Source organism: Cibotium barometz, chromosome 48 (genome assembly GCF_041138505.1).
Source record: "Cibotium barometz isolate CiBa-2024 chromosome 48, ASM4113850v1, whole genome shotgun sequence".
In the NCBI taxonomy this organism is placed as follows: domain Eukaryota; kingdom Viridiplantae; phylum Streptophyta; class Polypodiopsida; order Cyatheales; family Cibotiaceae; genus Cibotium; species Cibotium barometz.
The window spans coordinates 15,990,211-16,056,697 of NC_141093.1; the positions used below are offsets into that span (position 1 = coordinate 15,990,211).

The window sequence follows — 66,487 nt, forward strand, 5'->3', positions numbered from 1 at the left end:
TATAATGCCATGTTTTCTTACTTTATTCCGAATGGTTTACAACGAGGAAGTTACTTTGAATGTGAATTGCTCTGATCATCCGCAGTAGTCTGATGGGCAAACAGAGTGTATGAATCAGATTATAGCGTATATGCTTCGTGCATATGTCTCTAGAAAATCATCATATTGGAAAAAATATCTTCCAATGATGGAATTTGCCTATAACAGTTCTAAATTTATGGCTATTATTTTTTAGTCCGTGCATACTTATGTATGGGTATCAACCCACGACACCTATTGAGGTCGGTCTTAAGGACATCGAGCTCGATGCATCGAAGGATTTCTTGTGAGATATGCAGGAAATGCTGACCGAAGCTCGGGATTCAATCACGAGTGCTCATGATAGGGCACGTTTTATGCTGATAGGGGACACTCATCTCGGTCTTTTGAACCAGGAGCGTTGGTTTACTTTAATGTTCCTAAAGATTTTCAGACTTTGTCAATGGGAAAATGCTCGAATTTATCTCCTAGATATTGTGGTCTATTTTGAGTTATGCATCGGATTGGCACGGTTGCGTAAGAACTAGAACTACCTCCAATTATTAGAGTTCATCCAGTCTTTCATATCAATAGATTGAAAGGGAAACTGGGAGGTGAGGATAACAGAGTTACTCCTCAAGAACTCGTTGAAGTTGAAGATTTATCCTATGTTCCACATGAACTTGATATGGTACATGAATTCAGGGAAAGGAAACTTTGTAGTTGACTTATCCTTGAGGTTAAAATTAGGTGGAAAGATAGGGAAATTGAGGATTCGACTTGGGAGTCGGTTGAGATTGTTCAGCGCAGTTCTCCTTCTTTTCATTGTTGCAAGAGTGCAATGTTTTGAGAGAGGGGAAGTATGTTATATGTACATTATGTGTGCTATGTTATATACACATTATGTGTGCATATACTAGGAGGCTAACCCACATTAGGCTTGTGAGCATGGGAGCATGGGAACAAGCTCTAGTGGAGCATGGGTTAGGACTAACCTTAAGGGTTAAGGTTAGGGTCAGGCATCCAAGGGTCACACGTGAGAAATGGAAAGTCAAGAGTCACTTGAGGGCACTCCTATATAACAGGGACATAATGGGGCACACTCAAGGGAGTTTGGGGGCTTGGAGGCTTGGAGGCTTATGCTATGGTCTCTTGTGTAGAGGTCCATATCTACTCATCTACCATTTCGCACTTTAGCTATATGCTATTGGATTGGAGTTATACCTCTTGATGGTATGGGACATCAAGGTAGAGATTTTTGGGGTCCCTTATATCCACATTTTCATATTTGGGAAAGAGAGAGGTATGGGACCACATATATATGCATTAGATATGATGGAAAAGGTATTTATTGAGACTGAAAATGATCATGAAAAGGTACTTTTCGAGGTTACATATGATTGAGGGACCCTTTTTTATTAAAAGATGTTAAAATTTAAAAATTAAAAAACCCCCCCCTAATTTTAGGGTCCCTTATACCCGCATTTTTCAAATTTGGGGAAGAGAGAAGTGTGGGACCACATAAAAAAGGCAAGTGGTCCAAGGAATCTCACACATAAAAGATTAAAAAATGAGAATGGACTCTAGAAATAATGGTAACTTTTTCAAAAAGTGAGTGGACCCTAGAGTAATAATAGGAGAGGATCTAGAAGTTACTACACTACAATTTGTTGGAAGATGTAAAGCATAAAAAAGCTGACATTACCTATGGCAATTGCTACAGCTGAATTCCAGTGTGAGAAGACAATGGCATAAGCTTGCTAATATCATAAGGGTGAAGGTTACGGTACCTGAAGCAAGTGTGGTTTAGCTGAGTAAGGTGCCATATGTATTGCCTGTGATAGATTTCTAGATCCATGGCAAAAAGATAAGCAAAGTTTATATTGATTTGGTGGAGCTAAGGCATGTGTGATTAATGAGGAATCTGCTCATGCCCTAGAGTTGGAGGTTACTAGAAGATCCATGTTTAGTATGAAGATGGCTAATAGTGCCATAGTGAAGTGCTTAGGGGTGATTAAGGATTTAGAATTGAATGTACTTGGTCAAAAATTGAGAATTGATTTGCATGTCATGCCAGCTGTGGGGTTGGGGCATACCCTATAATCTTGGGAAGGCCATGGTTGATATGATAGCAATGAAATCAAGACAAGATTGGTATAGTGGATGTGTAGATCTATTTGTTGATAAGCCAAAGGATAAGAGAATCAGGTATGATTTGAAATCGGGGAAGATAATGGAGCTTGGAGAGGATCTGTGGGTGGATACAAATGATAGCTCTACCTCATTTGAAAGTGGATACAAATGATAGCTCTACCTCATTTGAAAGTGGATACAAATGATAGCTCTACCTCATTTAAAAGTGGATACAAATGATACCTTTACCTCATTTAAAAGTGGATACAAATGATAGCTTTACCTCATTTAAAAGTGGATACAAATGATAGCTTTACCTCATTTAAAAGTGGATACAAATGATAGCTCTACCTCATTTGAAAGTTATGATGCCTACTCTTCAAAATTTGGAGAAGATAATGGAGCTTGGAGAGGATGTGGAAGTGGATACAAATGATAGCTCTACCTCATTTGAAAGTTATGATGCCTACTCTTCAGAATCTATAGAAGAGGCTGATGATGAGGGTTTCTACCAAAGTTTCTTTGGAGATGAAAATGGATGTGTGTGGGTTGCAGGTGGCTAAGGTCAAAGAGAAGGGAAGCGCTAGTAATCTACTAGAACAGGATGCCCAAGATGAGGAATTCAATGTTCCAAAAGAGGAGCTAATGGAGATGGTTGATAAGGATTTGACTATGGAAGAGAAGGAGAAGTTTGAGATGCTCTTTGATAAGTATCCAAGATTGTTTACAAAGGAGTATACCCAAACGAGAGGGACTTCCAGTGTGGTACATGAGATCAAATTGAAAGAGGGGATGAAGCCCAAGGCACAGAAACTTAGGAGACTTGGGACTATCCAAAGGCAAGTACTAGAGGTGGAAGTGACCAAACTTCTATAGGCTGGATTCATTTACAGAGTTGATGAATCAGATTGGGTGTCCCATGTGGTTATAGTGCCTAAAAAGGGAAACAAATGGAGGGTATGTGTAGATTATAAACCCTTAATTGCAGCCACAAGAAGACATCATTATCCCCTAACTTTTCAGGATGAGATCTTTGGATCAAGTTGCAAGGATTGAGAGGTACTATGTATGTGATGGGTTCAGTGGTTATTTCCAAATCAGGATAGCTCCAGAGGATCAAAAGAAGACAAGCTTCATTACACTATGGGGGGTGTTTTGTTACAAAGTGATTCCCTTTAAACTCTTGAATGTATATGCAAGCTTTCAAAGTTGGATGGACAAGATACTTGGTCCTTATTTGGGTACCTTTGTCAGAGTTTTTATGGATGACATATGTGTTTACAGTGACAGGTTGCTTCATGTTAAGAAATTGGATCTTGTATTTCAAAGACTTGATGAAGATGGGGCTCACTTCAATCCAGATGTGTAAACTAGCAAGAGCAAGGGTAGTGTTTCTTGGTCATGAGGCTAGTGAGAATGGGATAGCCCTTTGACCCTTCTGTGGTACAAATTCTGCTCTGCAGATGGACAGTCTTAAGATAACCAAAGAGCTCAATAGTTTTATTCAAAAGGTGAGGTATCTATCTACGTCATTCTATATGTTGGCTGAATATCTCTATCCCTTGCACAGAAGGTAATCCAACAAGATCCCTTTGTTTCGAGTGTTGAAGAAGAGGAGCTCTTTGACAACATCAAGGACCTTCTCTCCACCTTGCCCATAGTGAGGCCACTAGATTGGACACAAGCTTTCTATCTGAGGCTTAGTGTGGGTAAAAATGTAGTTGGAGCAGTTTTGATGCAAAAGGAACGAAGAAATCATATACAAGACCTATGTATTATATGGGGAATGAAAAATATTGGCATGAGGTGGAACTGTTAGTATGGGCACTTGTTTATGCAGTCAAGAGATTTAGGAGTTACCTCACATATAGGCCCTTTGTGGTTCTAACTTCTTGCAGTTTGTTGCCCCATCTGCTGAGATTTCTAGGAGAAAACCCCAAGATACAGAGGCGGTGGACCTTAGCCCTACAAGAGTTTGATATGAGCTTAATTAAGGAGGATAGTGTGAGGGAACATATGGCAGATTTGTCAACCTACAGAGAAGTGTAGATCAAACCCAAATTAGCTAAGGAGAGATAGGTAGTTCCTATTCATAGTCTCTACATGAAGAATTATTGCTGAAGGAACCATGTAGTTTAATGGAGCCTTCAAAAGGATTATGGGCAAAGGAGGGGCTAGATATGTATTTATGGATGCACAAGGAGAAGAGTTTTGGTGTGGTTGCCATGAGACGCAAGTCAAAATCAATAATAAGGTTGACAACAGTAGCTTATGCTGGGGGCTTGAGGAGTGTAAGAGGAGAAAAAACAAAAAGTTGATTATAAAGGGAGATTCCATGTTGGTCATTAGATAGATCCAAGGAGTTTAGAGGGTTAATAAGGATGAATTGAAACAATGGTTCTTCAAGGCTAGGAAGTTACTAAAAGCTTAAACAATGGTTCTTCAAGGCCAAGAAGTTACTGAAAAACTTTCAAGCTATCCAAATCTGGCATATATCCAAAGAGCAGAATCAGAGGGCTCATGAGCTCGGGTTGAGTAGGTATTGGCTCTAGGTGTGCATGGAATAGAGCTTCAAGAGTATTTATGTCAAGGGAGAGAGCCATTACATAAAGAGGAGCATGTTTTGCTATGAGTGGTTTTTCCAAGAGGGATTTGAGTGCATCAAGCAGATATGTAGTGACTAAAAGGGCCATGAAATATGTACTAATAGGAGATCAGCTATATCACAAAGGCTTAGATGGGATTTTAAGGAGAGTCTTATACCATGATGTGATACAACAATGTTTAACAGCATGTCTAAGGAAGGTTGTGGAGGTCACTATGGGACAGATATCTCCAGAAGGAAAATATTGGGATCTCAATTGATGTGGCCAATTATGAATAGGGATATCACTCCCCACTTGTGTAGAAGCTGTGTGCAGAATGTCAAGCCTTCCAAAAAAGGATGTTGGTACTAGAGCCCATTCAGCATGTTATGAGTTATGGGGCTTTTGAGAAATGGGGAGTAGATGTCATAGGACCTCTTCGAGGAACCAAGAATAATAAGCTATACATCATCACAACATTAGACTATTTGACTAGGTGGCCAAAGGCAAGGGAAACCAATAAAGAAGATGCAAAGAAGGTGAGCCAATTTATATTTGAGATAATTTGTTGTTGCTATAGGTTTGGGGTTCCCTTGGAGTTGATGACAGAGTTTAAAGCCAATTTGATCCAAGATCTGACCAGGTTGTTGCACATCAAACACAGGTTTACCACACCCTACCATCCTCAATGAAATGGGTTAGTAGAGAGCTTCAATGGGATTTTACAGAGCCTGCTATTTAAGCTTGTGGAGGAGCACCCTAGAGACTGGGATCTGTATCGAGACAGAGCATTATGGGCCTATAGGGTTTCAAAGAAACACGGAATAGTCTTTACATCCTTTCATTTGGTTTATGGGGAGAATTGTGTGCTACCCATCCATGTCATGTTACCTTCTCTGGACTATATGCTGTAACATAGTGTAGAACAAGAGGAAAAAGAAAGGAATAGATGGGCCGAGCTACATGCTCTTTTATTAGACAGAGATGAAGCAGTCAAATGGTATGAGGAGACAAGTAAAAAAGGATATAAAAGTTTAATGAAAGATTGGGAACAAGGGTTAACTGAGGGCATGTTGATTTTGAGGTATGATACAGCACTTTTCATACTAAATTCAGGGTTAAATGGGAAGGGTCGTATGTGATACATCAAGCATTCTCCAATGGAAGTTACCAACTCAAGGATCTGAATGGCAGGCTGCATCATCCCAATAGAGTCAATGGGTTGAGGCTAAGGCCTTATGATATCAGGATTACGTGAAATACACAAAATGGTGGAACACTTGAAAGTGTTCCACTTTGGGGTTGAGGCAATATGTGAGGAGCATTTTGGTGATGTATGCATGAGGGATGAGAGCCCTATCAAAAGTTCATGGTAGGTGTGAATATGAGAGAAAGCAGCTATAGGTAGTCCTTGAAACTTGATAGTATGGTTGATGATGTCCATGATGATGATACATGGTCATATGCATCTGACACCCACATGGAAACCTATTCACATGGCAAAAGAGGTCTATTGGGATATGATTCTAAGAGAAGATGGCTATGAATGATCATAGGATGCTTATGATGTGAAGTTGTTGGGGAATGTGTGAATGAATGTAAGATGGTGTTAGAAATGTCCCATGGTTAATCATATACATAATGGTGATGCACAACCATGTGCATCAATTATCAGTGCTTGCAGTACTAGTCCACTTGGCATTAGTGAGAGATACCACCAACAGTCGGGGAAAACCCAAAAAATGGTCTGAGTAAGAGGTGGCAGTTTTGTGAGTGGATTCCTAATTGGGGGGATGCATGGTTCTTAGCAGCAGGAAGAATCAGAGAAGGAAAAATGATGAGTTTTTTTTGGATAGGAAGAGTCTAGAAAAAAGGTGAATTAAAAAAGAAGTGTCAGTGTGTCAGAAGCTGTGGGAGAAGCTACAAAAGGACTTGGACATCTTGAGCATAGGGAATTCAAAGCCAGAGCAGAGGTGATTGTGCAAGTGAAGGCCTAGATGAATTGGAGGACTTGAGCACCTATATGATATACTCTATTAGAACTTGGCTCTTCCCCAAACTTTTTGGCGATTGAAATTGGTGTCAATTGTGGGATGGTAGTTTCTTACTGGGAGTTCACAGGGACCTTCATCTTCTTCACATGGTTCAAGTTATTCAGCATTAAAAGAGTAAAATTGTCATCGTTTTTTTCATCTTGCTATTGAGAGCTCAATTGAGAAGGGATTGTTACTAGATTTTTATATAACAGAGTGTCATTTGGATGCCTAAAGCAAGTTTGTATCTCTGTGTATCCTGAATGCTGGGCTTATGTGCATATTGATCATCATGAGGAGTAAGTGCTTGATTATTCAGGTTCAATTTCATCAAATATATGGATTTAATTTGGATTTAGAGATTGAACAGTGAGTGCTAATCATGTTATGTGTCTCTGGTTTGTATGAATCATTTGAAGGGGATCATCTATAAATAGAGTTTTTTTTATATGTTGCATGTTTGAGTCTGGCAGAGCCAAGTAGAAGATACCAGAAAGGTATGAATCTTGGATCAAAGTGGCCTACGGAGCACAAAGGTCAGGTTTCTCTAGGTTACTAGAGGGATATCAATTTGGGACAGATTTGCTGCTATGACGATAATGAAACAACATTGATTTGGACTTAAATTGTAGAATGAGATAAAATCAGAATATGTCCAGTTGTGAATAGTTAGTGTAGTTTTCCTGAGACTTACAGGGAGAGTGGAGTTGTAATTTTTGAGAGATCAAGGCTGATTGGTCGGTCCAATCAGCTTAAGAAGACAACAGTAGATGGTCAATTGGTCAGTGAGATGAAATTAGAATATGTCTAGTTGTGAATAGTTAGTGTAGTTTTCCTAAGACTTAAGGAGAGTGGAGCTGCAATTTTTGAGAGATCAATGAAGGTCAATTGGTTGGTCCAATCATCTTAAGAAGACAAGAGTAGATGGCCTGAATCTATGTTGATCAATAAGGGCTCAAGGGAGATCATTTAGACTATTAGGTGATTTGGAGTAGGTGATTTGGGAGCCCCAAGTTCTTGTATTTGTATATTTTACCTATGTGGTGTCTGGCAGTGTTATAGAGGCCATCACTCAGAGCCCTCACAACTTAGGTCACTAAACGGTGAAAGAGAGCAAGGGGTGTAGTAGTCAAGGTTGCAGAGCGCATAGATGGTTAGCAAGCATAGAGTGACAATAAGGGGAACGGGGTTGTTCACCCAAACTAAGAAGGGTTTCTGGGTGTTGCTAACCGTTAATCCTTGAATTGCACCCCAATGTAGGTGATGCTCATCATGTCCGTGTGTAGTAAGATTTGGTTCCAGAGGTAGCAGTTGAGGCCGAACCTCTGAGGTAGCTAGCTACATGGTCAAAAAGATTAGCTGGCTGAGGCTTGGTTAGGGTTCTCATTTCTTGGGACTAGGGATCCTTCCATTGACTTGAAATTTGATGATGTATCATTGGCTCCTAGTACAGGTCCTTCTACAATTCTAAACTAGGTTCCGACCGAAGGTCCTAAGCCTAGTGTAGGTTGGTACGCATCTAGCTCAATAGATGTGCTATGCTCTAAATAGGTGCCCAAATTGTAGGTGCATGTGAATATGCAATGTTGGAAGGTCCTACATATGCTTCGGACAAGTTTATTTTTTTTTTAAAATTTCTTGCTTTTTTTGGAAAAAAATGGACTATCCAAAGTTTTTCCTAAACACGTTTTTGGTGTTTCTTAACCCATCTGGCACAAAAATAGTGTACTTTTTTTAGATTAGTCAAGCACTACAGGTGCTGGCTCCCATAGTTAAGCTCCTTAACTATGTAAAAATGAAAATTTTTGGGGTGTTACCTCCATCATGTATTAAGAGGATATATTGTCAAGTGGACAATCTAGCCCGATGGCAAGGAGAGACAAGCACTCATCTTGCTTTACTTAAAACATTTTTTCTAAGTCCTGCAAAAAAAAGAAACTCCTCTCCATCTACCACTACGGAGTTAAGCGTACTTAGTGCTAACTCGGGCATATCTGGTGTTGCCCCTATCTCATCAGCCTCATTCGTGGGTGCAACCACAGCCACCATTGCTCCCTCCGATGATGACCCTTCTCCACTGGTCCATGAGGTGGTCCCTTCAGCTTTTTTTACCTCTTCGTGTTGTCAAAGAAGAACCAAGGCCAGAGCTTGCTCCTCCACTTGATCAAGGAGCTCGGGCCGCTTTGGATCTACCTCCTTGCCCTTAACTAAATCAGCCAGGGCAATGCATTGAGCTCTTCAAAATTCGTATTCAACGTCCGAAGGAAAAATCCATCGCTTTGGCCATCAACTAGCAGCCTCAAAATTCTACCCAAAAATCGACACAAAAAATGAACTTAAAAACACAAAGTTGCCTAAAATAGCCCGAAAAAGACCACGTAACATATTCAAGCTACTTTTTTAGTGTCTAAATGACAAAATTACAAAAAAGTTAAAGAGACGACAAAGTTGTAGTATACAACTCTCTCATATAGCATTTTTTCAAAAAAATGGGCTGCAAAAAACAAAAACTTTTCCAAAAAAAAGTCATCTTGAGACCCTGATGGAAAATAGGTTTTGAGAATTTCTCTTCCATCTGAGATGCTACTGACATGCACTTTTTTCAAAAAAGTTCATTCCCGAAGAGGGCATTCACGTGCTTTTAAGACGTCTTCAATCTTAGACACCAGTGATACGTATTTTTTTCAAAAAAATATCTCTAAGAGGTTGTTCATGTACGCTTAGCACCTAAGCAAATTAAGGCAAACAAACCCTCATTTGACCCACACAAGGGTGCACGAGGCCTCTTGACGCTGTAAACGGCCGCGGGCTATAAGAAAACCTAAAAAGTTTAAAAAAAAACCCAGGTATGTGCTTACTCATTAAGGAGAAATTAGCAACATCAAGATATGGCAACGATAGAGGGGTTACATGGGCCGACACCCAAACTGAACCCAATGGTTGAAATCTTCAATCCATGCCCCAAATGACCTCCCAATACCATTTGTCATGATGATAATAAATACGGGGTTTTACATCCCCTGTGACATCAATCCCTTTGGGATTTGGTCCTTTGCCTAGCACCACCACAAGTCCTAAATCTTTAGAAGTGCTAGGTACCAACCCTTTGCAACCCCTAAATGCCCAAACCTTGGACATATTGACTAATATAGGAAGGGGAGTTGCCCAAGGACTAAATGAGGTCCTAGCCATAAGAGCACCCACCCATGGCCTCAGTGATTCATCCAAAAACACAGCCGTACAAATTTCCAAAATCATGGACAAGTATAATAAAATGATCGATCCTGTTCATGCAAATGTTTGAACAGAGATGTGAAGCCTTTTGAAATCCAAACTGCCCCACCAAGGCACATGCATTGAGCCTTGCTTATTAGTAGGAAAGGCTATCGATGGTTCATCACATTGATGCCTACAATTAAGGTGAATTTTGAGACCTTGAAAACAACCTTTATCTATGGCTTTTCAAGACAAGGTGATCGGTGGAGTGTAGCAAGAGAACTATATTCAATTGAGCGAAAACAAAATGAAACCATTAGAGATTTTATCCTTCGGATAAAAATCTTAGACTCATGATGTAAGCCATGGGAGAAACTAAACGATGCTTAATTGAAGAGATGTTTCATGATGGGCATAAAGAAAAACATCTTACACAACTTGATCATTGTATCCAATGCAGAAACAATATTGTATCCAATCCAGAAACATTTGATCAATATTGTAAAGAAGCAATATATTTAGATAACATGATGGAGCATGATCATGATATGAGATGTTCCTCATCTAAATCAAGTGAAGCAAAGGCTAAAGAAAAATTGATCTCAAAATTATCATTCCCTGAATTCTACACAACCTTGCTTCAAAGCCTTGAACCAAACTGTTAGAGAGAGAATGATCTCCCTCAAAACCAAACATCCTTAATGCCTCTCAAAATAATGGGTAAAATGCCTTGTGTTCATTGCTATCACTACGTCCATCCCAATCCCCAATGTGCATACCATAGGCATATCTTTACTGTACTGCATATATTGCAAAACCTTTGGTCCCGACACACCCCAATGTTCCTATTCACATACAATTTTCTCAAAACCCCAATCTCTCGTGCCCCAACAAACACAGTTCAACGGGTCAAAGCTGCTCAAGAAACACTTTAACTAACACTGCAATGCTTTTATTATCGTGGACCACACAAAGTGGCAGACTGCACAGTTTAGAATACTTCCATGCCCATAGTCATTGACACTTTGCAAACCATATGTAAACGATGTAGCATCGATCACATATTCCAAGATTGCACAAGGCAAGTTACTTTAATGCAACCTCTCTCGCAGAATACAACTCTTAACATCCACGGTATCCTTGAATGTGCTTACACGCTTGCAAGCTAAGGTATGAGAAACAATCAAATAGAATGCAGAGGAACACACTTTAAAATGGGTAGAAGAGCATGTTTTCAAATAGAAACCAAAAGATGAAACAAAACCTTCTAAACCCAAGAAGAACAAGGACCAACAAACTGCTGAAACCAAGGTTGAAATAAAGGACAAGGAAAAGGAGCGTGTGGAGGACCTAACCCCGAAAGAACCAAAAGCTACACATGATACAAATGCATCTACCTCAAAGGCTACCCCTAAAACCACAAAAGCCACATGTGACACATGATACACAAGCCTAAAAGAAAGTTCATTCTCATTGCATGGACAAACATAATGAAAGCCTGATGATCCAAGAAAAGTCAGAAGATGAAACAAGTTCTAGTATGTCACTTATAGTGCGGATGAAACAAGTTCTGATTTGTCACTCAATGCACCTCACAATCGAATCAAGAAACTAGATCCCGCCCAACCACCCCAAATTAAAAATCATGATCTCATGACATATGAGGAACGCAAAAGGCAAGCTCAGGAGAGCATGCTTAGCATTGTTGAGTGTGAAATAGGATCACTAGTTGTAATTGAACCTCATAATGTCAAACTTAAAAAAGCAACCAAAATACAAAAAACGGAGGAGTATCGCTTCCCCTTTCAAGAAGAAGACGTACTCTCTACAGAAATGAACCCATCAAGCCAAGAAGAGTCATTAGGGGGAGATCGCACCAAATGATGCAATTGAAAAAGCACATGAGGAATTCGATGAATCCCTTACCAAATTTAAGCAGATTCTCAAATCCTCATTTTGAGGAGTGCTCTTCTCTCGTGTGGTGAGGCTAGCATCGCTTCTTACACTTAACCATGAGTTGTACCAAGATATCAAGAGCTACATAAAACATAACTAAGGATTTGCAAGTTTCAAAATACCATTGTACACATTGGGCTTGATGAAAAAGCTGAGCACCAAGAAGAGGATGAGAGTTAATGGGAATATGAAACCAAAACAAGAACTGGAGTTGAAACAAAAACTGAAACTTTCATGGTTCCGCTTGAGGATTCTATCATGGTATGGTTAGATTTCCTTGTGGGAAATAAGGTTAAGCACAAATGCGCATTGATTAGCCCTCGAGCAAGCCATAACCTTGTGACAATAGACACTTGGGTATCACTGAAAAATTATTAAATTTGAATTCCATGCGACCCCAGTTCCCTTGAATATGATGTCATTCTTGGCACTTGAGCATGTGTCTCGTGGTATTCAATTGATGAAGCCCTACAAACAGTCACCTTGAACACCCCTGCAGGCATTGTGAAATTGCTCTTACAGGAGGAAGAGACCTTAGAGGAGTTGGAACTCCCAACATATCTTACTCAAAATATCCCAAGAGTTATGGTTAAATTTGAACTTTACAATAAAATCAACACACTCTAAGCACAGTTTTATTCTCACAACAACGAGAACACAATCTCATGACTCTCTCGAGTTATGGGATTTGTTAGGTTAACTAGCACTAAAAGCTCATCCAAAGAAAATTCCATTCACAAAAGACATTGATCATATGGCTAGGAAGCTCTTTATATGATCTTTCCACTCATGTAACTAATTTCTTAATCCTTTACTTCATTGATAATCAGAATTTCTCCCAAAGTTGCTAACTTTTAGGCAAATTTTGGCAGTTTTATAGTCTTGTAGTAAAATGCTCATAACTTTTCGCTCGGTTGTCCATTTTTGAAAGTTTTTATATAGGCGCGAAGCTCTCTTAAAGTTCTACGTAGCTATGTAATCCTTTTTTGTAAAATCTATATGGATTTAAAACTGTAATTCTCTGTGTATCTCTATTTTTATAGACTTTTGGCCATTATTTCTTCTTAATACTGATTAATTCCTCTTAATCTCTTATCAAAAGGTAAATCCCATATATCTTATCCTCTTGTAAGTGATTGCTATATTCTTTTACTTTAAGATGTTCCGACCAAATCGCCCAATTCAAATGGATGAACCTTACCAACATTCCTTGTATGTTTCCGTTCACATAATCCTGAGTCGGAAGATTTTCTTCCAACAAAGAATTGCCCTCTTGTTTGGAGTTGCAAGACTGGCAGAAATTCTTGCTTCTCCTGAGTCTTTTATCTTTCCTTCCATGAATTATGATCTCACCTTTGATGTGTTTATCTTTATCTTAACCTAGGGAGAGAAAGGGAGGTGAGGAGGCTATGAGGTTTCATACAAGTATGTTTTGATTCTAAGAAGTGACCGAAGTCAAAACCCCAACTTTGTGTCACAGTACTACGAAGGTAATACCAAAGCTTGGATTCCCAAGAGCATCAAGAAGTCACCTAAGCCTACTTAAAGAAAGAAACCTGAGAACCAAAAGCATCAACCACTCAACAAGTGGGTACCAAAAAGATTACTGCAAGCATAAGGGTACTACCAAGGTAATACCAAAGCTTGGATTCCCAAGAGCATCAAGAAGTTACCTAAGCCTGCTCAAAGAAAGAAACCTCACTAGCAAAAGCATCAGCCACCAATTCATACTATTCATCATCAAAGATGGATGCATATGCACATGTTTCAAGAACAAGGATATTATGATGGGATTCCCATCATATGGTTGCTAAGATCGAACGAAGTGAAGAAAGCCTCACCACCAACTTCAATTCCAAGAGCTTCTCCTAAGTTCAACAAGAATGGAGGCCAAAGCAACACCAAGCAAGCCACTCAACCCCTCTCATGCATACAACACATACACAAAAGCTTGCCTGTTTAGTCACCACTAATGACACCCAACCAGAAGATGTACCTACCGCCTCGACAACACTTAAGCCACAACTTCAAGAATCAATCCCCATGTCTGCAAAAAACAGAGACTTATGAGCGCATCAAGGATAAACTTACAATGCTCTTTTCACCCCTTTGGATGAAAATCATGAGTGTAGAAGCTATGCGGCAGACATAAGAACCTATTCTCTTAAAAAAGAGAGTAGCCACAAGAACCTGTTGCTCGCAAGGTGGTAACTAAAAAATATTTCGGAAGTAAAGTAAGGCGAAGAGGGATAATTGAAGCACTTTGCATATGTGGTTGATAGCAGTGAGGCTGGAGAGTTTACCAAAGAAGGATTGCAGTTGAGTGGACTCCTGCACGTTAATTCATAAAGTATGTAGGCTAGAGGTCCTGTAGCTTTCTTCCAATTTGCAGAGAAGTCAGTACAGTGCGAGAAGGATTGCTTGGATCAGAGCGGGGGAAGAGCTAAAGATAGGAGGATTGGCTAGGATGTGAGTTCCCTAGGTTCTCTGTGTTGCACCACCGTTAGAGACTTTATCCAGATCTAATCTTCTTATATTTGGTTGAACCATGTTTCGATGTGGAGAATCCTATTGTGTGCGATAATGGTTCAAGGTTTTGAAATTGTGTTGCCAATTGTTGCTACCTTCTTATATTGGTTGAACCATGTTTCGATGTGGAGAATCCTATCGTGTTCGATAATAGTTCAAGGTTTTGAAACTGTGTTGCCAAGGTTTTCCTTGAGTTTTATTTTGTGTTTTGTTTTATGTTGATGTCCAGGTCTCAAGGTTGTTGAGATAGAGAAGTATTTTTATCTATCTAAAGCAGATAGTGTGTTTTGATACATAGTCCTTTGCTTTGATGTTTTTGTTGTGATGAGAAAGTTATTTTCATTGAGCTTGAGGAGATAAAGTGTCTGTGTGTATTAGTCTGACGATTGGGGAGTTGATTCTGAGTCAGAATCAAAAGAGAAAGTATATAGAGTCAGCTGAGTGTCATCCAAACATTGGAATAGTCAACTGATTGTGTATTAGTCTTGTTTTGGTGTGTCTAAGCTTGAGAGAGGTGTTTGTGGGTTAGAGATGACAATCAGAAGTTAGCTGTGAGTAATCAAAAAGGCTAGTGGGTTGAAGGTGTATCTGGAGCGGCTATGAGTCAATTGTGATGTTAGCAACTAAGTACTTATAAGGTTGGATTCCTGAGTGGTATTAGTGGTTTGAGCATCTAGAGGTGTCAGCTGACACATAGGAAAGAGAAACTACATCAGCTGAGTCACTTTAGTTATTTGGTTAGGTACACTCAATTCAGAGGCAATTGTATGTCAGTTGTAGTCAGCAGAGGGCTTGTAATGTGATATCCTTGCAAGTTTAGAAACCCCTCCTTGAAGAGGCAGTGGAAGCGTCCTCGTATCTTGTAGTAAATTGGATATCTAATCATGTATGCTCCTTTGACTCTCTATTTGAGGGAAGTTTCTATTTCTGTTAGATTTCTGTGTCAATCGGTTTTGCATCAGACTTTGGAGGCACAATTCACTCCAGTGTAGTCAGTAGATGGTCAGAAGAGGGTCGGCAAAGTGTCCAGGTGGACACTAGGGATGTGTATGTGAGGTTAGCTAATGTTGAAAGACAATAGAGGATCATGGAGGAAAGGTTTCTTCTTGGGGACTAGAGGAGGATTTTGGAAGTGTTCTTCAGGTTGTTCTACGTCACAGCTGGGAGTGAATTTGATGAGTTGGAGATCAGTTGTGGTCAGAAAAGAAGCTTATAGGTTGAAGTTCAAAGCTTTTGATAGTCAGTGCTGACTTGGGAGGAATCTAAACTGAGATTGATAGGGAGTTTGGGAGGTGTTGAGGTGCCCCCTTGAGTTAGGAGGGCTGCTGGTCAAGAGCCAAGCTGATTGGTGCCCTTAGAGTTGGTATTTCAGCATCCCCTAGTTCTAATCCCCACTACTTTTTTTTCTTGTGTACCTACTAGTGGTGTATAGAGACCATCACCCAGCCACCACACAATGCAATGAAGGTTAGACCAAACCAAAGTGTTGACTCACATCCGGATGTCAATCTGGCAGGCGCGACAAGATGTGTTTATAGGTGCAATGCCTAGTACCTTAACTCAAGTAGCATTAAATTGATTATATCATGGTTAGATGAATAATGTTTTTAAAATATTCTTTCACAGATGGATATAGAGCTGGATTGCAAGTAAGATGATTCCACACTCACCCACCAATTTTAGGTTTGACATTGAGCATGCGAACATCATGTACTCACAAGCACAAAGGCAAGATGTGTGGTCGTCTACAATATATAGAAGTTGTCCATTCTTCCTTGACTTCCATAAAGATTAGTTTCAAAAAGAGGAAGAGAAGTTATATGCTCATGTGCATTGATAACAAGAAGGATGAAAAATGTAAAAAATTTAATGCAATCTTCTTATAGAAGTGTTCTTCATACACAAGGATTGTCGACCACCACTAATACAACATGACATTGATGTTTAGGGAGAAAGTCTTCAAAGCCATAAGGAAAAAGGTAAGGATATATATGTTTAAGCTAAAGAGAAGCAAGAGGAAGAATCAAGCAGTGATGACAATGATGATGATGAAGACAAAGAGGAGGATCTCAAGGGCGGCTCTAACGAAGACGAAGAAGAGAATGATGATGGTGAGGAGGTCGAAGATAGTGGGAATGAGGATGATGAAGAGACCTCACTATAGTCTCCTGCAGAGCAGCTGAAGTACCTAAATAGGTAGGTCAAGAAATTGTTTTCTGAATTTTGCTATACAATACTCCATCACTAACATATGGGTTCTTTGTGAATAGAGAAGCAAGAAGGAATGAAAAGAGAAAAGCCACCCTTGGCTCCTCTTCAAACAACATCAAGTCATACACATGGTCCTCTATCTTGCCAATAAAGATAAAGCTTCCATGTTGTGAACGTTTAACTTCAATCATCGACCTCTTTATTTAATAATCAACCAACCAAGTGTGGAAGAGTGCTAATTCTTTATCGTGTAGGGAGTTTCGTAAACAAAGCAAGACAAATAAGCAATGTGAAGAAAAAACATATTGAAGATAGAGTTAAAGGTACTATGTAGAACTTAAAAAGTAATCCTTAGACTGTTTAAGTGTAATACACTCAATTAATTTGCGCAATGTTTTTATTCAAACTCAGGAATCCCTTTGTATAAAAACAAGCAAGGCACACATATCGAAACAAGTGCAAGTATATCCACATCGATTGATGAGGGGCCACCTAGAGATTACACAAGTAATATTGGTGTTAAATTCTATACACTATTAGTATTGTGTCCACTGCATAGGCTTATGTCACTCTCGTGGTTTTGAATTTCACAGTGTTATTTGACTTTGGAAGAATAATTATGGTGCTTAGAAATCCTATTGACATGGGAAGGGCATTCAAAAATAATATAGTCCTTGACAAATTTGGGCGCCTTTGTGATGCACTACAAGGTGTGTGTGTGCCACAAATGGCACGCTCATAATTCAAGGCATTCCTTCTAACGTTGGCTGCCATGATATTATAGTAGTGAGGCTACCATAGCCTTGTTTTTGGGTTAAGTAAAAATGAAGTCTCAGCATGGAACAACATAGTAGGTGAGCCTTGATGTCTAGCACTTTAAAGTTAGCATTCCCTCTCCCCCATCATTTCTTTAGGTCTTTTCTATGCATTTCTTATGCCATGTTTGCAATGTCGATGGGGACAAGCAACATATCTTTAAGCTAGCTACTATCACCGTTCTTGATGATAATGGCACCTTGGTTGGAACAATGGTACAAGTTTTAAATATGGTGGCAAAAGCACAAGTACATGGCTACATAATGGTCAATCTCTGGAACTTTGGTGAGCTCAACTGTTGTAAATTTTTGGTGTCCTTTGAGCATTTGCATTTCATTAATTTTCTATTTATTGACACTTCTGACCTACTTTGAAGGTCTATACTCTCATCTGCGTGACCTTTACAAGCGTAGTGGCAAGTATTCATTCTCTACCACACCCATGATTGATTTTATTGTTGATAATAGTATCCAAGCTAACTGGGTGAGGTCAAGAGATGGACGCCCTTCACAAGGTATGAATTAGTATGTTGTACTTATTTTATGTTTGGAATTGAAGGATCTTGCCATAATATGGATATTGGAATTGATTACTTGCAGGAGGGTGGGAATTCATTTCATGCTCAAAAGAGGGAAATGTAGTTGTTGAACTATATTCATGAGCATGAGATTTTGCTCTAATGGCTTGTTATGAGGGCAGATGTGTTGTACGTGTGGAGCCTGATGAGGCTATTGTAAATGCCATTCTATGTACATTGGCTTCTTAAAGATCACAACAAATTAATTTGTATATCTTGTGTTCTTTTTTATCTCATGTATTTGAAAATATAAGGTGGATGACATGATCCATAGCATTGAGACATGTTGTTTGCTATTTGAAAAGAGAGAGAGAGAGAGAGAGAGAGAGAGAGAGAGAGAGAGAGAGAGAGAGAGAGAGAGAGAGAGAGAGAGAGAGAGGGATTGTAGGGGAGAATGAGAAGGGGAGGAATAGAGTTGAAGGGAGAGAGGGAAGGAGGGCATGGACAGAGAGAGGGAGAGGGATAGACATCAAAGGGAGAGAGTATGATGTCAATGAGGGAGAGAGAGGGAGAAGGATAGATAGAGGTGGAGAGCGCATGCATGAGAGTGCATATAGAAGGAGGTAAAGAGGGAGAGTGTGTGTGTAGATGGAGATGAAGAGAGAGAGAGAGAGAGAGAGAGAGAGAGAGAGAGAGAGAGAGAGAGAGAGAGAGAGAGAGAGAGAGAGAATAGGGAAGATAAAGACATGAGAGTAAGCGAGAGAGGAATTATAGAGGAGAAGAAACATGAGAGTAGGACATCAGAGAAATGAACATAAGATAGGTGGAGAAAGAGAGAGAGAGAGAGAGAGAGAGAGAGAGAGAAGGATAGACAGAGGTGGAGAGAGCATGCATGAGGGTGTGGATTGAAAGAGGTAGAGAGAGAGAGAGGGAGAGTGTGTGTGTGTGTGTAGAGAGAGAGAGAGAGAGAGAGAGAGAGAGAGAGAGAGAGAGAGAGAGAGTGTTGAGGGAGAGGATAAGGGAGAGAGAGAGCGATAGAGACAGAGACGGAGAGGGAGAGGGAGAGGGAGTTGGTTGTAGGGGGTTGTAAATGGGGAGAAGGGGAGAGGAGGTGGTGAGAAAGCAAAAAATGAGCATAAGACATGTGGAGAGATGGATAAAGAGAGAGAGGGGAAGAGGGAGGGACGACATGGAGAGAGAGAGAGAGAGGGAGAGCGTATGGTGGTGAGAAAGCAAAAAATGAGCATAAGACATGTGGAGAGATGGATAAAGAGAGAGAGGGGAAGAGGGAGGGACGACATGGAGAGAGAGGGAGGGAGAGCGTATGGTGGCAATGAGAGAGAGAGAGAGGGATATAGATAGAGAGGGAAGAGCGAGAGGGAGAGGGAGAGAGAGTGTAAAGAGAGAGGGATAAGGAAGATAGAGACATGAGAATAGGAGAGAGAGGTGTTGTAGAGAAGAAGAGACATGAGAGTAGGACAATAGAGAAATGAGCATAAGATAGGTGGAGAGAGGTGGAGAAAGAGAGAGGGAGAAGGATAGACATAGGTGGAAGGTGCTCTATGGCACAAACTCCAAGCAAAGCCTTGCCCAAGCTCTAGCCCATGACCCACCTATGAGTCCTCGACATGGATGCCCTCTATAGCAAAATTTCTCAAGAGAGGAAGATCTTCACTCGTACCCAAGCTCTGGCCACAACCCACCTTGCGGGGGTGGCTCCTCGTCGACATGGGTTCCCTTCACAACCAACTCTCTTAGGAGAGGAAGATCTTCACCCGCACCCTCAATAAGGACCATACCATTTCAAGAATATAGCAGATCAGAAAGATAGATAGAAAAACAAAGTGCAATAGACAATGCAGTAGAAAGAGAATGGAGAGAACCATGACCCACCTATGAGTCCTCGACATGGATGCCCTCTATAGCAAACTTTCTCAAGAGAGGAAGATCTTCACCCGTACCCAAGCTCTGGCCACAACCCACCTTGCGGGGGTGGCTCCTCGTCGACATGGGCTCCCTTCACAACCAACTCTCTTAGGAGAGGAAGATCTTCACCCGCACCCTCACTAAGGACCATACCATTTCAAGAATATAGCACATCACAACCCACCTTGCGGGGGTGGCTCCTCGTCGACATGGGCTCCCTTCACAACCAACTCTCTTAGGAGAGGAAGATCTTCACCCGCACCCTCACTAAGGACCATACCATTTCAAGAATATAGCACATCAGAAAGATAGATAGAAAAACAAAGTGCAATAGACAATGCAGTAGAAAGAGAATGGAGAGAATTTAAAATTCTAAGATAGGTATAATGTGATAGTGTTGTCCACATGTACGCTCTCAAGTAGAGCTTAGATGGCAATTTAGACAGACTCTATATGGAGGATGTACTAAGTGTAGAGGGTGTGGGTACTCACAAGCACTGGATACCTTAGCTTATAATGACAATGTCCATATATAGTGTTGCAGGTGGTATGGTCGATTGGCTGCTCTCAACATGGCAAGCTGACCACACTGCTGCTCTAATAATGAATCCATATGGTTGAGAGCGGCCAATTGTCCCCTCGGGGGGTTCACTATAAGTAAACCCTATGTATCCGGTGCATTCAAGGTCTATTTTAAAAAGCCCTTATCTTTTAAATTTTCATGAATAAAACGTACCCTTTTTCTATTCAACCTGTGAATACCCCCCCTTTAAATGGTACCCTTCTGTATGTAAAAAAAGTGTAGAAAATGGATTTTAGAAATCCCTTTTGTTAAACCCACGTGCTACGCTTACATATTTATGAGTGACCCCCCCCCCAAGGTTGCCAATGCGGCCAACTGCCCTTAATGCAGCCAACACCACCCACTCATAATGAACCCATATCATTGGGCCGAGGGCTCCTGCCCCCACCAAGGGGCAGTTGGACTCCTTTGGGACTCCACAGCTAGGGCTAATGCTTGAACCTTTGACTATCTCCTAACCATCAATGGTCGCAATAATGACCCCATCGGCATCCAAACCATGGTTCCCACCAAAGACACGTGCACCAATGGTTTCTCCTCATAATGGGGGCCTTTACAAATGTGCACCAAACATTGATGTGAGATACATGCATTGAGTTTATAATAACAACCATTGCCAAGCTAGAAGGGCAACTGCTATGCTATAGAGCTAGAGCCCAAGCAGAAAAGGAGCACGCCACACCGGTAATAGAACATAAGGAGGACATTGTCATGGACATTATCACTAACCTTCTTAGCCACTCCATGTCTAGGCTATTAGATCTACACCATCAATCCCTCTAGCCCAACCTCCTCCAACACAATATATCATCGAGTAGGAGGTTAATGCCTCCAACTTTAACCGCATCCTCATGAAGGTCCCCCACCCCACTCTTGCCGCATTAGCCATGTAGTTCTTCCAAGGGGTGATCTAATTTACTAAGCTCACCACAGTCTTCAAGCTACTCCTTCACTACCATGCCCTCAACCTCCTCCTAGAAGCTTGGTTTGCCCAAGTGCTCACCTACTTCGACATGCTAGACGAGGGAGAGCCTATCGAGCTCACAATACATGAGAACCCTTACCCTTTCTCAGCCCCCTCCCTCATTGTTTTGAAGCCCTCAACATGATGAGGTGCCTGGCTAGCACTCCATTGATGACACTTATGGCCATCTCTACCCTTTCTCGGCCCCCTCCCTCATCACCTCCCTTAGGGGACCTTGTTGAGCACTCCATCGATGAAACTTACGGCCATCTCTACCCTTTCTCGAACCCTTCTTCATCATGTATGAAGCCCTTAGGGGACCTTGTTGAGCACTCCATTGATAACACTTCTGACCACCTTATCGTTGAGGCCAGCACGATTTACCTTCCCACGTTGGCATCCTCATCCTCTACCATCGTGCCTGGTTGGAAGTAGCTTCAACTCATGTAGGATTGCCACTAAGACCTCTTCTATGCATACCATGTGGTCTACCCCTAAGAAATCTCAGATGAGGAGTTAGGTTTACCCATGCCTTTTATCATTCCCCACCACAAAGCTTACCATCATTGTGAAACCAAAACATGGAGTGATAAAAGGCCCATGCCTTTTATCACTCCATGAAGCCCGCCATCACTATGAAGCTAAAAGATGAAGGAGATGATGATGACTGACAATAGACCATCCTCTTTGAGAGGATGATAAGGAGCCCCCCCATGGTTCAGACATGGGTGACACATTTCTCTTGCACCCCCAAACCCTTCCTCGAGAGAAGAGTCCTCTTTAACCAAACTCTCTGTAGAATCCATTGCCCACTTTCCTCGATGTAGAATAACGATGCACACATGATATGGAGTCACTTTCCTCGATAAGAATTAGCGACGGTAGTGGAAGCCGTCGATGTAGAATCCATTGCCCACTTTCCTCGATGTAGAATAACGATGCACACATGATATGGAGTCACTTTCCTCGATAAGAATTAGCGACGGTAGTGGCTTCCACTACCACCTCTGTGAACCACACCATCTAGGATCACACCCCCCCTCAATACCACCTTCATCCTCCTCTCTACCTAAACCCTCACCACTCTCCACAACTCTGGGTGAAATCCTTGATGGACTTAGGGACCCTCCTAAAGCCCTTTAGCTCTACATTGGAAGCTAACCCATTGATCATTCTTAAAGAAGGTGAGATCCTGTAGCCCCCTACCAAGAGTCCTTGAACCGCCCCTTCAACTGGCATTACACAGAGTTTGAGACATACTCACAGGCACATGGTCTTTTTTGTTGGTTATTTGATAAACATGTACATCAAAATTGAAATTGACTCTGTACCTTATGTACTTGAGGAGTTTTTGATTGTATAAGCATCTTCATTATTTTTAATACTAATTATGAGCTTAAATGTAAACCCTTACCAAAAAACCTTCTAAAAAAATGCAAACAACTAACATTCCTCCTCCCCTCCACCAACATAGCATCGACGGTGGCCATGGATTTTACCATGTCTTATAATGTGGCTTTCAATGTAAACGTGGCATGTCATTCGGGACCAAAATCCAAATCATCTCAATAAGATGACTGTAAAAAAGGCCTTGGTATCCCATAAGGTCACATGTAATTTAATTTGATGTTAATTGATGCACATGTGTAGCGCATGTGTAGATCTGTTATATGCGATGAAGGAAATTTGAACTTAAATTGGTACTGAATAGAGGCAAAGGGAAGAAAGGAGGCAACCTTGCATAAGAAGTGGGACAATAGCATAATAGCTTGCCAAGTGCCCATGTGCTTAGAAGTAGCGAGTTAGAGTGGACAATATCCCAAAAGCTTGCTAAACTGAGTAGAGTATAACAAGGGTAGGAGAAGGAGGGACATAAGATTTACATGTGCTTATACTCCTTAGGGACAAAATACGATCATAGGGTAGTTTAAATACTTGAGATGAGTGGTTTGATGGTTTTGCTACTCTTCAATCAAAGGGAATTCTCTTGCATTTCAAGCAAAAACATATTTGCCTCCTACAAAATTGTAGATTTGATAGTGAGAGAAACACTTGTATTGAAGCATGAGTAAGTATTCTGATGTCCCACACTAAGGATACTTTGTTTGAACCCTTTATCAAGGAGAGACTCGAAATGTTCCACAACGAGCATATTTTTTTAAACCCCTTGATCAAGGAGAGACTTGGAGAGGACATATGGAGTACCCAAGGGCTTAGTAATGTGAGAGGTCAATAACCTTAAACCCAATCAATTTTGGGTCCATGAGAAATGGAACAATCCTAAGGCTCATTACGCACATACGGACTATGCTTCGTCTTAATTGCCCACCATCATCTCTAGAAGGGGATCTCCATCCTCCAAGCCTTGCAAAGAGATTGCCCACCAATATCTCTAGAAGGGGATCTCCATCCTCCAAGCCTTGCAAAGAGCATTTGGGCCAGACATGCTTCTAGATAGTGGGAGAATTGTCTCATTCAAACCTTCTCTATGTACCCAAAAGGCCCACATACACGAGACACGAGCCCCCCCCTTTGAGGCAGCCCCCATCCTAAATTCAAACTTTCAAAACTCTTCAAAGCACAACTCTTTACGACTACAAAAGGGTTCTTCCATGCTCTCCAGTAGTACGACCGTCACCACCTTCATTCTGCGGGGACGCACACCCATCCGTTCTTTCCTGTCGGCCTTCTTGCAGGCCCGGGCCTCCTCCATGGAGGCGGTACCTCCATCTAGCAAGCGTCCCAAGCTACCCCTCCGGATCGGCACCCACAATGGCACCTTCCACTGCGACGAGGCTCTTGGCTGCTTCCTGCTCAGGCTTACGCCACGCTTTCATGGGGCAGAAATTGTCAGAACGAGAGACCCACAGGTATGTTAAGCTTCTTACCCTTTTTCTCAGCATTGCCGTACAATTTGTAGTTAATAAGAACTGTACCAGGGACTCACAGCGGCAGGCAGCGGACCTGAGCCTTCTCTTCTTATCGGGCCTGGTCTTGTGCTTGTTTTGGTTATCATCTATGCCAAATGTTGACCATGGTTCTAGTCTCTTTCGTGATATCCATAGACATACTTGGCTTGCCCATAAGCTACATGTACCACCAGTATGATGGGTTTATGCACACACTTAGCGGCCTCCCCTGGCCTCTTTACTTTGAAAACAGAGAATGCAATGAATCCCACTAAGAATGATGTGATAATTTCACTCATAAAAGGATGAGAAATGTAGGCTAAGGATGAATGCTTCACTATGTCCTATGAAGCTTCAAGCTATCCACACATATAGAGCTTATCACCCACACAATCATTCATGCCACGAAGGCCTGGGAAAGATGCTCTAATACCAAATGTTGGATTTAGAATGCCAACAAAGATTGAATGAAGCTTTTGCTAGTTCACATGTGACTCATGAACTAGAAGCATGCCTAGAGGTAGTACTCAAGCTAATGTGTAACAAAGAGGGGAGGTGGAGAGATTTGGGGGAAGAAGGCGCCTAGCTCCAATGGGCCTGTAAATACCTTTTGCACACTCACTATGTGAGTGTGAGAGCATGCTATGTGTAGTACCTTGTATCTTAACAATATTTTGTGTTGCATTTATATGTAATTTTAGGGAGCACAATCACGAGCACAATCACCTTAGTAAAATCAAAATGCCATCCTCATGTAATGTGAAGCCTAAGAAGGTGATCAAGAAAAACATTCAAAAGACCAAAACTAAACCTCAATATTACCACTATGCCAGAGTGAGCTTAGTGGGCACTCAGACTCTTGGTACATCTTTGTGGGTACAACTCGTCAAAGCTCTTTTGTAGTGTCCTAAACTATAAAGGACCTTCCTTATATTGTGTGAATGGGTTCCTTCATGCATTCCTACTTTGAGGAAGGCATTAAGTTTGGTGGCACCAAGTATAATATGTGGTGCATTAAAATGAAAATGGCATTAATTGATCGTGACCTTTGGAGTATTGTGAATGGTAGTGAAAAAAAGCGAAGTGGGAGGGACCTTGATCTAATGAATAGACGGACAAAAAAGCCAAGTGGGAGGGACCTTGATCTAATGAATAGATGGACCAATGCTGATTGCAAGGCTTTGGCTTTCATCACCTCTGGATGACAGATAATTAGATCCATTAAGTTAGCTCTTCTAAGAGCTCTCATGAGGCTTGGACAAGGCTCAAGTCTGTTTTGGGACAGACAAATGCTTTTGCATGTCTCTTTTTGAGGAGAAAACTTTATGGGCTTGAAAAAGTAGACAATGTGAATGTAGGAAATGATGTGAGATATCTCATAGATCAACTTAGTGGTGCAAGAGTTAACATTGACAAGGAGGAAGCAATGTTTATCTTGTTGACTAGTATGCCCTTCACCTATGAGTCTTGTGTTTTAGCCATTGCAAATCAAACAAATCGTACTTTTTCATCAGTTTCCTCCTCCCTTATTCTAAGAGACAAGGCAAGTGTAACACGCGGAAGCTATGGGGGTCTTCTTTCAGCCCTAAACACTACTGGCAACATGCTGATGCAAAACGCAGATATAGAGAGAGAGTAGAGAGAGAGAGAAATGCTGGAAATTCAAGTATATTCATATAGTACAAAAAGGTACTCTTACACAGCCCTAGGTTGCCTTCATCTAAAAGGTGAACACCCCCCAAAACTGTCCCCCTATGGGACTCCTAGAGACCCAATCCCTAGAGGATTGAATGAATACAACTATGAGCCTCCTAGCCTATTTATAGGCCCATTAATTCCTTGGAGAGCTGGCCGACCAGCAGTCGGCTAGCAGCTTTGGCACAAAATCCATAAACGTAGCACAGCTTGGTCTTCTGGCCCTGGATGCGCTTCAGTCCCCTTTGCTCTCTGGAGTTAACCGACAGCTCCTAAAACCAGCCGACAGCATCCTCCTTCATGATCTCCATGCCTTGCTCCAAGTCCACCACAGATTCTGCTCCTAAGGCTCCTAAATTTTGGTTCTAGTGATCTTTTACTGGCTGCCCCCTTCTGGATTAGCCTTGAGAAGGTACATGGCATTGATCATGCACATGACATCCCCCTCTGCTAAACTTGATGAGGAGATTCCAACCTGCTCTTGGACGACTGTCATCATCCCAAATCTTTTCCCGAAGTCCCTTTGTCATCCATCCATCCCTGGCAACCCTTTTCTCTGAAAGCCCGGCACGTTCTCCAAACCACTCTGTCTCAGACGAAGATCTATGCATCTGTTCCATCTAGTCCACAATCCATTCTTGCCCTGACCCTGAACACTGTCTTGGTTCTTTATTCCTGAGAAATGAGCCTGGCACTCTCACATCACCCTTGGAGGATAATCCTCCCTTGGGACCGTTGCCCGAGAACCTATCTGGCTCACAGGACTGCCATCCCCTCTGGCTTTGTGGAACACCACCAACAAACCTCCTGGGAGCTCTTCCTGATTCTGTGTTCCTTGCCTTGGGCTTCGTATCCGTGTAGTTTCGTGTACCTTGGACCTGTACACCATCATATGGGACTGAATCAGTGTTTAACTTTACTGAGCCTGATGCTTTGATACCAATGTAAAACGCGGAAGCTTTGGGGGTCTTCTTTCAGCCCTAAACATTAATGGCAACATGCTGATGCAAAACGCAGATATAGAGAGAGAGTAGAGAGAGAGAAATGCTGGAAATTCAGGTATATTCATATAGTAGATATAGAGTAGAGAGTAGAGAGAGAGAAATGCTGGAAATTCAGGTATATTCATATAGTACAAAAAGGTACTCTTACACAGCCCTAGGTTGCCTTCATCTAAAAGGTGAACAACACCCAAAATTGTCCCCCTATGGGACTCCTAGAGACCCAATTTCTAGAGGATTGAATGAATACAAATATGAGCCTCCTAGCCTATTTATAGGCCCATTAATTCCTTGGAGAGCTGGCGACCAGCAGTCGGCTTAATGGATGCATGGTTGGATTCTCCTACACCCTTAGACCTTAGGCGTAATATTAACCCCCATAAAGTTCGTCATGTGCATGTTTGCCCATGGACAAATCCTAGAGCGTATACTGAAGGGGCAACCAGAAAAGCAGATTAGAACCAAAACTTGGAGCATAAAGTGCAGAAGTGGCAAGGTGGACTAGGAGAACATGAAAAGGATGCTGTCGGTTGCTTGAAGAGGTCTGTCGGCTGAACTAGAAGAAGGTCGGCTGTACCAGGCAAGGCGGCTGAAAAACGCATCATTGATGGATTTTATGTCCAGTCGGCTGGCCGACCGGCCAGCACTCCAAGGGGTCCAAGAGCCTATATAAGGCACAGATGCTCATTGAGTAGATCATTCAACTCCTTTTGAGTTGGGTCCTTAGAGTAGGACAGTTTTTGGTGTATTCCACCTTTTATATGAGGCAGCCTAGGGCTGTAGACTGGGTACCTTTTTGTACCATATGAATATACTGAATTTCCAGCTATCTCTCTCGGGAGATCGAGACTGGCAGAGCAGCACGGATCCCCCGAGAGGAGAGGGTATGCAGATTGTGCAGAGAGGAGGTGGAGAGTGAGGAGCATTATGTATGCAGATGCAGAGCATATACAGCCATCAGAGAGAGATATCCCATTTTATTCAGAGAGCCACATTCCCTACGCCAGATCTTTGAGGCAGCAGACCAGCGCATACTGGGGAGATTCATTCTAGACATACAACGTCACAGAGAGACATCATTACAGACTCAGACAGCTCCAGAGGGGGGACGACAGACACAGATTACTACATTTTTTCAGAGATCCATCCCACTCCCAGCCCCTACACGGCAGGAAATTACTCTCCAGAGAGCAGAGACACTCAGAGCCCGCAGGAGACAGAGGACACCTGGCTTTCGGACACCACGCCTATACCAGAGAGAGATGACAGAGCTCAGTTTCACAGAGAGGGTGCGGAGCGACTGGCTCGCTTCAGAGCAGACCCAGGCATGTTCTTCAGGGAGCTGTGGACACCCCCTTCATTGATGTATACCATTTTATACCCCCAGTATGGTACAGGATGGAGCTAGCTAGGTTGCATATCATGATTGTATACTCCATGCATATAGCTTTGCATTCTCCTAGTAGTAGAGCTCCATCCCCTCCCCCACTCATTGTGCTTAGCACACCCAGATTCAGCTTTTTAGTTCAATACTTTTTCATTTTGTTGGGATGATAGAGGATACCCCATACAGGTACACCGATTCGTCTCAGAGACCGAGTTCGGTCTTTTGGAAGACGTTAATAAAATCTTTCTTTCTTTCTCTCTCTACTCTCCCTTCTATCTGCGTTTTGCATCAACATGTTCTAAGTGGTATTTAGGGCTGAAAGAAGACTCTCAGAGCTTCCGCGTGTTGCAGTTCCATTAAGACTAAGTTATGGATGCTAGATTATCCTACCTCCAATAGAATCTTTGAGTGATGTTCTTTGTCGCAGGGCAGATGTAGTCTAAAGAAGTCTATAATGGAGGTTTGAGATGCATATCTCAGTGGCTGTGGCTCTTTGAGTACTATTTAAGCATGGTCTCCTGATGATGATGAAGCTCCTATAAGTACATACCCAAGCATCTCTACTCCACATCTTGCATAACCTGTGCGAGGGCTGAATCCATCTCGAAAAGAATGGTGGTTCTCTTGCGAATTTCATAGTAGGATGGACATCTGAACATGTAGTGATCCTTTGTCTCCACCTCTTTGGATGTGCATACCCTTGCCTCCTGAGGGGTGTCCTTTTCTCTGCTAGACTCAATTTGTAGATGGTGTGATGATACTTAGAGCTAACCAACGCAATCCACATGGCATTTCCCTGTGGAGGTATCCAGGGCTCGAGATGAATCCATCCTCGGAAACTCACAGAAAGTTCTCTTTGTAAAATCGAGTTTCGTAGGGTGTTCTAGCGGGTGTATCCAAGTGCATCCCGTGTGAAGTTCTGTTAGGTTGGTGAGTCAAGACTATACTGAAAGGAGGGGGGAGGCGGTCCATGTGAAGGTCATGTTAGTCAAACTAGTTGACCTTCCATGAGTATTAGGATTTGTGTTGTCTTTGCATGGAGGACTCAAGGGTCAATATATATGTGTGTGTGTGTGTGTAGACGATAAAACATCATCATCATCATTCTCTTTCTCTCTCTATATATATATACACACTTTTTTTTTTTGGTAATATCCAGTGCAGTATATTTATATGCTCATAAATTTACATGATGGGAGGTCTCCGAAATGGAGAGTATCCCAAAGATCAGAAACATAAAAAGAAAAGCTCTATGCAAGAAGTATCCATATCACCCTCATGGCAGGCATCATATAAGGATTGCCGCAATGAGGCTCGGAAAGATTCATATGACTTGTGAATCTGCCGACCCAAGTATGCCAAATTATGCTCACTCCAGATTGTCCAAAGAGCCCAATATCTCTCCACACACACACACACACACACACACACTTTTTTTTTGGGTAATATCCAGTGCAGTATATTTATATGCTCATAAATTTACATGATGGGAGGTCTCCGAAATGGAGAGTATCCCAAAGATCAGAAACATAAAAAGAAAAGCTCTATGCTAGAAGCATCCATATCACCCTCATGGTAGGCATCATATAAGGATTGCCGCAATGAGGCTCGGAAAGATTCATATGACTTGTGAATCTGCCGACCCAAGTATGCCAAATTATGCTCACTCCAGATTGTCCAAAGAGCCCAATATCTCACCCAAGAGAGAAATAGTGAGTATTGAGACAAAGACCTCATAAATCTGCCAAAGAGCTAGAAATGTTTCCCAAATCTGTGACTCGGGAAACGGAGCCGAAGATAATCTGAAATTCTCCTGAGGAGGATCCTAGAACACGGGCAGTGCCAAAGCAAATGAAGAACAGTCTCTGAAGGAGCCTGACATCTTAAACATGTGGATGGTGCAATGCGACGTTTAGCAAGTGTGACCCCCACTGACAATGTGCCTGTCATACATCTCCAAAGAAAAAGTCTTTGTTTCAATGGCATTTTACACTTCCATAACATCCCGAGATTCTTCCGCCACCATGAGAGGGGCTTCCTTATAGGCCACAGAGAATTAGCATGTTGCTGAATCCATGGAGCAGGCTGAAGAAGCCTGTAAGCTTTGATGGAGGTTAAGGCGGGAAGAGGAACAGGATGAGTGCATGTAGCAGAGGGTTGCAATTGCCAATCCGTAAGCCTGTCTGTGTTAGCCACAAGAGGAACAGGTAGAAAAGGATGTAATAAATTAGCAATTTTCTTCTATATAGACCTATGATGCATTCCCAATGCATAGGAAGCAGTGGCCTGAGGAAAAGATAAGACATAGCCCTGATCATCTACCACATCATGTATGTATCTAATTCCCAATTTCATGAGATTGTATGCCCGAACAGGTTCCTGTAAAGCGAGTGGAATGTCAAAGATGGCACTCCAATGAATACTTTCTTTCCTCATTGAGTTTGTCCCCGAGCAATTATCAGGAGCCCATTTGACCTTAGAAAGTACTTGTTTCCAGTCAAGTATCAGAGCAATAGAGAAAGGACAGCCAGGTATCTTCCCTACAAATCTCCCAATGACAACCTCCCAATGATCAGTAATCCAATGACCATAAGCACAAGTCCTCATGTTGACACACATGGATGCTAGCATACAAGTCCTGTCAGAATACGCAGCGGAGATGATGACCAGATCTGGGAACACGAGCAAAAACGCAGGCAGAAAAACAGCACAAGAGAGAGAGAGATGTAGGCGTTTAACTCTGCTCTGATATACACAAGAAGATCCCGAATATGATACAAATAGTGGTATGGGGCTGGGGGCCTATATATATGCCTCTGGGAGATCAAAGCCGCAAGGTATCGCTCATGTTCCACGCGTCGCATGGCGTCGTCTTCACGTTGTTGAATCTCCATTGCACGCAAGGTTCAGTCTTTTATTTTCAGTCTTTTATTTTCAGATTTGCATTGTTCTAATAAAAGCAAATACACCATTCGTGGTGGGGGCCCTAAAAAGGGTATTCGGGACCCAGATTGCAGATCCTCTACAAAGGGACCCTCTCGAAGGGTCACGACTGCAACCGAGTTCGATGCAGTCGTGTGTGTGTGTGTGTGGGGGGGGGGGGGGGGTTTTTACTTGTCGGTCTGTAGGATTTGGCCCCTCATGAGGGGCCCATTGTTTGGTGCTGGTGCTGGATGACTGACATAAATTCCTAGTCGGGGGCCTGGATGGGGCTGTTGGCCTATTTTGTATTGGCCGACTGGCAGCCCCAGGCCATATATATACCACCTCTTTCTTCCCCACAGTTTTGTACCGGTGTATATAGTAAAGTTCGACACCATCTCTCCTCTCTTGCTCTTCTGTAGTTTTTTGCTCTTTGATTGTTGTCTGATTTCCGCTGCACATTCCGACATCCTCATCCCTCTAGACTATACTAACCATAGACTGTAAGTGTGTTCTTGATGAAATCGCTACTTCTCTTCATCCCCTCACCCCTCGTACTATTTGGGTCTTCCCCGGTAAGCTATCTCCATAGTTGTAAGGTACGATATCGTACAGTTCGTACGATACAATACTGTATAGGAAAATACGGTACGATATAATTTTTTTTTCTTATCGTACGATAAAATGCGGTGTTTTAAAAAAATACTTATAAACTTAGGTATTTCCAATTCGAGATAAGGAGTATTTTAAAAAGGAGGGAAGCATCATAGTACAGAGGAAGCTCAAACAGCCATAGATAAGCAAAAAAAAAGGCCATTACCTCCCAAAAAAGGTTTTTTTTTTTTGAAAAAAAAATTTTGGAATTTTTTTTTGAATAAATCTGTACAAGTCCGTATGGTATTGTACCATACGGTATTCTGTATGATAAGCCATTGTATGCCATACGGAAACAACCCTGGCTGACTCTCACTGGTATCCCGATACATGTGGTAGTCCCCTCTCTTGGCTTTGGTGTGTCTCTGTGTAGAAGATGATGTCCTGTCGTCCTGCGAAAGTCTCCCTGAATCCTCCAGTGTCTGACCACAAAGTCCATTGACTACAAAGTCCATTGCAGTTCAGACTGCCATCCTCAGATTTGTGGTCCCATAGACCCCGTGTCCCTATTTGGGACGTCTATTTGTGATGATGATCTTGCCATCTCTATAAACTGTCCACTTTTCTGCCTTTTGAGCCTCAAGCACCTGCGACATACTCATTTTTCTATGGTCCAACATTGTGGGAGTGAGGTCATGACCAAGATAAATTTTCACCTTTGAGGGCTGCTCTATGATCCAAGAATGCTAGTTGGCTGGTGGTGTCCTTGAATTGAGGAGTAGTGGGCGGGCATGTGTGGTGTCCTTACCTGCTCTTCATGCATCCATATATGGTGTGCCTTCTATGCCCATTTTCCAACATAGTATGGTGGCGTCTGCCTTGGCAAACTCCACCCGCACATGTAATGCTCGGATCTCCCTTATTTTATTCTCCTCAATCGTGTCACGAATAATAGTAGCATGTTGTTCTTTCCTCTTGGCCATATCCTCTTGTATTTGTGCCATCTCCCATTCGCGGTGATCTTCCTAGATAGTCAAAATTTCTTTTAGCAGTCGTAGGTAGTCTCTAGTAAGCACACTGCGTCCATTTGGTTATGTACTTGCATTGACCTGGGCATCAATCTTGTCGAGCACTTTTTTCAATGACCCTTGCAATCCATCCCACCTGCTTGATCTGGTCATTTTTGGCTTGGGCTACTTCTTGCCTTTCTCAAGCTAGGCTCAAAGACACAAGTGAAGCCGGGAGCCAGCCCGATGTGCGATGAAGTAAGGGTGGGAGTGGCTTCTGGTTGATGGTAGTCCTGGCACGAGACGTACAGTCTACTGGGCAAGAGAGGGCAGAGGCGGAAACGAGGGGCAGAGGGCGGAGGGTTGCGGCATAGCACAGGCAGCGGCAGACAGAGCATGGAACAGAGGGTGGCGGCGGTGGGGGGTTGGGGGAGAGAGAGAGAGAGAGATTAAGTGTCTACTAAAGACCCAATGGGCCTATGAGACCAAAGTGATACAATAATGTCCTTGGCATATCTCATCATGGAATGGAAAATAAAATAGAAACAAACAAAACAAAGCTATCGCACTGGGGTGATACAAAACTACCCATGGAATCTCATTATGGAATATACTAGGAACATGGACCATGAGAGGAGCATCAACCCCTAATAGATGGTATACCACTCTCCAAAATATCAAGCATGGGGCTAATGAGTATGGCTGAGAGGTCTCCCTGACCTATGTCACGTGGAAAGGTAGCTCGATGGCGGTGGAGCATGTCCTGGATCTAGAGCTGATGAGGGGATCGTGGTTGACATCTGGGGGGCCGGGGGCGTTGGGCACGCTGGAATGCAAAGGCCCGGTCCGAGGTAACTCCTCTCGAGCGAGGTGGGTCTGGAGCAGCCTGAGATGGGTCCACAGGATCCATTGTATGGGTGTCCTCCACCTCCTGGGTCCAGAAGAAGCTAGTGATGGTTGGCTGGTGTGGAGGGGGGGGGTCGGTGTGGTTGGGGCCGAAGCTCTCTCAAAGACGTGTCTCTGTCTGTGGAGCTCAAGCAGAAGAGCCCTAGGCAACGCTGGTCCAGGAAGTCACTGATCTTGAGAGGGAGAGAGAGAGAGAGAGAGAGAGAGAGAGAGGGAGAGAGAGACGTGTTACTTCTTTGGTTGCAGATTTTGGAATCCCTAGATGCTGTCTTGGATGTTGGTGGCATCTATGATCCAGAAAGGTTCAGATATGATCATCATCAAAGAGGGTTTGATATTAATTTCGATCATGGATTTAACACCAAGTTGAGCAGTGCAGGACTTGTTTACAAGGTTTGTTCACATCTTGCTTTGATTGCCTCTATGATACAAGAGTGGGTGATGGATGCCACGGTACAAACTTTAGACTGCAGAGTTCACTCTTTTTTTTTTAGTTTTGATTTTATCACACTTAAAGTTAATCCAGTTATTTGCCAAAAATCTGAAAAGTTTAAATGATTTCATCATAGGTAGCAGCACTTATCTGGCAATAACCTGGCAATTGCTCCTCTTTCTTTTGATATCACTGCAGCATTTTGGACTTGATATTGTTGCTACAGAGCTGGGTTTGGAGTTGCCTCATTCAGATGTTGAACGTGTGTACAAAGCAGTCTACAAAAATTTTGTGGAGGTAAACGGAAAGATTTGAACAGTCTATTTTGCGTCAGTGATGCTTAATAATTTTGGACACAGCATGGTAATATTCATGGTATAGTGAATCATTGTTTTTGAAACTACCCATTGCGTCCTGTGAGCCCAGATTCAGATGAAGCTTCAGATCTAGGCAGGTACCATTTGGGCATGCCAAACTACACAACTGGGCTGGAGAGATGAATGCAGCAATGGCTAGCTCTAGTGGATTTGACAAGTTTTAGCTCCATTTATAGCGGACCTCGTTGACGTGAAAGAATTCACTTCAGTGGACTGTAGGTAGGAGCTGGAGAAGTGAACGAAGATTTTTTCTCAAAATAACAACCACCATGTCAGTGGTTTTTTAAATTGTTTGCAATCTTCCATTTATGCTATATAGCATGTAGAGTTGTCTTATGGATGGTTTGAAACCATCTGTGCCTTTGACCTTGTAGATGTCATCTAAAGGTGCACGACTTGGAGGCTTGGAGCTTAATTTTGAAGATGGTCAGACAGATGCACTCTTAAAGTAGTGCTTTTGTTGCAGTGGATCCTATTTATGCATGGCTATAACCCATGTATGAACATGAAACATAACTCCAGAGGGGATTCCAGCTCTTATTGTTATCCTTGGTATGTGGGGGTTTGCCTATGTTAGCTGTGCAAATACCATGCATGGCCCAAACTAAGTTACCACCAGCTGTCTTAAATCCTTGGGGCTAGGGGAATGTGCTTGTGTCATCCAGATCTTCAGGAAGATCATCCATTTAGACATTCCAAGGTGCAGGGTATGAGCTTCAAATACAAGATTCTCTTCACACCATAAGATCCCTTACAGTTGGACCAATGTGACCCTTTCTTTGCTAAATCTGGTTGCTTAACCTCAGATGAAACTCTCTTACAGCTGTCACATCCATCATGACTTCCATTAGATGCATGTGAATCTGCCTTCTTGCAGTTTGCAAGCAGCCTAGCAGCTATATCCTACGCAATAACAGAGAATAAAGACGTGGGTAACATCTGACCATATAACTGAGAGAGACTGCATATGATTTGCCTATGTGTCCTCGTCTCCATAGAATGAGCTCTCCAAACTTGGCAAGCAGCCTGTAGCTGAGTGATTCGGTTGGAAGGGTGCATTTGGAGCCAGATCTAGAGAAATAGTGTCAACCCCACCCCCCAACACCCCCCCCCTCCCCAACCTACTTTGGAGAACTTTGTACAATGATGTGAATGATGATTGTGGACTGCCAAACGCAAGGACGAGGAAGACCGTACGCAGGCTGAACCATACGCTGACCCAGTAGTACTGTAGAAGACTCTATGAAGCCACTTATGCAAGTCCGGAACTGTTGAGGATATGCACATATGCTGGTTGAAGACGAGAGGATCTTCTATGCAGCCTAGGGATGAAGCACGGGGTGCTTGAAGGCTGATTTGTATGCTCTAGAAAACTCGGAGGCTTTTAGGCACACCGCACACATATTCACTATTTGCTTGATGAACCTCTGTGAAATGAGATGATTTATTTAAGGGAGAGTGGGCTGCTTATATAATATCACATGCTGCCGGTCGGTGAATAGATGCTGATTGTCGGCGTGATGTCCACGACTTGTGAAAATAAGCATTTAATGCTGCGCATGCTGGCTGACCAGCATATTATGTTGGCAGACTGGTTATTATGCTAGCCGACTAGTTATTAGGGGCTGGAAATGCTGCCCATGATGCTTGGCACCATATGCAAGGCATCACATGCCTCATGGCTGCCTTGTGGGCTGGCTCATGCTTTACATGATTTAATATGCTTTGTTTTATGCAACTAATGGACTGACCTCTCATGCCCTAATCTCAGACAATGGGGCCACAGCATACAACAAATGCTCCTAAAAAGGGTACTAATGATGTAAAATGTTACATTGAATGCTGAGCCATTGTGTCACATAGCACCATAATGCAAAGTGCATGTGACATTCCCTCCTGCTTAGCTTGGTAGGTTCATGGCTTCCAAGTAGTCTGACAATATCTACGGGTACTCCTGGAAGAACTCTTCATCCAGCCATACGGCTTCATGAGTGCCTTGGTCCTTGAGTTGGTTCAACATAGGACTTCAACCAAGAAACATGGAAGGCACTGTGCATAGTCCAATTGTCTAGTAGCTTGAGCTTCATGGAAACATCACTGATTTTTTTGATGATCGGAAAAGGGCCAAAGCTTTGAAAGGAGAGCTTGGGGCAACGCTTGTCCACTTGCTTTAATCTCTGCTACATGACCCAAAGGTAGACCCAATCTCCTTCTTTGTACTTGACATCTCTTCTTGACTTGTTGGCTTGCCTAGTGTATGCTTCTTGAGCTTTGGCGAGGTGCTCCTTTACTGACTCAATGATTTTTGAAAATGTGAAGGCGACACCATCCTTGTAAGAAGTGACGAGAAACGGCGGTCAAAATTTGCCTCATAAGGGGTTCGACTAATACTGGATGAATGAGTATCATTCACGATTGCTTGTATCACAGGAAGATAATGCTCCCACTTTGATTGATGATCATGGCAATATGACTTGAGAACATCAAATGACTGATTGTATGGAATTCTGTTTACCAACCGATACGGTTAATCAACGCTCGCTGAAGCTCCCGCCCCCCTCCTTGCTCGCGCTACCTGCACACCTGTGCCCCCCGCCCTCCTGCCTGCTCTTTCCTCGCGCCCCCCCTCATTCCTCGTGCCTCCCCTTGTCCCCCCCGCCTCGCGCCCCCCCTCATTCCTCGTGCCTCCCCTTGTCCCCCCCGCCTGCCTTCGCCGCTGCGCCCCAGCACTGCCCGTCGCCCCTCCTTTTGCCCCCCCCCCCCCCGCCTGCCTTCGCTGCTGCGCCCCCCTCTTGCTGCATTGCTCGCCGCCCCTCCTCGGCTTCGCGCCCCCCCCCCTTCTTTCGCGCCCACCTTCACTCTGCAGCGCCCCGCCCCCCCCCCCCCCCTCCGCCAGCGCTTTCTCCTCCCCTCCCCTCTTTCGCGCAGCCGCCCCCCCCCCCCCCCCCCCGAGGGTTTCTCCTTAGCCGCTTCACCCCCCCCCCCCCTCCTTTTTCTTGTTGACTTCCGCTCCCAGGGGGTTCTCTAGCCTTCGTCTTCCTCCTCGCTGTGTGCAGCTCGGTTCTTGTAGGATTTTCGCTTTCACTTAGCCTTCGCCATAGCCTCAGACTCTGATGGAGGCTCCTCCCGCCCTGCCTCCGCCCTGCCTCAGAGGGACTCATCCGCAGCCCCCTCGCCCGCCCCTGAGGACACCCCCATCAGGCCTTCTCTTTCGCCAGAAGAGGAAGCGAGCCTCACCGCAGAGGTGGAACGCCTCCAGGCTCATTCCACCATCTGCCGTATAGTCGGCACTCGCCCCAGCAGAGGGGAGATCCGGGATCTTCTCCAGGCCCGCCTTCTTGCAGATGTGGGCAAGATCCTGGACGTACAGCTACTGGGCCATGGACATTATCAGATCGAGTACAGGCAGGTCGGTCATATGGCCAAGGCCTGCCCTCGCAGGAGACCTCGACCCTCACCACAGCAGCAGCAGGCCCCTGGTGGCCCGCCTACAGATGCAGCTCGGCAGGTTGCCTCCGGGACACCTGCTCAGGCCACGGAGACCTCGGAGTGGGAGCTTGGACAGGGGCGCCGCCGAGGGAGACAATCGCAGCAGCACGCTCAGAGACCGCTGCAGCAGCAGCCACAGTCTCAGCCTCACTGGGTTCCCGTGAGGAACAGCTTTGCTCCTCTCCAGGAGGAGACCCCTGCGGCGACGACTGAGGACCAGGAGATGCCAGCATCCCCTCCTTCACCCCCCCCACCCCCACCCCCGTCCCCTCCCACCGCCTCGCTTCCACCTTCGCCTCCTCCCGTCCCTGCTCCGGTTTCGGCAGCGGCTCCCTCTCCACCCCCCTTGCTCCCCCCTCCTCCCCCCCCCCCCCCCCCCCCGCCCGCCTCACCTTCCCGGGAGGCCCTAGCAGTCCCCTGGCGTTCACCTGCAGTCCGGAGGGCGCTGAGCACCGACCTCGCTCGAGCACCACAGAGGAGACCTACCATGCCGATTCGGGCTTCACGGATATCATCTATCCGCAGTCGGCTAAGTCGCCTCGGCATTAGACAGCACTCGGAGGCTTTTGATTACGCCTTCACATGGCTTTTTGGAGCAGAGGGCCCCCATGAGCCAGCACCCATCTGAGTTCATGTAGTGACCTCCGGCCCGCGGGGAGGAGGCATTTGATTCAGCGGTGGCCTTCTCGTTCCCTCTATGTGGCCCTTGCGACCGGGAGTGGACTCTAGAGCTCGCTCTTAGCACTTTGAAGACTCAGGCAGTTGAGTTTTCTCATCATGTGAGCGATCTGGAGGTGACAGATGTGATAGGCCGACTATGGGAGTTGGCTCATTTTTTCTTGGATCTCGGGAGTGTGGATGCCTCAGGGATTCGTCATTTGGTCGTTCACATAGTGGCAGACTTAGCACGTGACCCTGGATATGTATGTATACACGAGGTTGCTCTGTCAGAGCGGGAGGCAGTCGCCATGGGCCACAGCCACTGGCGCATGATCCGTGATTCTGGCAGTACACCGGGTGGGCAGATTCGTAGCCGCTCGGATGGGGACTACTCTCCATCCAAGCCGCTTGCGAAGGCCTGCCGTACGACTGAGACAGCATCCACCTCAGCAGGTCATCCATGAGGATCATCTCATGGAATGTACAGGGCCTTGGCAGAGCACATTTTATACGCTATTGTGGTTGCTTGAGGCAGGAGCTTCAGAGATGCCTGGTTGGTGGCAGCATTGATATTTTGATGATGCAGGAGCACCACTTGGGTGAGAGCAGGATCCGGAGATATGGTTCGGTGATGCCTGGTAGGTGGGACACCTTTTGGTCTGCAGGGTTTGGTCCTTTGGGTGGACAGGGAGGAGTATGCATGGTCATTGCAGATGTATGGCGGCAGGCCATTGTGGATCGAGGGATCATTGTGCCTGGTAGAGCACAGTATGTTATTCTGAGGATGCATGATGAGCTATTGGGCGTTCTCAACGTCTATGCGCCCAATCATGCTAGTGCCAGAGCAGAGTTCTGGACCCAGGTTACGGATGCATTGCCAGAGGCCGCACATTGGTGTGTCGGGGGAGACTTCAACATGCTTGAGGACCCGGCCGATAGGGTGGGAGGCAGTCATGTTACAGTGCACGGCACGGAGCTTGCAGCTTGGGACCGGTTTTGCATGTCATTGAGGATCACTGATGCATGGCAGCATGGGGCCTTCTCCCGCTCTCAGGATAGTCTTAGTTTCTCTCGGTCGGATCGCCGGCAGGGAGGGACTAATCTATCACGGATTGATCGCTTTTATGTGGGCGATTGGTTAGGGGAGCGAGGGGGCTCCGTCGGCATTCTCGCTGGCACTTCATTTTCAGACCATTTGCCAGTTATCTTGACATTGGAGGAGAGGACACGGGAGCCCAGCTTGCAGTTGAGGATCCCAGAGAGGGTACTTATAGATCCCAGTCTCGCTGAGGACATTGAGAGGATCTGGCATGATAGTCAGTGCTCTGACCAGGATGCAGCATGCCAGTGTGCCCAGGGACTCATCGAGCTTAGCTCTTTTTTGCACGCTGCAGCTTTGACACGGCTGGGAGAGATTCGCGAGCGGGAGCATCGGCTGAGACGCAGCCTTGCTTCGCTACAGCGCCTTCAGGAGCAGCAGCCTGCATGTGAGTGGGTGGCGTCACAGCTGAGCCAGGCACGCCAGGAGGTTAGAGAGGCAGAGGAGCAGAGACATGAGTTTTACTATCGTCGTCAGGCCTCTCAGGGACGCAGCTTGGTGATAGAGTGACTGGGGAGTTTTTTGAGATCACTGGACCCCGCCATGCTCGAGCAGGAGTCCGTCAGCTTGGTAGACCAGATGGATCGGTAGCTACTGAGCCCGGGGAGATCAGAGCCATTGCCACTGCATTCTATAGAGACCTGCTTTCAACGGAGCCAGCCACTGAGGATCGAGATGTTTGCAGACAGACTGTGTGGGCCCATGTGCAGAGGAGGGTCACAGATCGTATGCGTACAGTTCTTGGTGCGCCTCTTTCAGAGATTGAGCTTGCCGAGGCCTTGAGGGTCCTGCCGCGACATAGTTGCCCAGGGGAGGACGGACTGACGCCGGCCTTTTGTATGCGCTATTGGGACCTTTTGGGGCCAGGCCTCCGCAGGGGCTTTCAGTATGTTCTGGACACTGGGGTGATGCCACAGAGCTTTTCAGAGGGCTTGATCTTTCTTATCCCCAAGGGGGAGGGAGTATCAGATGATATTCGGCATTGGAGGCCTATTACGATCCTCAATACTGTCTACAAGGTCTTAGCAAAGGCCTTGAGTTTGAGGATCCAGCCCTTCCTGGGGGAGTTGATTCATGCTACCCAGACGGGATTCGTCAAGGAGCGCAGTATCCTTGACAACATCTTTACTTTCTGGGAGGCGACGGCCCGAGCTAGATTTCTTGGCGAGGACTTGGTCGTGATGCTTCTCGATTTTGAGAAGGCATACGATAGAGTTGATTGGGGTTTCTTAGAGGGCACTATGCTTCGCCTGGGCTTTGAGCCAGGATGGATCAGAGGGGTGGCGGCTCTGTATTCCACAGCTCGTAGCCAGGTGTTGATTGTAGGAGGACGGGGGCCGAGTTTTGAGCTAACCAGATCAGTCTGTTAGGGGTGTCCCCTCGCCCCTTTTCTTTTTCTCTTCTTTGTGGAGGCTATGAGCATGTATTTGACGGCAGAGGAGGTTGGTTTGAGAGGACTCCAGCTCCCAGTCAGGCGGGAGGACCTGCTCGATGCTGAGTTTGCAGACGACACGGGCTTATTTTTGCATGGCCAAGAGGCCAATCTTCTTCGGGCAGAGCAGTCGCTCCAGGTTTTTAGTGCAGCTTCGGGAGCATTGATCAATTGGCGCAAGACAGTGGCCTTTTGGATTAGTAGTGCTCCCACTCCGGCATGGAGCCCGGACCCCGGTTTTAGATGGATTCCTCCTGGCACAGCAGTGCGGTATTTGGGATGCCAGATTGGACTAGATTTGTCACCTGAGCAGCAGATTACCCCGCTTCTTCTGAGCATTCGGAAGAAGCTTTTGTATTGGAGTACAGCTCGACTATCCTTGGCTGGGAGGGTGGTGGTGGCAAATCAGGTGCTGTTAGCGACCATGTGGTACATTACGTCTTGCTGGATCTTCTCGAGCTCTTGCATCAGCCAGGTACAGAGGCTGATCAGGAACTTTCTTTGGTCTGGGCGGGACGGTCAGCCAGCCCGGGCAAAGGTTGCATGGGCAGTTATTACACTTCCGCTGGCTCAGAGAGGCTTGGGCATTATAGATCTAGTCGATCAGAGTAGAGCCTTATTGGGGAAGCTTATTGTTCGGGGGCTGCTTCCAGGCGCTGAGCCTTGGGAAGAGCTTCTCTTGCAGCGGTTGCAGGCTCGGGCTCCCCCAGCAGGGGGCACTTGGGCACCAGAGATTTGTTGGATCTTCATAGAGATGAGGAGGACAGGCCTCAGTAGAGGATGGGAGGACAGATTTGCTTTGAGTATCCTGAGAGCTTGGGAGCTGCTGAGACCGGGGCTCTCTCAGCGACCTCCTTCTTGTGTTGAGGAGTGGGCCAGACAGCCGCTCATCTGGAGCCCAGCGGTTCGCACAGAGCAGGGTCATATGCTGGGTTCTCGGCCTCGTCTAGCCTGGGGACCTTTACCCAGCACGTAGTTTTGGAGACTGGCAGGTCTTCTGCAGTCTCCCAGAGGAGATCCAGGTGGAGAGGCTGAGTCACTTCAGAGGGGGGTTGATTATGAGGGATGATATTCAGGAGGCACTCACAGAGGAGTGGTTCACGCCTTTCGAGCTAGTGGCCCCACGGTGGATGGGAGCCTTTACACAGTTGGAGATCCTGATTGCTGTCAGAGCTTGCACTGAGGATGGCAGATGCCTCTACTATGAGATTCAGGATGAGGGCAGACTTCAGAGAGTGGAGGTGGAGTCGCCTTTGGTTGCAGAGTGCACCTTTCAGAGGATACGGGTAGTGGCCGCCGCTTCTTGGAAGTGGCATATTGACCCCGACCCTGCAGATGTGCTCCCGGACTGGCGCATATGGGCATATGCAGCGCGCCCCTTGGCCCGGCTACAGTGGGACCCTGGGGAGTACGAGTGGCATGATCCTTATGCATCCCTTGAGGCCACAGAGATCACCTTTTTCCAGTATACAGTTCGGCTGGGGCGGCATATTTTGACGGCGAGGAGGATGGTCTCTCCAGCTGCAGAGCGGGGCATTGGCGGCTACAGGGACTCTCACAGGAGTTCCTGGAGGATTTTTGGGCTCGGCTCTGGGTAGTCGACAGGCCCGCAGGATCTCGACTTTCTAGTGGCTGGTCGCCCACAGGGGCTCAGCAGTTGGCACCTGGCTTGTTTACAGCGGTCTTCTGGCGGCCTGCGTCCGATGCGGCCACCCTATGGAGACACAGAGACATTGCCTTTGGGATTGCCCTCAGGCGCAGCAGATTTGGTTGCGGATGCTGCGTATTCTGGCCCCCCTCTCTCCAGAGGGTATGTTTACGTGGGGCGCCGCTGCATGGTCGACTTCGTCAGGGCCTGCTATGGGCTATGAGATGGAGCAGGACAGTCAGGCCATTAGATTCATTAGGGGCCAGCCTCGCGTGGTTCCGGCATCGGATTTCTCGTCCGCCAGCTGGACACAGGAGAGGGATTTACGATGGGAGCTCCTCAGCAGCCTCACCATCTGGTTCACCTGGAGGGTCCGGTGTTTCACGGCCTTTGAGGGGAGACTGGAGCCCCTAGTAGAGACTGTACGAGGGATTTGGCAGGAGTTGATCCACACCCTGCGAGGACAGTATGACCGCATCCGCCGGGGCAACTCGGATGAGGCGATCTTGTGGCGTCAGGCCTTTCACACCACCTGGCGCAACGGCCCCTTCTATACCCTACACACGGGATCCCCCCGTTGGCATTACAGGCCACCTGTTTGGCTTTTCCCCCCCCCCCTATTGTATGATTTAGCCCCTCAGTCCTTGTACTGATGCTTGTATTTTGCAGCACCTAGGGAGAGTCTCCCGGGCTGCCTTGCTGTATTCACTGCTCTGCTTCTCTTATGAGCAAGAGAGATCTTTTGTAGCCTTACGAGCGTTTTTATATAACTAATGAAAGGATCTTTTCTCGGGAAAAAAAAAATGACTGATTGTATATTTCTTTCTGGCCGTTTGTGTATGAATGGAATGCATTGGACAATTGTAACTTGGTCCCAAAGTTGTCGAATAATGCTCTCTAGAAATGTGAAGTAAACTTGGGATCCCTGTCAGATGTTATTTTCCTTGGCCAACTGTCAGCAAACCACAAATGGGGTACCAAAGGTGAAGAAACAATCGAGTGATACCTTCTGTTGTGGCCGTTTGCTTGCATAGAATGCGCATGCAAAACTTACCGAACGAGTCAACAATTGTCATGCATTGTGTGTTCCTGGATCCAAATGTTGTTGAAAGGAGTGCTACAAAACCCATGCTTATATCTTGGAAAGCTCTCTCTAGAGCTAGCAAAGGTTGTAGCAACCTTGCATGCTTCGTATGAGGAACCTTAACCTTTTGGCAAATCTGACATGAATGGACATGTTGATAGACATCCCTCCTCATCTTTGGCTAATAAAATGAACACTCTTAACTTCTCCAATGTACTGTTGATACCGTGGTGACCTCCGACAAGAGAGTCATGGTGGGCATCGTGAAGAAGTGCTTGTTGCTTTTCTCGTAGTATGCATAGCTGGTTCTTGTAGAACAACCAACCATCCTAGATGGTATAGTGGTTCGGTTCTGACTGAAGGGCCAATCTATACTGAGTTCCGAATTCCAAAAAATCCTCGTATTGTACCTTCATACTATCTAAATTCTTTCCCTATATTTCGAGCAAGGCACAGTGGACTGCACTGCCCAAGAGGTACGATTCGGTACGGTCGATATGTACGGTATGGTTCTGTATGGTGGCGGTACGGTCGATTGGGATTTGACCAAATTTTTTGCCTGTTTTTTTTTGGGGACCGTTTTCCCCCATTTTTTGACATTTTTGGGCGCCGTTTTTTGACCGTTTGGAGAGCCATTTCTTGTGCGTTTTTTGGGACTGTTTTAGGCTTTAGCATTTGCTTGCCTTTGCTTGAGTCTCATTCTATTATCTATATAATATTCCCTCTCCCAACCCCATCCTCACAAGTGCTCATTGCTCAAGTCTATCCTCTCCCTTGAGCTCTCCTTCAAGGCTCAAGCCTCTCTCCCCACTAGGCTCTTTCAATCATCTCCCTCTTTCTCAAGGCTCAAGCCTCCCACACAAGGCTCAAGCCTCTCCCTCTTCCTCGACTTTCAAGTCTCTCCCTCCCTCTCCCTTTCCTTCTCCCGGGACCCCTCTCTCCTCTTTCACCATGAGAGAAAAGCATGAAGCCTTTACTTTGCATGCCATTTATCCATGAGAAGAACAAGGGGAAGTCGGGGGCATGGAAGTGGACTTGCAAGTATTGTGGCAAGGTCTACACTAGTAGTGCCATTGGGCTTCTTGCACATCTCTCCAAGATTGGGGGGGGGGGGGGGGGGGGAAATTGCACTTACAAGATGATCCCTCAAGACATTTCCGATGGCATTGGGAAGAAGTACTCCTTGCTTGGCAAAGCAAGTGATAGTGGAAGAGTCTTCCCTGTTTTTGCCGCTGCTCAAGACGAAGTCATCCCGTCGACAAAGGATACATCCTCCTCATCCTTCTCCGCATCCTTCACTCCCTTGACCAACTCCAACCCCTCATCAAAGAGACTAAGTGAGTTTGAGATTCCACACAAGAGGCAAGCCACTCTTGGGGGCACCATTGGAGCGAATGTGACCTCGGTCGTCTGAGCAAAGCAACAAAAGGGAAATGTGGAGATTGCACGCACGGTCATTGAGTGCAATCTCACATTTCGTGTCCTTAGAACTCCTCAATGGCAAAGGATGGTGAGGGCCATTGCCGAAGTAGGACCATGCTCTGGCCCTTGGCATGGTATCACCTACAACGACATGTGCACGAAGGCACTTGATGAAGAAAAGGAGAGAATCAACAAGACTCTCGAGCCTGTCCGAGATGGATGGGTGAAGTATGGGTGTTCCATCCTCTCCGATGGATGGACCGATAGAAAGAAGAGGGTCCTCAACATTCTAGTATCTTGCCCTCTTGGCACTTACTTCTTGCGGACCGTGGATGCTGGAAAGGTTGGGAAGAAAATCTCGGGCGATTTCATCTATCGCCACATTCGACAAGCCATAATTGAGGTGAGCTTGAAGCTTTAGCCTTTGCCTTTTACTCAAGTTTCTACTTTCAAGTCTCATTTATTTTCCATATTCTCATTCAAATTTCATGCATCTATCATCCTTGTAGGTTGGCCCCGAAAATGTGGTTCAAGTGGTTACAGACAATGCGTCCAATTGCCGCAAGATGGGCCGCTTACTTGAGACAGAGTTCAAGTCTATAGTGTAGACTCCTTGTGCCTCTCACTGCCTTGACTTGCTTATGGGGGACATAGGCAAGTTAGAGTGGGTGAAGATTGTGGTGACACACGCCAATCATATTGTCACTTTTTTTAGTTAGAAAGTCAAGGCTTTCGCTATCTTCCGCCATCATAAAATGACTTGGAGATGAAGCAGCCCTCCTCGATGCGCTTTGCCTACATGTGGCTTCTCCTAGAGCGCCTTTATGATGTGATGTCCAAGCTCCAGGTAACACTGGTTTCGCTAGAGTGGCAGGAATGGATACAAAGTGAGATACCTTCGCGTGTCAATGAGGCAAGAACCATTCAACGGCTATGCTTGAGAGAGGAGTTCTGGAGCCAGGTCTGCGTCCTAGTCATTGCGGTTACTCCCTTGTATAGGGTTTTATGCATGACAGACATGGAGGGGGCTACTATGGGGCTTCTCACTCACTTTATGAGAGAGGCCATTGCCGAGATTCATCGCACACCAGTCTCACTTTTCACAGATCAGGAGTTGCTTTCATCTAGGGATGTTTTCTTACTGAAAGCATTACCCGATGATGAGAATGGACAATTTCAGTTCTTACAGGAACTCATCAACTATAATGATCAGAGGAGCCCCACATTCTAATGTGGTATGTTGGAGAAGGGAATCTATGGTGAGGCCTCTCTTTTGGTGGGAGTCATTTACTTACTAACAACCTTACCTACAAAGAGTGGCTTTGAGGATTCTAGCACAGGTAATTGTAACCACTAATCACTAAGTTACTAACTTGTTAAGAGATTCTAACTCTTAAGACTTGAGCTAAAATTTTTAATTATGTCTAGATACTAGAAGTCTAGAACTCTAAACATTGTTTATTTTTATTGTAGATTAGGATTGCTCTTCGGGTGCATGTGAGAGGAACTGGAGTTCCCACTCACTTATACACACGACCACGAGTCGGAGCTCTACTTCCGCAACGATTAGAGTTGAGGATGTTTCCATTGCGGAGTCTTCTTTGGCAGTTCATGAAGATATGAGGGAGCCCGAATATGATGATGAGGGCAACGTTCTTAGTGATGGGGATTTTGGTGGGAGCTTTGAGATGTTCTCCTCTAGTGAGGATATTGAGGAGCCTAGCGACAACTCTGACAGAGATGGTGACATAGGCTTTTAGCCTCTATAGTCCTCTATAGGCTTTTTGGATTTTGTACTCACCTTTTTGTACTTGCCCATGCGGCATGCCGAATTTTGCGGCTTTATATATTCTCATGACTCTTTGATATGTCACACGTACATTTGTCTACTTTCATTTTCTATGCAACATTCTAAATTTCTAAGTTTTGGGTAGGTTGTAACTTGTAACTCTTCTAAGTTTTGCATCTATATTTATATTTTTAAGTATTTTTTAAATGGACCGTACCTCCATATTTTTATTTTCAAAATTTAGCGGTGCGTTTCGAGACCTTATTTGAATGTACCATACCGAATCAAACTTTTCATACCTAACAACTATGTTTGCGACTTAAGAGCATCAACGGGGTTATTTTTGCCAGGGATGTATTCAATTATATTCCCAAATTGCTAGAAAATCTGACTTCACTTGGCTTGTCTGTCACTCCAATGGGCACTAGGCATGGTTTGTAGCCAGTTAAGTGCTTGATGATCCGTCTTAACTATGAATTTCCCCCCATAAAGGAAAGGTTCCAATGCTTAAGAGGTGTCATCACCTCTAATAACTCTTTTGTCATATACGGAATAGTTCTTCTCTACGTCATTCAATTTCCGGCTATAATAAGTCACTAGGTGCCCTTCTTGCTGGATGACACCTCCTATGGTTAAATTGTTATGGCTAAATTGCTAGCAATGGTAATCACCTCCAAAGAATCATCCCATGAAGCCAACTTGAGAACCGGAGACTCAGAAGCAACCTTCTTCATTGCATGGAATGCCTCGAGTGCTTTGCCGATAACGGACACCTTCCGACGACCCATCTTCACGCCCTTGAAAAAGTTTGTAAGAGGTGCTGTAAGGTTGGAAAATTTATCCACGTGGGAATTGTATGCTTGACAGAGACGTACAAAAGAGCAGATCTCTTGAGCATTCTTGGAAATGTCCCATTCGAGAATTGCCCTCATTTTTTCAGGATCAAAGCTAATCCCGTTTGCGGTGATGACATAACCTAGGTAGTGAATTTTCACTACTCCAAACTCGCTCTTCTTTGCATCCATAAAGAGCTCATTGTCCTTTGATAGTTGCAAGACCTTTTCAACATCTCGCCGATGTTGCTCTACAACGGCAAAAAAGATAAGTACATCATGTAAAAAGATAAACACACACTTTCCTATGAGCTCCACAAAAACCCTAGACATCAACTTGTTGAAAGTCGCCGGTGTATTGGTGAGTCCGAATGGCATTACCACAAACTCGTAGTGGCCTCATTCAGTTCTAAAGGCTGTTTTTGGAATGTCAGTTGCAAAGATTTGGACATGATGATGGTTACTTTTGAGATCAATCTTAGAAAAGAATTTAGCACCATTGAGTCGCTCATTGGGGAATTGTTTTTAAATGTGAGCTTATTGAGTGCCTTGTAGTCTACGCATAATCATGCAGACTTGTCTTTCTTTCGCACAAACAAAATAGGTGCAGCAAAGGGTGTATCAGGTCGGGTTGCCTAAGTACACTAAGAGGATATGGTGGTTCACTCTTGGACAGTATATCCATGGGAGTCACAATAGAACAGTAGGAAGAAACGATGAAGAGCACACTTACTTAAGCAATACTTAATTAATCTGGACAAGCAAGGAACATGTAAGGAACAATGCACAAGAATAATATACTTCACTTCTATTATTATGCCTGACTCTTATCAAACATTTGGCACCACTTTGCGGTTGTTGGCTGGCAATGCACCTAATGGGGTCACTTTTGACAACCTTGTGACTCTCTTGCTTAGTGAAGAGCAATCTCGTTCCAACAGGAACAACATGATGTCTGTTGAGTTAGCAATGGCTGCTCCTTTTCGTGGGAATAGATCTGGGCCTAAACCTAGTCCATCGAATCCTCCCAAGACAGAGGACAAGCCTGAAAAGAAAAAGCGCTGTAACTATTGTAGGAAAACAGGGCACACCATAGAGGAATGCAGGAAGTGTATTGAGAGTGAAAAAAAGAAGAAGCTCGCATCTTCTTCCACAGGTGCAGATCAGGCCAATTTGGCTACACGTGTCAGCCTTGACACTTACATCTTCATTGCCTGCAGAGAGATCTGTCTTCTGATGCCATTGCTTTTGATGACTATGCTTTATAGTCTGTATTGCATGGTATGCATCGTCTGGCAGATGCATTTCAGGGGGGGATTCTACTTGCCCACATGCAGTTGGTGATGCCTCATGGTCACTTATGCTTGTTGACCCTTATGCTGGTCTATGCTAGACGCTTTCTCTTATGTGATGTCTATTGGAGATGCCTTTTATGCTGTTTTCCCTTGCAGCGGGATTGTTTCTACAGTGTTGACATTGTCACTTTCTCACATGTGATGTTTACTGGGAGTGCCTTTTACTCACTTGGCCAGTGTTGGCTTGCTCTCATGGTTTTGACATGTCACATGTATATTATTCATTGTGGGATTATGCATCTTTACATTTGCCATACATGCCACTGATCATGGCATCGCTGAGAGTTTACCTATCCTCTCATAGGATTGGCTGATGCCCGCCTCGAGCCCCCACTTTTTCTCCCCATTTTCAGCTTTTCCCATTGCTGATTTTTCCTCATCGGATCCTCCATTGATGAGTTTCACTTTTGCAGCTTACATTGCATGTTTCAGCATGACTTCTGGATCCTGTTGCCTTTACACATGCGTATATCTGCTACCTCTTCTTATGCTTATCATTGGTGCAGTTATTACAGAGCATTGATGTAGATTACATGCAGTTCAGCTTGGCATTTGGTACTTGCCTTCAGGGGGGTATTATGCGATGCCTCTTGATTTGATGCAGTTGATGTCCACATGATCTTTGCCATGCATTTCTGGTGATGCATTTATATACTACTGTGCTCTAGCATTAGCACTATGACATTGGGGACTCTCCTTTTTCCCGTCATATAGTGCTTGCTTTTTCCATTGGCACTGCAGTTCACTCTTATTGTGGAGCATAGTGCAGGGCAGCATTCACAGCTTTATCATCCTGTTGCTACCCGTTCACACCGTTCACTTGAGGGGGGGGGGGGGGGTTGGTCATGTCCACTCCCGGCTAGTTCAGGTGTGAACCCAACTTACTCACGGGCACTTTTTCCCTGTGATTGGACACAGGTTTTTTCCCGTGTGAACACACTTATGTGTGTTGGGCACTTTGCCCTAGGCCTTTTAGTACTCACTTGTACTTTCATTTCACATCATTATTGAGTACATCTTTTCTAGTACTCTCACGTTTCTCTGTGCTTGAGGTTGTGTATGTGTGTGTGTGTGTGCAGGCTAGCTTCCCTCCTACCCAATAGGCAGCACCTTCTGGGTAGATATTTGGAAATTCTCTCGAAGCTGTGCACACTTGATCACCACCTTTGGGCCTTCAAAGTCCTCAATAGGTGCTTGCTATTGCTGTTATTTTTGATGGAGTAGGAGTTGATAATCGCTCTCAACAAACAGGAGCACACAAGGTAGATGGAAGCACTCTTGGAAGAAAGGAGTTTTGTTTTGTTTTGTTTTGTTTTTTTTTTTGGGAGGGGGGGGGTGGTGGGTGGGTGGTGTGCTGCACAGTGGGTGAGATGTGGCAGTGATAGGCAGATGGGCGGTCCACACTTAGTCCTATGGCAAGAAAGCTATTGGTATGAAGTGGGTTTACAAGGTCAAAAGAAAGTCTGATGGTACTGTTGATAGGTACAAAGCAAGACTTGTGGCAAAGGGATATGCTCAGCAAAAGGGCATTGATTATGATGAAACGTTTGTACCTATGAGAGAGTAGCAACTTCCCACCTATCACTGAAGTGAGGCAATCTCAAAACCACTCTTCCCGGTCCACATGCGTCACTGGTGTGCCCGTACTAGCGCTTGGATTGCGTCCTCACGGTGATGGGAATGCTGAAAACAAAGAACTGGCACTAGTGGTCACTCTCAAGCACAAAAACACGTGGCAGCAAAGTAGTAGATGAATTTATGCCATGTATACATCAAAGGATTGGCCACCAGCACTGCCCCTAGATAGTGGGCAGTAGTGTGGGCAAGACATTAAAGCAGGTGCAACATTTATAGAAGAATTTCATGAATATTTGTTCAGGTAGCAAGCCGATAGCAGCATCAGTTGGCCAACCAGCATCTCCAACATATATATAAGCATAAAGTCCTCATACTTTCAGTCATTCGGTCATTTTAGCATTCTAAGAAGTAGCTCTAGCATCTAGCATGTAGAAGAGAGGTCACTCCTTTGGGGTTGACCAAGGGCCTACACCATGTACAATCATTCAGTAACCTTTTTGTACCATATAATAAAGAAAACCCTGAGAGACGGAGAGGGTCACCTTCATGAGGAAGAGGATCATACTACGGGGTTTAGAGGGAGCTCCTATTTTCTTGGATGATGATCTCACGAGGATGCAGCTTGAGCATAGGAGAACTTGCATGCCACGAGTCTTACACGCGAGGAGAGAAGGCAAGAAGGCCTTCTATCGAGATGGTCGGGTCATCATTGATGGCCGGCCCATGGATTAGCGGTTTGGGGCCTATGGGACACAGACCAGGCCACTGACAGAGATACACATGGCAGTATGGAACTGTAATGGTGCAGCCTGGACGACTGGAGCATGTTATGGTAGGGAGAGACATCATACTTCTGACAGCGACACATCAGAGCCCAGAGAGAGGGCTACCTCGAGTAGAGGGATTCCAGTGGGAGTCAGCATACAGGAGGACCACACGCCAGGGTACCTCGAGAGGGTCGGGGGGAGTAGCAGTCCTATTCAGACGGGAGCTACAGGGGAGACTGAGAGTGGTAGCACAGGATCCAGAGGCCAGATACATGTGGATCAGCTTACAGCTCTCACAGGACAGGGTTATATACATAGCTCTATGTTACTTTTCTCCATCAGGATCCTCCTATGTCATTACAGAGGACATGCCCCAGGAGGAGGAGACAGGAGCCTCGCCATACACTTGTCTGTCAGAGGAGATTATGCATTATTCTACACTAGGGGAAGTATTTCTTACGGGCGACTTCAATGCCCACACACAGAGCAGACAGTGTGAGGTGTATGACTATGATGACATGGAGATACTCCACTCTGTGGATCCAGAGGAGATAGGGGCTAGTCGGGCATCAGAGGACACTGGACCAGACAGAGGACATTATGGGGACCACTTACTAGAGTTGGGAGCCAGGCATCGTCTCGTTATTTATAACGGGATGCTACAGTGGCCGGGATCAGGAGGGCTGACATGCTTCCCACATGGGGGTCATACACGGACCGGAGGCACGGTGGTAGACTACATTATGGGATCTTTGGAGGCATCACAGCTTGTCACCTCATTCTCCATTCCACCTCGTCCTATTGGGGCAGATCATACATACTTGGCATTTTCACTAGCCGGATCACCAGTATCACCAGCCCCCCACATACCGACGCCACACTACCATCTACTTCACACATGACATGGCAGACATATACACTGGCAGAGTAGAGGATGGGCTCCTACTCATGGATCCCCTGGCACCTATGGATACCATTACAGCCCAGCTGGCATCACTCCTACACACGGCTGCATTACAGAGCTTCCCACATCGTGTACACTCAGGAGAGCCTGCGAGACCTGGGACTATGCCCCAAAACAGATGGTATGATGACGAGTGCAGAGCCCTATACTCACGGCTCCACATACAGAGAGCCTTGGGAGCCATCACAGAGCAGGAGTCGAGGAGAGAGATGAGGAGACTTACTCGCCGCAAAAGGCGGGCCTTCGCAGAGATACAGGAGCTAGAGATCTTTCATTTCTTCATGAGTAGAGATAGCCCTGTCTCATGGCGGCACTTCAGAGAGCCCCGGACCCCGACACCTATTGCAGACCCACAGACATGGCACACATATGCAGAGGGTCTATACCATGCCCCACAGCAGCCACCTATACCTCAGCCACAGGAGCCTCGACCTACCACAGCTAGCTTCTTTACCCACTCGATGGTACAGGAAGCTATCCGCCGCCTACAGCATGGATGAGCCGCCGACCATATGGGCCTGCAGGGTGAGCATCTCATATATGCAGTAGATTCCTTAGCTCCTTTTCTTGCACACCTGTTTAACAAGGCACTAGCAGAGGGTTTGCCTGCGGAGTGGACGATGCACACCATTGTGCCGATTCACAAAACAGGGGATATGCTCGATCCGAGCAACTACAGGACGGTTATGGTTGGCCACGTGCTGGCCAAACTCTATGGTGCAGTGCTGGAGCAAGAGCTTAGCTTATATGCTGAGCGAGCAGGTTTACGCTCATCAGGGCAGGCAGGCTTCAGGAGAGCTTTCTCTACCACTGACCATGTATTCACTTTGAGATGTATGATTGATCAGGCCAGAGTGAGGAAGAGAAAGCTCTATTGCTGCTTTGTGGATTTCCGCAAGGCATTTGACACAGTACCACGAGAGAGGCTCTTTCAGCGCCTGCAGTCTCTTGGCATACCAGCAGATATGACATGGGGCATCTATGCATTATATGAGCAGGTTTTTGGGCGAGTCAGATGTCCAGGAGGTATGTCCGAGACTATTGCTAGCACCATTGGTGTGAAGCAAGGATGCCCACTTTCCCCCACGCTATTTGGGTTATACATTGATGAGGTGGCTGACTTCATTACACGGGGAGGCGGAGATGGAGTTGATTTAGCAGGTACCTCAGTACATATTATGCTCTATGCTGATGATATTGTATTAGTGTCTGAGTCTCCAGGTGGTCTACAGCAGCATCTACATGCACTCGATGATTTCTGCACACAGAGGGGTCTTGTTGTGAACCTTGGGAAAACCAAGGTTATGGTCTTTCATACATCGAGACAGGGCAGGAGTCAGCTGACATTCACTTTCGCAGGATGCCAGGTGGAGGTGGTGACATCATACGTGTACCTAGGGGTTACCTTCTCTGCAGCAGCCACACGCTTCACCATGGGTTCAGCAGCCAGAGCTAGATTGACACGGGGATATGCAGCATTGGCTATGCTAGAGAGACAGTGCCACCAGGCGCATTTTCAGGAGCCCCGGACAAAGGGGTGGCTATTTGACACATTAGTCACACCGGCATTGATGTATGGAGCAGTGGTATGGGCGCCAGGCCTTGCTACCCATTGGTGGACACAGATAGAGAGACCACAGGCCCTCATGATGGCACGCATGATACGCAGCAAACCGTCAGTACCTCATGACATTATCCGAGCAGAGTTTGCTGCGCCTCCTATGATGGTAGAGGCCATATTTCAGACTATATGCCTGCTAGACAGATTCAGAGAGATGCCACAGGACAGATTGTCATACAGAGCTTTTGAGGCATCAAGACAGCTGGCTGAGGCAGGAGACAGAGGATCATGGTATACACAGGTCACACATTGGTTCTCACAGCATGGCCTAGACATGGATCATTTACCACCATTCCAGTATGACAGGGATGCACCACATATCCGTCTCTCTCATAGTGAGAGGAACAGAGTTTTGAGACAGGATCTATGGCAGCTCTATACACGAGAGACATGGATATCGCCTACACAGCCTCTTCCACCGAAGATGCTATACTACAGAGATCACTTCATGAGTATTAGTGATGATGGATTTATAGAGAGGCCTAGATACATGGAGGGCTTTTTACCACACGGCTCCCGAGTTGCTATTGGTCAGCTCAGAGTTTCATCACACCGATTGGAGATTGAGACTGGCAGAGCAGCACGGATTCCCCGAGAGGAGAGGGTATGCAGATTGTGCAGAGAGGAGGTGGAGAGTGAGGAGCATTATGTATGTAGATGCAGAGCATATACAGCCATCAGAGAGAGATATCCCATTTTTTTCAGAGAGCCACATTCCCTACGCCAGATCTTTGAGGCAGCAGACCAGCGCATACTGGGGAGATACATTCTAGACATACAACGCCACAAAGAGACATTATTACAGGCTCAGACAGCTCCAGAGGGGGGGCGACAGACACAGATTACTACATTCTTTCAGAGATCCATCCCCCTCCCAGCCCCTACACGGCAGGGAATTACTCTCCAGAGAGCAGAGACACTTAGAGCCCGCAGGAGACAGAGGACACCTGGCTTTCGGACACCACGCCTATACCAGAGAGAGATGACAGAGATCAAAGCTCAGTTTCACACAGAGGGTGCGGAGCGACTGGCTCGCTTCAGAGCACACCCAGGCATGTTCTTCAGGGAGCTGTGGACACCCCCTTCACTGATGTATACCATTTTATACCCCCAGTATGGTACAGGATGGAGCTAGCATATCATGATTGTATACTCCATGCATATAGCTTTGCATTCTCCTAGTAGTAGAGCTCCATCCCCTGCACACCCAGATTCAGCTTTTTTTGTTCAGTACTTTTTCATTTTGTTGGGATGACAGAGGATACCCCACACAGGTACTCCGATTTGTCTCATAGGCCGAGTTCGGTCTTTTGGAAGACGTTAATAAAATCTTTCTTTCTTTCTTTCTTTCGCTTCTTCTTTCTCCTCTGTCTTAATCATGTTTATTCAGCATCTTGCTCTTAATCAAGCTTAGGGCTGTGGATCAGTACACCAAGGATTCCACCCATGCAACATCATGCCATGTGTCACGTCGTCAACCAAATCCCATGTGCCATTCTTATTATGGCATCCATCTCATCGTGCATGGATCTCATCCAATGTTCATTTTCTTGAGCTTCCTCAAAGGAGTCAAGCTCATCTGCATCACAGAGACTACTCATCTAAGTGGCATCAACATGATGTGGTTCTCCTGAGCTTCTAGAACCAACCTGTGTCCTGCTACTCAGGGGGGAGTAGAGAGTTTGCTCTCCTGCAAAGTGCGAACCAGCCACTTGGGGACCGATCTAGCCTCGTGTAAGGCTCTCCTCTCTTCCCTCACAATGTCCTCCAGATCATGTGTGATGGGCTGTTCATTGGGCTGATTTTGAGCATCCACATGTTGTCCATTTGGCTGCAAATCATGCTCTCTTGCTAGCTGATTTGTTCTACTATCAAGAGCCAGTGGAAGTAGTCCATCAAACATGTCATGTGAGTCTACATGTAGCTGTCTACTGAATTCGTTGAATTCAGCCATGGGTTGAACTGCATTTTCAACAAATACATCATCTCTACTCACAAAAATCCTTCGATTGAGAGAACTGTAGAGACGGAATCCTTCACTCTCATTGATGTAACCCACAAAGATGCACTTTGCGGCCTTGTCATCAAGCTTGCCTCTCAATTGTTGAGACACGTGTGCATATGCAAGACAGCCGAACACCCTAAAGTAGTCCACTTTGGGTTTCCTATCATACCAAGCCTCATAAGCTATAATGGTCTTCAATGCTTTACTATGGCTCTTGTTCAACACACGAGCAGCACACATAATTGTCTCCATCCAAAACTTGTAGGGCAATCCTTTGCCCTTCACCATACACCATGCCATCTCCTTGAGGGATCTATTCTTCCCCTCCGCAACAACCATTTTGTTGCGGTGTATATGGCAGCATACATTGATGCTTTATGCCCGTTTGTGAGTATGCCTTGAAGGTGTCAAATGTAATTCACCTCGCTAGGTGTGAGCAAGTATTGGGCACCATCTCAGCTTAAAACATAAACAAAGTTGAAAACTGAAATATGCTCAAATACAACACACTAGGCCCGGAACCGGGGCTGAACCCCTCTCATTACCAAGTATATTATTGGAGCATTTTATTTGTACAATGTTGCACTATGATTGCCAGCTTTGCCATAAACAAAAGATGAATACAAATACCAAACAATGTTGTCAGTAATGATTCCGTCGATGTAGAGTCTTCCTGGGACTATGGTCTTTTTTCTTGCGTGATTTTGTAAGAGGTTTTTATAGGACTTCATCCTAGAGTTTTTGTAATTTGGTCATAGAGTTCATTTGCTTGTCAAAAGAAAAAAGAACATTCACGACTCACTCTGCTTGGACTTGGGTTGATATCTATGCCCACCTGGCAGCTCAAATATCTTGTGGGCAGAAACCTAGGGATTCAGGTGACAGCTTCTTAGATGTCCCTAATGTTTGTGATCGAAAAGCCAATAATTAATGATGGCCTCTGCAGCAAGACAAAAATACCACATGCAGCACGGTAACATTTATGGCGAGGCATTAAGGAAGCCTCTATTTTGCATAAATCCAGTCTTGAGTGTCATGAACTAAATCTTGCAATAATGGTGGAACCTTAGCCTGAAGGCCTTGGCCAAAATTCTCTGAGCAGTGCCCAGCAAGTTGATCAGTTTTCATTGAGATACAAGGGACTTATCGTCTCCTTTGTGGTGAGGTGGAGACCATCCAACGACGACTCCGGTATTCCAAGTTTCGTGGAATGTGACTCAACCTTTGGACAATGCTGGATAATTCAAAGGAAGTTCTTATTTTGTTGCTCTGTTGAAAGGTGTGGAACATGCTGATAGGGCTGAGAAGGCTACATGCCTGCCGTCCAGCCATCCCCACACTGCATTTATCTGGTGTTCACATTGCTGCTTTGTCAAATCAATGGCATGCTGGACCTCCTCAAGTAGTCTTCGTGTGCCATGGATCTCCTCATGCAATGTAGAAATTTGTAGTTGGCTTTTTGGGCCTTACAACTACAATGATTTGGAACCTTGATCCAAGGGTTGAGCATTGATTTCTAAAGATCAGAGGTATGCAACGCTGCACTTAGAGCCTTCGTACACTTATTGACACACAGGATTATTGACGTAAAGGTGACTCCCATGTTGAGAAGCACGGGGGTTGCTGATCAGACTAAAGTGAGGTTAGCCGGTTTTTGACATAGATGTGAAGCATTCCTTTGAACCGAGAAATCATTTCAATAATGTTTTACTTGAAGTCGCACCTACTGTTGGGCACTGGTGATGTGGTGATATCATAGTAGAATGCAAGAATTTGAATGAAAAATTTATCCTTAAACTCATACCTACTCTCGGGCACTGATGATTGATGTCAACTAACCGTAGTTCTTTGGTATTCTAAAGGCGATTGATGCTGTAGACAACGGTGTAAATCAGTACAACACCAACAAACTTCCAAGATATGTGAACAATACTCATCTATCTGGAAGAGTTGCGAGATTAAACCCAGATTGGCTAGAGGCAAATACATCTGAGAAGGAAAATGAGTCTTTTAACTTGGCTATGGAGCTTGCTGGTCAGGAGTTTCTAGATGTAAGACATACTAACGACAACCTTTGTGATGCTGTCATTTTCCTTTGCATATTGTCAAATTACAGTTGTTTTTTTACGGCAAATGAATGAAATAAAATGGCATGCAGATTCATCAAACAACTAATATTATGTGAAAGGAAAACCAGTAATTGACTTTGTTATTTCATATACAGTCCTTGAAGTACCATGCTAAGTCATGGCTACCGGCCAGAACAATTGTTTCTGATTGCATTATCAAGAGAAAGGAGCTTGAACCAAGTGGACAGATTATGATGTTAGATAGATTTTGTCCGGTAAGTGGCAACTCTTAGGCTCACAAAGTTTGTGATACATGCTTCAAAGTAGTGCTAATATTGTAAATGTGCTTGCTTGCTTTCTTGCTTATATTGTTGATCACAAAGTCAGGTTCAGTTCATTAACATTTCAATCCAAGCGAACTTTGTATGGCCTTGGCAGTGGAAAGAACACATTCATGAGCTCGAAGAAGAGCTCAAAGTGGATCCAAGCATCAAGTATGTACTATACCAGGTATGGCATCTTGAGGTTTAAAATTGCCATGGCACATAAAAGGGGCATAGAAGGTGGTCTTTCAAGGCTACTTTGATTATTGTAAGCTAGATCAACCATACTGGTTTCTTGAGGTTTAAAATTGCCATGGCATAAAAGTGGGTCTTTCAAGGCTACTTGGATTAAAGATCTGCTATTGTAAACTAGATCAAACATGTCGGTTTCGTATGGAATCTTAACAAGGGCATAATGTTACTTAGGATGAGAGAAATTTGCAATGGCGAATACAAGCCGTTGCGGTTGCTGTCGGACGATTTGAAAGCAGAAAGCCCTTGCCAGCACCATGGAGGGGTCTAACGGACAAACAACTGTCGGAGGAGGTTGGAGTGGAAGATTGTGTGTTTGTTCACAGCAGCGGTTTTATTGGAGGAAATCTCTCTTTTGAGGGTGCCCTAGCAATGGGGATAAAAGCCCTTGAAGTGGACACTAGTTAAATTGTTTCAAGGGATGAGGCACAAGCAGGTCATACTATCTGAGTTTAACACATACTTTTGGACAATTAATACTTCCATTTTGGGGCTCACCCAATGCATCTAGAGCTAACACATAGCAACAAATCCTTAATGTTGCAGGGTCCCAAGTATTTTGCAATGGTTTATTATGAGTAAGTTGATGCCAGTATAAACATTGGAAGCCAAGCTTTATCGCAAGAGCAAGAGAGAGAGAGAGAGAGAGAGAGAGAGAGAGAGAGAGAGATATTGTATTAATGTCTACAAAAGACCCAATGGGTCTATGAGACCAACATGTGTTTCAAAACTTGTGTAGATTTTGAACATGGAAACAAAAAGGCATGGGAAAATGGAATGAAAAGTGATATTGAAAATAAGAAAGTCAACTTGACTATGAGTTCACTCCAATGTGTTTGTATTGTGCTTTATACATCAAATGACATGCTTACGACTACTAATTTCTTGCTTTATTATTGGCCAACGCGTCTCATGTGCATGTGGCATGAAGGGAATAGTAAGGTGGAGATTGGGTATACTTTCTTGCTAGATGTGGGTAATATAAAACGACATTTTGATTTTTATTAATATTTTACTCGTCTCATGTCCATGTCATCTCTAACCTACACACACTCCCCACTTGGGTATGTGCATTTATTGAGCTTAAACCTCCGAGTTAAAAATGTCGAGCTATAATTTTTCACATGCATTAATTCATATATTTATCTAATAAATTATACATTATACTAGAAAAAAGGGTTATGGGGATACATATTCAATAGAATTTCTTGGCATGGCCTCCTCTTCAAGCATAACGACTTTCATATCCTCTCTATTTACTTGTAGAAAGTATCTAGGGAAGAGTTTCTAGCATGGTTATGTTCTTCATTGCATTACCATGACCTGCTTTTCCTCTCTACTTCCCCCTTAGGGAAAGTACTTAAGGAGGAGTCCCTAAGATAGCAAGATTTCCTCTGCATGCACATGAACTAGGATAACATGGTGTGAAAGAAAGCAAGCCCAAGTACTTTCTTTGGAGAAAGTGCTTGGGATAGCTTGTGAACGAAGGCAAGCCCAAGTACTTTCGTTGGCGAAAGTACTTGGGATAACTTCTCAAAATTGCCATAACTCTCACATCTAATTTTCAAATATAGTCATCCAACCACTCAAATTGAAGGAAAAAATTACCATTTGAGTGCATTCACTGAGTTGAATCTTAACAAAAAACATGATTTACTAAAAAATAAAGATCTAGATCTGTAAAACTGGATAAGTTTAAAAGCTATTTCTTGTGCTCTTTTGAGCGACATTACTTAAGCCTAAACCTACTACGTATCAAGGGATGAACTTCTCTACAGATCCATGAACTCCTTGTCCTTCCTACTTTTGTTGATTAAGTGTATGGAGAGGAGTCTCTTACATGGGCATGATCTCCTTTACATATGCTTACATTCACGTGTCTTAAATCCACCAGTCTCTCTCCATGCCACCCTTAGATGTAACTCCTAATATTCAGTTGTGCTTGCTTTCTAGCCATCATGTAATATCAATGTTTCTTTCTTGGAATGTAAAAAATACATAATTTAATAATATATCCATATTTCTTGGATAAACATGCGGGTGGGATCATGTGATTTTTCTCAAAAAGTTAGTAATTGCTCCTCTTTTGTGATACCTTAGCTCAGGAGCTCGTGGGTTTTAGCTCAGAAAATGGTAGGTCCCACCCACCCCACCCCTCCTTCCTTCCAACTTAATGTCTCACTACCTCTTTCTCATGTTTAAACTACTAAGATTCACTCATAGATTGCTTCCCAACAATTCCATTTGTGCACACACTTTGTTCCACTTCTTGCACAGGTTTAATAGTCCCTTTAGAAAATTAAACACTTAGAAATAGATATCTCAAAGTATAAATCCATAGAGAGATCAAGCTCAATTATGTACCATCTATCACAAAAAAAAGAAGTCCATAGTGTAAGATTCCTCCCTCCAGCTTTTGAGATGTAAAGGTGTAAGAACCTCCCCTTCTATTCTTGCAATCAACCCCTCTCTAAAATGGAAGAAAGATCTTGTTTTACCCTGTTTTGGCTTAGAGAGAGAAAATATCTAGAGAGACATAATTCAAAATTGAGATATCTTTGCATACAAAAATTCTCCTAGTGCCTAAAATGGATTCCTCTGAAAACAGAAGTTCAAAATGAACTTTCCAATGTACATTAGGAATTAATTGAAAATGGTATAAGAGACCTTAGCCTAAGGGTCCAGATTTTCAAAAAATTTTAGATTCTGGTCCAATTAAGGTTTCAATGGATCAATTGGATTAATCCAAGTGTTGGGATGAGAAAAATCCAAAGAATAAAAGAAAATACCCAAAAATGAGTAAATGCTCACATAAGATGAAGAGTTGACTAAGTACAAGGTTTATTAGTTAAAAATTAAGAGATATTAGTTTAAAAAAATGAGATATTTTAGAGAAATGATGCATTTTTTACATCTTGGTAAGGACAGGGAGACTCTTGAGGTAGGTGCCTTTTTCACATGTGTGGTTGGGTTTTTTAATTCAAAAAAATGTGATATTTTTATCTCTCCTCTCTCCTGGATCACACTAGATCAAAGAGGGAGTCAAACTGGTCCAAATCTTGTCCAAATTGAGTCAAACTGAAGCTTGAAAATTCTAGAACCCAGTTGGACTTGGTTAGTGGCCTCCCTCATCTATAAATAGACCCTCATTCCTTTGTATTTTCATATTAGAGTTATACCATGCCAGTATTATCATAAAATAATAATATTTTTATTATTCCTTAAATTTTCCTCTCTCTTGGGAGCTTGGAGCTTCTCTCTCTCTCCAACAACTCTTGAAGTTGCTCTTTTCCTCTTGGTGGACCAATTGATTGGTTGGGGGCTTCACTACTAAAATAAAGAATCAAGCCAAACTTGGAGGTAAAATTAATTATATGGTTTTTTCAAATTATCTCAATGAGTTTCTTCTTCTCAACCCCTCTCAAGCTTGAGAAGCTTTCAAAATGCTAGTTTTTATTCAAATCAAGCTTTTTCTAAGTTTCTTAATGTTTAATTAGCATTAAGTTAATCTTTATGTTTAATTGTAATGCTTTCTTTAAGTAAATCTCTCTCTCTAAAAGAGTAGCTATCTTTATGGCTAAATCTCTTGGAAAAGGATGCTTCTCAATGATAGTCTTTTAATTTAAATCTAAACTCTAGGTTCGATGAGCTAGAGATAGGTTCGATGAGCTAGAGAATAAGAATTGATATTTTCATGATTTTAGATTAGTAAAAATAACGGTTAATCTTTTTTATATTGTTTATAAGTAAATAAAGATTACTTTAATTCATTCTAAATGAGAAAAGGATTATTCTAGTAAATTGGGAAAAGAGGAATGTCTAAATTAACTTAATCTAGTGAAATAATGATAATTATATTTATAGTTATGGTTAAAATTATGATTTAAATACATAGTTTGATTTTAAGCATAAAAGAAGAACTTCTATCATATTTTCATTACAAGCTTTTATTCTTTTAGAAAAAATTAAGAATTATCAGTAATAGCAGCGAAGCTATGCTAAATTTTTCAAAAAATAATACATAACTTATTTTTATGCATAATGCTAAAAGAGGAATTCCTACCATATTCTAGGATTAGAGATCTTATGCAAAAAGAATGATTTTCATCATATTCATGAAAGAATACTTTAGTATTTATGCATAAATATTTAACTAAGAGAAAAGAGTAATTTTTGATAAATTTATTTTTATGCAAAAAGAGGAATTCCCATGATATTCGAGATCCAAACAATTAAATGTTAAAAGAGGAATTTTGGGCATAATTCAAAAAAATGAGTATTTATCAAAAGTGAAATTCTGAGTATTATCATATTATTGAGAAATATAGGCAGAATTGATTTTTGTAAATCCCATGAATCTTTTATTCAAAAAGAAGAATATTGAATATATCTTAATTGAGAAATTTGAGAAAGAATGTGAAAATATCCATCGAGAAAACTTGGATAATTTTTATTCGAAAAAGGGAATCTAGAATCCCTGGGAGGATCGAGGATCCAATGAGTAAACGAAAGTTTAGAATTAGTTCTCATTAATGAAGCTTAAGGAATGAAAATACAATACGTAAATGCTCTTTTTGAGTTTTTACTATTCAATTATGATAAGGTTTATTTTCTCTTTTTAAACCTTCAACAACACTCTGATACCTTTATTTTTATGGGTTCGAGAAAAGGTACCTTTAACTAGGTCAAGAAATCAGTAGAAACTTAAAAAAGTCTTATCAGTATCGAAAGTAGAGAAACTGTACTAAAAGTGGATGTGATAAGATGTGATGTGGATCTGAATAGATGTAGATGAATGGATGAGATATGATGTGGATAGATGAGTTGTGATGTGATAGATGTGAATGTGAATGAATGGATGGATGTAGATGAATGTGATGAGATGTGAATGGATGTGATGTGATATGGATAAATGTGGATGTGATGTAATGTGGATGGAATGAATGTGATGTGATGTGGATGGATGTGAACAAGATGTGATAAGATGAGGATGGATGTGACGAGATGAAAATGAATGTGATGTGATGTAAATGGATGTGAATGGGAGTGATGAGATGTGAATGGATGTGATAAGATGTGAGTGGATGTGATGAGATGTGAATGGATGTAATGAGATGTGAATGGATGTGATGAGATGTGAGTGGATGTGATGAGATGTGAATGGATGCGATGAGATGTGAATGGATGTGAATGTGATGTGATGATATCTGAATGGATGTGGTGAGATGTGAATGTGATGTGATGAGATGTGAATGGATGAGATGTGATGTGGATCTAGTTAAATATGAATGGATGAGATCTGATGTGGATCTAGTTAAATATGAATGGATGAGATATGATGTGGATAGATGAGATGTGATGTGATGTGGATCTGAATGAATGTAGATGGATGTGATGTGATATGAATGGATGAGATGTGATATGAATGGATGAGATGTGATGTGGATATGTTGTGACATGGATAGATGTGATGTGGATCTAGATAGATGTGAATGGATGAGATGTGATGTGGATGGATGTGACGTGATGTGATGAGGATAGATGTGGATAGATGTGATGAGATGTAATATGATGTGATTGGATGAGAATAGATAAAGGACGATGGGAATACATATGACTGGATGTGGAATAAGCAATGTGAATTGATGTAGAAGAATGTGGAATAACGAGAAATGATGTGGAACAATGTGGAAAGATGAGAGTTTGTTAGAAACTGTATTTATGAAACTTGTTTTTAAATAACTGTTTTATGTCAAGAATATTGGGGAAGCATTTTGACCATCTTGTGAATGAGGTCTCGTGGAGACCTAAGTGATAAAGTTGCAACAGCTGACAGAGAGTCAATGGAGGACGTCTCGCGTAGTAAGGTCGGCCGAGATCTTGACCAACCTCAGTTCGATTTAAATGGTGAGCTTCCGATACGGTCGATGAGGGACCAAGGAAGTGGCCTATGAGTGAAGCGCTAGGTGACCTGCTCTGTGAAGGAGCCTAGAGGGTGCTAACTATACGGTGCTTAGGCTCTGGGTCACCGAATATACCCATGCGTGCGTCGAGGAAGAAAATGGAACAATGAGTTGGAGTTATTTTCTGAACATGCGCATGTATCTGGTTGATTGGCCTTGATGGTCCTCAAAACGGATGAGTCCATGGCTCTTTTATATGGATCGATTGGTTGATCTTGTTGATCTTCAAGGAGAGTCCATTTCGATTTTTCTTATGTGATTATATTTTCGGGTACTATGAGCTAAGAACTATTGAACAGGCCCCTGAGCGATCAGGTGGTGAGCGTTCTGGTTGCCAATGATGCCATAGGTACACCAATGAAGGAATGATTGGAAATTGGAATTCAAGCTAGATATTTTGGAGGATTATGATCAGTGATACTATGGCTTCATTAAAATATTGCTTTAAAGACAGCTGAATCTGTGAAAAAGGTAATTTCATATTGGGTGTATAAGTGGTGTGACTATCTTGAACTTTGCTTGAAGCGCCGGCTAGGGGGCCTGGGAACTCTTTTCCCTAGTACCCGGGGCAAAACATAACCAAATTTCTAAATGGTTCTATATATACAGTGGTTGGGCGGTTGGCTAACCCATGGGATTGGATGGGGTTTTTTGATGGGGTTAGGCTGGACTGATGGATCCCTAAAATAAGACTCAATTCTGTTATGTTACGATAGTTGAAGTAAAATCACGGATAATTCTTGTTCTATAGAAAAGAATCAACGGCTGTGCCTCTTGATGAGGAAAAAAGCGGTGGTCTCTATGATCCAAGTGCAAATTCCTCCCTTGACCCAGCCATGTGACATGTGGGTTTGGTTTGCACCAAATTGGACAAATAGGTTCTCACCGAGCTATAACTCTTGTGCACTAACATTATGGTATGTAATAGCAGTATCTTCATTTTTATACAATAGCCGAGCATGCCATAGCATATATGCATACAATAGCCAAGCATATATGCGTATTCTCTTTAAAGCTTTACAAATGACCATTCCTCCATTGGCATTTTTAAAATCCCATCCTTGCAATGCCTTTATTACCTTATTGATTCTGATTATTGACTTTAAGAAATCATGAAAAGCATCTTGAAGTGAAAGTAAAGAAGTGTACTAACTGGTTCAATTGAACAAAGGCTAGCCTCACACGTCTCCTTCATAAATTGATCTAGGTTAGCTACAACATCTCTAGCAATGTTTCTTCCACCACTTGACACTTGTTGCAAATATTTTCCCACACACCATACAATTTGGCATTACAAATTAAATCCAAATTTCAACACTCTTCTTCCATGATGACAAATTGGAGAAGGTCCTAAGATTCCAACACAATTACATGCTACATACATAATGGTGGAGCTTGTGTGTAAATGGTCTTGTC

At 43.9% G+C, this 66,487-nt stretch overlaps 1 protein-coding gene across 2 annotated transcripts; it reads left to right on the plus strand.

Annotated features, from left to right (window-relative positions):
- Positions 1-24,023: 24,023 nt before the first annotated feature.
- On the plus strand, positions 24,024-59,686 carry LOC147610874 (uncharacterized). Of its 2 annotated transcripts, XM_086785515.1 has the most exons (7): positions 24,026-24,357; positions 34,155-34,301; positions 34,540-34,638; positions 58,327-58,515; positions 58,689-58,808; positions 58,972-59,043; positions 59,283-59,686. In XM_086785515.1, the coding sequence occupies exons 1-7, from the start codon at positions 24,100-24,102 to the stop codon at positions 59,514-59,516; spliced, it is 1,119 nt and encodes a 372-aa protein (XP_086641641.1). In that variant the 5' UTR covers positions 24,026-24,099; the 3' UTR covers positions 59,517-59,686. The 2 variants fall into 2 exon arrangements, with proteins under 2 accessions (XP_086641642.1, XP_086641641.1); XM_086785516.1 differs by lacking the exon at positions 34,155-34,301 and having other exon boundaries at positions 24,024-24,357.
- Positions 59,687-66,487: the final 6,801 nt, after the last annotated feature.

Excerpts from the sequence above, each read along its gene's own strand:
- LOC147610874 (XM_086785515.1), top strand. The coding sequence starts at position 24,100 with ATGCTCTCCAGTAGTACGACCGTCACCACCTTCATTCTGCGGGGACGC. Across the intron at positions 34,302-34,539 it reads GTGCAGGACTTGTTTACAAG|CATTTTGGACTTGATATTGT; the intron begins GTTTGTTCACAT and ends ATATCACTGCAG. Across the intron at positions 58,516-58,688 it reads CTGGTCAGGAGTTTCTAGAT|TCCTTGAAGTACCATGCTAA; the intron begins GTAAGACATACT and ends TTTCATATACAG.